Below are 72,089 nucleotides of genomic sequence, written 5' to 3' on the forward strand. Positions count from 1 at the left end.
TCCAAGTTTTTCAATCAAACAAGTGTTTATTTTAACATCACTCAAGTGTCCAACGTTTCGGCCCACATTAGGGCCTTTATCCTTGATAAAGGCCCTAATGTGGGCCGAAACGTTGGACACTTGAGTGATGTTAAAATAAACACTTGTTTGATTGAAAAACTTGGAGTGCTGGTCCATCTTGAATCTATATATATATATATATATATATATATATATATATATATATATATATATATATATATATATATATATATATATATATATATATATATATTAAGTTGGGTTCATAAAAGATTGTATATACTCGAGTATAAGCCGAGTTTTTCAGCATCCAAAATGTGCTGAAAAAGTCTACCTCAGCTTATACTCGAGTCAGTGGGCAGTAGCTGAGATTGCAGTCACTTTTAATCATTCCTATACCAACAGTTCGCTTGGGGAGAGACTGCAATATCACACAGCGCCATCTGTTGGTTATATGAAAGAATAACAGTGCGCCCTCTGTTTGTTATATGAAAGATTAACAGTGACTGCAATATCACACAGCGCCATCTGTTGGTTATATGAAAGAATAACAGTGACTGCAATATCACACAGCACCCTCTGTTGGTTATATGAAAGAATAACAGTACTCCCTCTGTTGGTTATATGAAAGAATAACAGTGACTGCAATATCACACAGTGCCCTCTGTTGGTTATATGAAAGAATAACAGTGCGCCCTCTGTTGGTTATATGAAAGAATAACAGTGACTGCAATATCACACAGCGCCATCTGTTGGTTAAGTGAAAGATTAACAGTGACTGCAATATCACACAGCGCCATCTGTTGGTTATGTGAAAGATTAACAGTGACTGCAATATCACACAGCGCCATCTGTTGGTTATATGAAGGATTAACAGTGATGGCAATATCACACAGCACCCTCTGTTGGTTATAAGAAAGATTAACAGTGATGGCACACAGCACCCTCTGCACATGGTAGTGGGACAGTGGGGAAATGCACACAGTAATCCGTTTGGCAATTCTCTGTCATCATCAACTTTGCAAAGAAGTCTGGTTGATTGCTGGGGGGGTCGCTTTGGCGGAATGTGCTCTGCTGGGAGACAGGGCTGTAGTTGTGTCTAGGCTTATACTCGAGTCAATAAGTTTTCCCAGTTTTCGTAGGTAAAATTAGGTACCTCGGGCTTATACTCGGGTCGTCTTATACTCGAGTATATACGGTACGTTCAAGTTCAAAAAGATCCAGTTCAACTCCTTCAAATGAAACCCGGATATGAGAGACATATGGAAGTTACAGTGCCTCCAAAGTTGTCTCCAGCCTCACATGCCCATGGTTTATTTGTCTGATCCTCAACTGGAGGCATCATCACAAAGGTCTTTATTCAATTATTACACTGCAGTTGTTCTCAGCTGCAGTCAATTATGTGAAAAAATCCAATTCATTTAAGGTACTTTAGTCAACAGGTGCCATACGCACCACTGTATAGTTGCTCTTGGTGCATCATCCTTTTGGGAATCATGCTCAGTTGTCCCAGTTGACACAGGCTGTTTGGGGGACCCTGGAGCTACCACCAACTCCAAACCAGGAAGGTCCAGGTGGCCCTTGCAATTGTGCTCTGTAACTCAAGCATTGGGTGGAGAAGTGACTCAAGCAGTGATCACAGTGATGGCAGCAAACAAGGGGGAAGTGAGGTGAAGTCTGTCCTTAGCACCTATTGTTTGTACGTTTAATAAAACCAAGAACCTAGTATTGTATAGGGATGTAGCGAACGTCGGAAAAAAAGTTCGCGAACATATTCGCGAACTTGCGCAAAAATGCGAGCGGTTCGCGAACGGTTCGCGAACCCCATAGACTTCAATGGGAAGGCGAACTTTAACATCTAAAAAAGACATTTCTGGCCAGAAAAATGATTTTAAAGTTGTTTAAAGGGTGCAACGACCTGGACAGTGGCATGCCAGAGGGGGATCAAGGGCAAAAATGTATCTGAAAAATCTGCCTGTGTGTGCTTGGAAGAGATAGTGTAGGGGGAGAGCTGTTAGTGATTTCAGGGACAGATGATAGTAAGTTTGCTGGCTAGTAATCTGCTTGATACTGCTCTGTATTGGAGGGACAGAAGTCTGCAGGGATTTGAGGGACATTTTAGCTTAGGTAGCTTTGCTGGCTAGTAATCTACTGTTCTCTTTAAACAACTGCCATACGTTGACCTTGTAGGCATTGTTTGCCCAGTTTTTTTGGACGCAGCCACTGAAGCACAGTTGCCAGAAAAAATATGCCATATAAATGCTGAAAATAGTAATTTTTCGCCATACGTTGACCTTGTAGACATTGTTTGCCCAGTTTTTTTGGTTGCAGCCACTGAAGCACAGTTGCCAGAAAAAATATGCCATATAAATGCTGAAAATAGTCATTTTTTGCCATACGTTGACCTTGTAGGCATTGTTTGCCCAGTTTTTTTGGTCGCAGCCACTGAAGCACAGTTGCCAGAAAAAATATGCCATATAAATGCTGAAAATAGTCATTTTTTGCCATATACGTTGAGTCAACGTATGGCAAAAAATGACTATTTTCAGCATTTATATGGCATATTTTTTCTGGCCTCTGTGCTTCAGTGGCTGCGGCCAAAAAAACTGGGCAAACAATGCCTACAAGGTCAACACCCAGTAGTCCAGGGGTTCATCGCTCCTCAGAGTGTCGATATCTGCAGTTAATGCCAGGTAGTCCGCTACCTGCCGGTCGAGGCGTTCTTTGAGGGTGGATCCAGAAGGGTTGTGGCGCTGCCTTGGACAGAAAAACATTTGCATGTCTGACGTTACAGACTGGCCAAAGGGCTTTGTCCTTGCAGGTGTGCTCGTGGCAGGATTACTGGCACCTCTGCCCCTGGAATGTTGATGAGTTCCTGAAGTGACATCACCCTTAAAAGCATTGTACAACATGTTTTGCAGGCTGGTTTGTAAATGCCGCATCTTTTCGGACTTGTGGTATGTTGGTAACATTTCTGACACTTTATGCTTGTACCGAGGGTCTAGTAGCGTTGCGACCCAGTACAGGTCCTTCTCCTTAAGCCTCTTGATACGGGGGTCCTTCAACAGGCATGACAGCATGAAAGACCCCATTCTCACAAGGTTGGATGCAGAGCTATCCATCTCCGCTTCCTCATTATCAAGGACTGCATCATCCACGGTCTCCTCCCCCCAGCCACGTACAAGACCAGGGGTCCCCAAAAGGTCACCACTAGCCCCCTGGGAAGCCTGCTCCTGTTGGTCCTCCTCCTCCTCCTCCACAAAGCCACCTTCCTCCTCTGACTCCACTTCTGGCACCTCTCCCTGCGTTGCAGCAGGTGCCTGGGTTCGTTCTGGTGATTCCGACCAGAAATCGCGCGCTTCCAGCTCCTCGTCACGCTGGTCTACAGCCTCATCTGTCACTCGTCGCACGGCACGCTCCAGGAAGAAAGCGAAGGGTATTAGGTCGCAGATGGTGCCTTCGGTGCGACTGACCATATTTGTCACCTCTTCAAAAGGTCGCATGAGCCTGCAGGCATCGCGCATAAGCACCCAGTAACGGGGGAAAAAAATCCCCAGCTCTGCAGATCCAGTCCTACCACCCAGTTCAAAAAGGTACTCGTTGACGGCCCTTTGTTGTTGCAGCAGACGTTCCAACATAAGGAGCGTTGAATTCCAGCGAGTCTGGCTGTCAGAAATCAAACGCCTGACTGGCATGTTGTAGCGCTGCTGAATGTCAGCAAGGCATGCCATGGCTGTGTAGGAATGTCTGAAATGGGCCGACACCTTTCTGGACTGGGTGAGAACGTCCTGGAATCCTGGGTACTTGGAGACAAAACGTTGGACTATTAAATTTAACACATGTGCCATGCAGGGCACATGTGTTAAATTGCCCAGTCTCAACGCTGCCAACAGATTGCTTCCATTGTCACACACCACTTTTCCGATCTGCAGTTGGTGTGGGGTCAGCCACCGATCGGCCTGTGACTGCAGAGATGACAGGAGTACAGATCCGGTATGGTTTTTGCTTTCCAGGCACGTCATCCCCAAGACAGCGTGACAACGGCGTACCTGGCACGTCGAATAGCCTAGGGGGAGCTGGGGGTGCACAGGTGTGGAGGAGGAGAAGGAGGACCCAGCAGCAGAGTAAGAAGAAGAAGAGGAAGAAGACGAGGTAGAGAGCGATGGAGGAGTAGAGGTGGTGGCAGAACCGCGTGCAATCCGTGGCGGTGACACCAACTCCACTGTTGTTGTTGAGCTACCCATTCCCTGCTTCCCAGCCATTACCAAGTTCACCCAGTGGGCAGTGTAGGTGACATACCTGCCCTGACCATGCTTGGAGGACCATGCGTCAGTAGTCATATGGACCTTTGGCCCAACACTAAGTGACAGAGATGCGGTAACTTGGCTCTGCACATGTTGGTACAGGTGTGGTATTCCCTTTTTAGAAAAAAAAATTGCGGCTGGGTACCTTCCACTGCGGTGTCCCAATTGCTACAAATTTGCGGAAGGCCTCAGAGTCCACCAGCTGGTATGGTAAAAGCTGGCGGGCTAAGAGTGCAGACAAGCCAGCTGTCAGACGCTGGGCAAGGGGGTGACAGTCAGACATTGGCTTCTTACGCTCAAACATGGCCTTCACAGAAACTTGGCTGGTGGCAGATGACTGGGAATGGGAACAGGTGGTCAAGGTGGAAGGCGGAGTGGAGGGTGGTTCAGACGGGTCAAGGAGAGCAGAGGTAGAGCAGTAAGATGCTGGACCAGAAGGAGTGTGGCTTTTAGTTTGCCTGTTGCCTTTGAGGTGTTGCTCCCAAAGTGCTTTGTGCTTGCCGCTCATGTGCCTTCGCATAGAAGTTGTACCTATGTGGCTGTTGGGCTTACCAAGGCTCAGTTTCTGACTGCACTCATTGCAAATTACAATGCATTTGTCAGAGGCACACACATTAAAAAATCCCACACTGCTGACTTTTTGGAAGTGTGCGATCTGGCGGTAACAGTAGAAGTTGGCGGCATTGGCGGCAATGGCGGGTGCGTTGGCCGGCTGAACACAGGTGCCGATACATGTTGTTGCCCTACTGATCCCTGCGGGCTGTCCTCCCTGCTTCTTCTAAGTCTTATTCTCCTACTGCCTCTCTGACTCTCCGTCTCTCCATCTGAACTACCCTCCTCTTGCTCTCTTCTACTAGGCACCCACAAAACATCAATCTCCTCATCATCATTCTCCTCAGATGCATCAATTTCTTCTGACACATCACAGAAGGAAGCAGCAGTGGGGACCTCCTCCTCATCACTCATTATGTCCATCTCTATCGTGTTCTCTGCCAGAATTAAATCTGGTGTAACGTCCTCATCTCCTTCATCTTCTTCTGGCAATAATGGTTGCGCATTACTCAGTTCAAGAAACTCATGGGAAAATAACTCCTCTGACTCCAGTGAAGAAGGGGCACCGGTGGTGGAGGAAGTGTTACGTGGGGTGGCCATAGCAGTGGAGGATGAGGAGGATGTTGTGGTAAAGTTAGAAACGGTAGAGGATGGGGTGTGCTGTGTAAGCCAGTCAACTACCTCTTCAGCATTTTGGGAGTTCAGGGTCATTGGCTTTTTAAAACTGGGCAATTTGCTAGGGCCACAGGATTGCATAGCAGCACGGCCCCTAGCACGGCCTCTGCGTGGCGGCCTGCCTTTGCCTGGCATTATTTTTAAAAAACAACAACAACAAAAACTGTTGGTTTTTCTGGAAACGATAATACACACAGCTAGATGGCAGTTTGAAGAAAACAGTGTGCAAATAATGCCTACAAGATCAACGTATACACTACTACAGCGGTGGATACGGATTACATAAAATATATGAATGCTGCTTGAAAAAAAGTAACTCAAGTGGTTTTTCTAGAGACGATAATATTATCAATATTTAGACAAAATGTGAACAAGCTCACACAGCTAGATGGCGGTTTGAAGAAAACACTGTGCAAATAATGCCTACAAGGTCAACGTATACACTACTACAGCGGTGGATACGGATTACATAAAATATATGAATGCTGCTTGAAAAAAAGTAACTCAAGTGGTTTTTCTAGAGACGATAATATTATCAATATTTAGACAAAATGTGAACAAGCTCACACAGCTAGATGGCGGTTTGAAGAAAACACTGTGCAAATAATGCCTACAAGGTCAACGTATACACTACTACAGCGGTGGATACGGATTACGTAAAATATATGAATGCTGCTTGAAAAAAAGTAACTCAAGTGGTTTTTCTAGAGACGATAATATTATCAATATTTAGACAAAATGTGAACAAGCTCACACAGCTAGATGGCGGTTTGAAGAAAACACTGTGCAAATACTGCCCACAAGATCAACGTATACACTACTACAGCGGTGGATACGGATTACGTAAAATATATGAATGCTGCTTGAAAAAAGTCACTCCGGTGTTTTTTCTGGAGACGGTAATATTATGGATATTTAGACAGAATGTGAACAAGGTCACACAGCTAGATGGCAGTTGGTTGAATAACACACTGGGCAAAAAATGCCTACAGGGCAAATAATGCCTAAAAGGTCAATTTATACACTAATACAGCGATGGATACGGATTACGTAAAATATATTATGGCTGCTTGAAAAAAGTCACTCCGGTGTTTTTTCTGGAGACGGTAATATTATGGATATTTAGACAGAATGTGAACAAGGTCACACAGCTAGATGGCAGTTGGTTGAATAACACACTGGGCAAAAAATGCCTACAGGGCAAATAATGCCTAAAAGGTCAACTTATACACTACTACAGCGATGGATACGGATTACGTAAAATATATTATGGCTGCTTGAAAAAAGTCACTCCGGTGTTTTTTCTGGAGACGGTAATATTATGGATATTTAGACAGAATGTGAACAAGGTCACACAGCTAGATGGCAGTTGGTTGAATAACACACTGGGCAAAAAATGCCTACAGGGCAAATAATGCCTAAAAGGTCAACTTATACACTACTACAGCGATGGATACGGATTACGTAAAATATATTATGGCTGCTTGAAAAAAGTCACTCCGGTGTTTTTTCTGGAGACGGTGATATTATGGATATTTAGACAGAATGTGAACAAGGTCACACAGCTAGATGGCAGTTGGTTGAATAACACACTGGGCAAAAAATGCCTACAGGGCAAATAATGCCTAAAAGGTCAACTTATACACTACTACAGCGGTAGTAAAATAAAAAAAGTAAAATAAAAAAAAATGAATATTAAAAAAAAAAATTAAAGTTGGTGCTGCTGAACTACTAGGAGCAGCAGATTAGCACACCAGTCCCACTCCCCAACACTGCTAGACTAATAGCACTGGGCTCTTATAGTAGTAGTAGTAGTAGTAGTAAAACAACAAAAAAATAAATAAAAGCAGTCCTTACAAGGACTACTGTTATTGCAGCAGTCAGCAGATGAGATCAGAAGCAGGACAGCTGCCCACTGCAGCTACATACAGAGCACTGCAGTAGAAGGTAGATTACTAGCCAGCAAAGCTACCTAAGCTTAAATGTCCCTCAAACCCCTGCAGACTTCTGTCCCTCCAATAACAGAGCAGTATCAAAACGATTACTAGCCAGCAAACTTTCAACTGTCCCTGAAATCACTAACAGGCAGCAGCTCTCTCCCTACACTATCTCTTCAGCACACACAGGCAGAGTGAAAAACGCTGCAGGGCTTCGGTTTTTATAGGGAAGGGGAGTGGTCCAGGGGAGAGCTTCCTGATTGGCTGCCATGTACCTGCTGGTCTGGGGTGAGAGGGCAAAAAAAGCGCCAACAATGGCGAACCCAAAATGGCGAACGTCGCGCGACGTTCGCGAACTTCCGGCGAGCGCGAACACCCGATGTTCGCGCGAACAAGTTCGCCGGCGAACAGTTCGCGCCATCTCTAGTATTGTATAGAAATTGAATCGTTATACCTTTATATCTATTATTTTATTCCTCTAGAATACAGTTTACCTTTGGAAAACAAATAAAACTGGCAGGCGATAATCAGCCGATCCAGTATTTATTTTGTTCAGCTTCAAAAGCATGGCAAAGTTGAAGTATGCATACACACCTACTGACAGATACAAAAGTTGTCTCTAGAGGAAGATGTTACTATAGAAACCTATGTGGGAGTCATATTCAGGAGAATTTCTGATTCCTCATTTCTCCAGTGACAAAAATAAACTTTTATTTTTATATGTTATTTATTCCCCCCCAATATATGGGCAACTTCCATTATATTGTTTGTTAGTATGATATTTTCATCTACTGTCGGATAGTATTGTGAACCCTGGCAACTTTATTTTGTGCGCTGTCATCAGGATTTTTTAATCTGGAAGTAAATTCTCCTGGATCTTGGTCCCAAGATGCCCTTCCCAGTGTTGTTGTATAATCAAGGTCTCAAAAAACCGAGCATGTGCCACAAATTTCATACACATACTTAAAGGTCACTATGTTAGTCTCCAAAACTAAAATATTTTTTACTTTTTTTGTGACACTGACTGAACAGAGACTGAATGTAAAGCATGCAGCAAACCTCTACTGGGATTTTAGGTCAAAATAGGACGGACAAGTTATGACACTGCTTGTGGCCTTGTGCCCTGCCTGAAATCACTCAGTTTTAACATGGCAAATGGAAATGATACTGGAATATGTTTTGGCTGAACCTTAGGAAGATGTGAAAAGAGCAATCACTAGAAGTGAGAAAATGCTATTCCATTTCATTATCAAAAATGTGTTGGAATTTAAATGATTTGTTATTCAGCTAAGTGAAACTAATGGGTGTATAATTAAATGGAAATGGAAATCGTCTTGTGTGCAAAAAAGCCCATAGACCAATGCATTTGGTGAATTTTTCTCTGTTTCACAAATTTTCTAAACAGGTCAGATTCGCCCATCACTAATCAAGACCAATTAGAGTGTAGGATTTTTAAATCATTTTCTATACCGAGAGGTCCTAATGTGATTCTGACACTCAGGAAGCTTCACCCCAAACAAGGTTACAGATATATAGGAACATTGGGGTAACAGTCACCCAGTTATATTTCCAGGGGTACCCAGGGCACAAATAAACACTCACCCCAAATCTCCTCCTAACTGGCCTTTAGGCTGGGCCCCCTTAGCTCATAACAAGGTTACAGATATATAGAAAAATTGGGGTAACAGTCACCCTGCTATAGTTCCAGGGGTACCCAGGGCACAAATAAACACTCACCCCACATCTCCCCCTAACTGGCCTTCAGTCTGGGCCCCCTTAGCTCATAACAAGGTTACAGATATAAAGAAACATTGGGGTAACAGTCATCCTGCTACAGTTCCACCATCACCACCATCATTTATCCTATACAGAAAAGGACAGCTATTCGCTGATTGTGCTCTTGATGGAATGATTGAAATAGCTCCTGAGGGTCCCTTTAAAGGCACAGTGCCAGTTATACATTTTCTGGTTGTGTGCATCCCTCCTCTGATAAAGTGCTGATGATTCCATAAATTATGAAAGAGCAGATATATATGTTGATTCAATGTAATTATTTTAATGGCTTAAGTGTCAAACAGGGGATCCCAACAGCTCACTTCAATTACTTTCAGTAATGTAGGTTATTAATATATCAAGTCGCAGGAGAGTTTAACCTTAAGAAGTAACAGAAAGCACTATAATGTTATGCACATACATCCCAATACCTAGGCTGTAATTTTCCAAATTGTAAGGTTGTCCCTCCTAGGGGAAACTGGAGTTTTTGGATAAGGATCCAGTCTAAAGGCCAGTTAGGAAGCGATTTTTGGAAATAAAATTCTCCTCAATACTCCTGGAAACTAGCTTGGGGGTCAGTTTGTAGGTGAACACTTATTGGCTGACCTAGATAATATTGGCACTATGACTAAATCTCTAAACACTTTTTTAAATAATTAGTAACAGTAGTCCCTCAAAGCAGGGCTTGGAATTAATGATGAGTGATTTTTTTTCTCGAAACTGGGCAAAAATTCACTGTGAATAATTTCACAGTGACCAAGACAAAATTGTAACCGAGAGAAAAAAGTTGTCACAAGAAAAAACACCCATTGATTTTAATGCATTCGGACAAAAAAGTCGCTGAGACAAAAAAGTTGCCACACATTGACTGCATTGCATTTGGAGGGAGAAAAAATTGTCACACGCATAAAAAATTGTCGTGCGTAAAAAAAAATTTCGACGTTGACTTCAATGTGTTTTGTAAATGATTCACTGTTTCGTGAATTTCTCCACAGTTTAATGAATTTTTGGGCGATTTGAAACAGGACAGATTCACTCATCACTACTTCATCTTCAAAAAAGATAATGAAAGGCATTAGTGTTTTGGGGTGTTAGTTACTTCTTTGCTCCTTTGTACTTTATTATATGGACATATTAGTAAACACGGAGTACTTAAAGGGGAACTATCGCGGAAATAAAAATTTAATATGAGCTTCATCATACTGCAATAAGAAACTTTCTAAATAAAATCAATGAAAAATTCTGTACCATTTTTGAAATAATCAAGTTCATCTTCACTATTCCTCTCTCAGCATCTGTTTCTCTTCATTCTCTCTTCATGCAGCAGTTGGGTGTCTGATATTCATTGACGGTTAGATCCAATATATCTTATAGGAGGGCTCCCTTTCCTAGCAGATGTTTTAGAGATCACTCAAATACAGTACAAACAAAATCTAACAAAATAAATACCTTTTGCACAAATTCTGCATGTAGAGAGACATGAAGTCTGGTGATTTTAATAGAATGAGCTCTAATACATCTTCTAGGCAAAAGGAATTGAATGTTCCTAAAATTGTGAATAGGGTTTAAGGGACAAAGGAAGTCCAAACAAAAGGGTCCATCCAGCCATATTTGTTGCAATGCCACCTACCAAGTTCCTCCTGGAAGCATCATTCTTTCTTTTTGTATGGGTGCCTACAGTCAACATGCAATCTTCCCAGGGTCTGTTCTTTCTTCCAACAAAGATGAACAGGATATATGGGAACATCATTAGTACCTCCCTAGGAACCAAATCTAGGATCATACATGGCTCTTTATATACAAGGGTTTAATGGAAAGGAATCAACACACATGCATTATTGTGTAAAACTGCAAGTTTCCATCTTTTTTACTAATGGCTTTTTAACATAGCACCCTACCGGTAAGGCTTAAAAGGTAGACATGAGTATGATGCTACTATACATCCTGTCTAAAGATTCAACGGTTTCCTTTCAGCAAAAAAAAAAAAAATGGATGATAGTTTTCAGTTGGATGACATGATGACAATATAACAATATTGTAAGTGGTAGATTTTAATAATTACAAGCAGTTTCATAGAGTGTGCTCTCTGTTGAGCAATAATCCAACTACAATGCACTAAAGGATTTTGTTATATGTGTAGTAACACTGGCAGATTAATAGATTATTGTATTATTCAGCGGCATATTATTTCACATTATGTAAAATCTGCTTTTGTGCATAGACACTGAAATAGCTTTAAAACGGAGACACTGAAGCTTGGTATCGGGGAAATAAGATCATATTCTGACCCCACAGAATATACACAGCAGGGGGTTTTAGGTCACAATCCGTAGAACTTCCATTTTAGGAGAACAGAGCTTTGATCTTGTAGGATAGCACAGTCAACAGCCGTAAGATCTTCAGCAGAGCAAAAGGTCCAAACAAAGGTACGGGCACAAACAAACCTGACGCCTGAATTCTGGTTAGCACCTAGGCAGGGGTTCTGGATACATCTGAGTTGGGTGCTGTCAATAAAAATAAGCAAACCTATAATGTTCTTTTAAAAAAGTGCAAATAGACTTGAAGAGCAGGTTGGGACATAAATAGTTTTAAAGGAAAAGTTCAGTGTAAAAAGAAAAAACTGGATAAATAGATAGGCTGCGCAAAATAAAAAATCTTTATACTATAGTTAGGCAAAAATGTAGTGTATAAAGGCTGGAGTGACTGGATGTCTGATATAACAGCCAGAATCCAACTTCCTGCTTTTCAGCTCTATAACTCTGAGTTAGTCAGCGACTTGAAGGTGACGACATGGGACATAACAGTTCAGTGAGTTTGCAATTGATCCTCAGCATTCAGCTCAGATTCAAAAGCAACAGTTATGTCCCATGTGCCCCCCCCTCAGTTCAGAACCATTTTGTTTTTTTAACACTAAAGAGTTAATTCATTTAATGAATGTTGTTTGTCTTTGATATATGCTTCACATTTGAATACATGTCAATTTTGGGCATGCACCAAAGAGGCAACTTCCTATAGAGACTTCGGGGCAAATTCACTAAGCGCCGAAGCGCCGAACGCTACCGTTACTTCGCTAGCGTTTGGCATTTTCGTTACTGCGCAAATTCACTAACGAACGCTGGCGTAGATTCGTTAGTGTTACTTCGCACCCTTACGCCTGGCGAATTATCGCTACGGACGTAACTACGCAAATTCACTAACGCGCGCAGTGTACTGAACGCTACCTTTTACGCTAGACTTCCTTCGCCACCTCAGACCAGGCGAAGCGCAATAGAGTAGATAGGGATTGCTTCAAAAAAAGTAAAAAAATTTTTCTAAGTCCCAAAAAACACTGGCGTGTTTTCTACATTATGGGTGATAGGCTGAAAAAGATCGAAAATTGTTTTGGGGCTCCCCTCATTCCCCCCTACATTTCCTGACTCTTGGCAACTTACCTATACAGTGGGCACATGTGTAGGGCAAAATAAAAATTTTATTTGATGTTTTGAAGGTTTCCCAGGCATTTGTAGTGATTCTGTCGCTTAGCGAATCAACGATAGCGCAACTTCGCAACTTTACGCTACCCCTGTGCGCAACTTCGGATTTTAGTGAATTTGCGGAGCGCTGGTGCAACTACGAATCTTAGTGAATTTGCCCCTTCAGCTCCCAACATATTTCAACATATTATAAGAGATTAGGAATGGTTCCTGTTCCTACACTATGAAAATATTATATATCACTATCCTTCTGTCACTATGGTAGAGCAAGCTGAATATGACGATGGGCAAAAATGTTCTTATTGAACTTTCCCCCTCCATATCTACATAGGCTGTTTTATGATAATAATCTCAGGCAAATAATAATAATTTTCAGTCAAAATTTTTGACTTTTTCATTTCCAAACTCTCTTGAAGGTCCAACCTTCGCTCAGTACCCTTTTTATCTGTAACAACAAATATGCAAAAATATATTTGTATTTCCTGGCCAACAAATAAATGCAAAAATCTGAAATCTCACTCTAACTGACCATCAAGTTGGGCATTTAAATGTATCCAATGGAGGCTTCACATTAATATCCTGCAAAGCACCACTATCTCTGTTTTGGCTCCCTCTCCAGCCCCACAATTTGGGAAGAACTGACTTAAGTCTATTCATGGTACAGACAACTCAAAATGTAGTTATGTGCAGTATCTGGATATAATGAGGATGATGTATGTATAGCTTTCTCCTCACTAGCTAAGGAGTATGCGGCATAGAGTAGTAGTGTATCTACTAGTTCATTTTATTGTTAACCTCTCCACATCAAAAGGGTAGTCGTGATCTAATGATAGTTATAACCTTTGATGTCATGATAGTCCTGTCTTTTGATGTCATGATAGTCATGACCTTTGAAGCTATTGTTTCTAAAAATACAATTTATTAGACTGAACTAATGGGTAGTACTCAAGAAGAAGTCTAATTTAGTTATTTTTGGGGAAATTCTGGGATCAGGGATCTACTAGTCACAAGCTCCCAATCTACCTTTTGGGCACTGATATCTAGAATTTGCTTCTAAAAGTTAATTATTTGTAGGAATTAAACTTGCTGAATTATGCTGAAATGCTGGCCAGAGTTTAAGGCAGGACCATTTGCTTGTTTTACTGAATAAACCACCATGCTTTCAGTCCATTTAGGTGTCTTTCCATTGACTTTTAGCTATATAATTTGCCTGTTCTGCCTACAGAATACAATAGTACAGGAGATAGATGATTCTACTTACAAAATGGGAATATAAAACATATCAAGGCTTTAAGTTTTAAGGGAATCCTCACCTGAGAAAAATAATATCTGGAAAATGTCTTCATGGCTGTTGTTCTCAAACAGTAGTTCTCAAACATAATCAACCATGCAACCCCTAGATCATGGTATTCTCCATAAAAGAAGCTTGTTCTCATGGAATGCATCTTCCAAAAGGACCTTCTGTATAAAGCAAAACTTTGGTAGCACATGCTCTAGGTTCTGGGATGATCACTTTAGTTTTTTTTCTCTCTCCTTGGTCTCATTTCTGAAGATCTATCTTCAGCCTAAGTTTTAATTCTATGGTTTTGGGAATTATACTGCATACCACCCTAAACCTTGGTTTTACTGGGGTGGTCAATGCAAAGGTACCTAGATTGCTTTATATACTTCCCCATTAGTTGTTGTACAAGGGAACAATAAGCCTTGCCAGTACATTGTGTACAAGAGTGTGGCAGGTTATTATATTTTCTAGCTCTTGACAAGCTGACTTCTTGTTGAACTTGTACCCATACTCTACATGCACCTAGCAACTTAAGGTGAGCACCATTGCATTTGTGTGCAATAGTACACATGGGTGCAAGGAAACACTGCATCTATCTTCAGTTTGAACCTGGTGGTAATTATAAGGTTCTTCTAGAAGGTAGCATCCATGGTTGAAAACAAATGGATGTCAGGTGAATCAGATGCTGATGCCATTATTTTGTTTGACAAAAGTGACACCACCCATACTGTGCGCTACACCTTGCGAATGTGTCCGTATTGGCTCGTGCCAATGACAGACGCTTCTGAGTGGGAAACTTAAATTACACTGGAAAAATGCTGAACTGTCGGTAAAAACATACTGATCTGCTTGTAAGAATCACTCGTTTCCCTGCAGTCATGATGTTAAGGGCTAAGGGCCTTTGACAACAGATTTCACTAATGACCTTTATAAGCATTTGGTTGTAATTCGTTTACATGGGCTCAGCACAATGCTGGCACTGAAGAGCCGCCCTAGTGATGCACTGGAATAAACACATTAAGGCACGGGCGGTGCTAAAATGGAAGAGCTGCACCCATTAAAACACCATGCAAAAAGGTCTTACTCCTACTTCTGCTGATCTATAAATACATTGTCTACACCTACTAATTGAGCCATTTAGCTCTCACCCTAAAGTATGACTTTATAGTACTGAGCAAACACATCCTAAGATATTTTTTTTCTTAAATCATGACAGTGCCTCCTAAATAATTCATCTTGGCTACAAGAATAATCAAAAGCATGTTTTCATCTATAAATCATGCCCATTTTGCTCCCTTGGGTAGCATGCCATTCCGATGCACAGCAGTAAAATGCTCATGTAATTGACGCGTTTTACAGCTGGGTGGCGAAACACAGGTGGTCAACAAGCTTGTGACGTTCGAGCAGAATCCTGTAGCACATTGTGTGGGATCCCTGACTTCGGTAATATTGGGAAAAGTTGACCACTATCAGCACCTGACCAAAAGCCAAAGTACACTGGTGTCACCTGGCAGGTGGTGATAACCCAAAACCAGCAGGCACATCATCATGCATTTTAGCCTTCAAGGCAATGTTGGTAAGTCGCGATTGGGGCAACTTTGTGCACAATGTTACAGTATGGATTATATTATATCTTTTTGGCAAATTGTGCTCAAATTGTGTAAGTTAAAACTACCCAAAAAATGGTCCATATTGTTGACTTTTCATCTTTGCCAAGGGTGGTTCCTCATGCCTTAAGCCTCAACTGCTTCTCTTCTAGCCTTAAACAACAAGCATGCAAATTCTTTTTATATGCCATATTGCAACATAAACTTTAACGAAAGGGGAACTTAAGCTCAAAAATAAGGAATAACCCCTTAGATCCCCCCCCAAAGAAATTAGAGTAAAGTCTCCTCAGATCTCCCATTAAGACAGAAATAGCACACACATTGCATGCAATCATATTTATTCACCTCAGTGGAACAGCAGGAATAACCCACAGCGAATGTGCTGACTGACAGCCCTAACAGTTCAGTACATAAAGCAACTTGTATTTTCAGCTCAAAACCCGGCTGTTTGGTTTTGGAATCGAGCACAAAAAAACTTGCCCCTAAGGGTAGCAATCAGATGTAACTGACAAAGTAGGCAGAAACACCAGCTGTGCTTTTGGGTAGAGATGTCGCGAACTGTTCGCCGGCGAACTTGTTCGCGCGAACATCGGGTGTTCGCGCTCGCCGGAAGTTCGCGAACGTCGCGCGACGTTCGCCATTTTGGGTTCGCCATTGTTGGCACTTTTTTTTGCCCTCTCACCCCAGACCAGCAGGTACATGGCAGCCAATCAGGAAGCTCTCCCCTGGACCACTCCCCTTCCCTATAAAAACCGAAGCCCTGCAGCGTTTTTTCACTCTGCCTGTGTGTGCTGAAGAGATAGTGTAGGGAGAGAGCTGCTGCCTGTTAGTGATTTCAGGGACAGTTGAAAGTTTGCTGGCTAGTAATCGTATTGATACTGCTCTGTTATTGGAGGGACAGAAGTCTGCAGGGGTTTGAGGGACATTTAAGCTTAGGTAGCTTTGCTGGCTAGTAATCTACCTTCTACTGCAGTGCTCTGTATGTAGCTGCAGTGGGCAGCTGTCCTGCTTCTGATCTCATCTGCTGACTGCTGCAATAACAGTAGTCCTTGTAAGGACTGCTTTTATTTATTTTTTTGTTGTTTTACTACTACTACTACTACTACTATAAGAGCCCAGTGCTATTAGTCTAGCAGTGTTGGGGAGTGGGACTGGTGTGCTAATCTGCTGCTCCTAGTAGTTCAGCAGCACCAACTTTAATTTTTTTTTTTTAATATTCATTTTTTTTTATTTTACTTTTTTTTATTTTACTACCGCTGTAGTAGTGTATAAGTTGACCTTGTAGGCATTGTTTGCCCAGTTTTTTTGGCCGCAGCCACTGAAGCACAGAGGCCAGAAAAAATATGCCATATAAATGCTGAAAATAGTCATTTTTTGCCATACGTTGACTCAACGTATATGGCAAAAAATTACTATTTTCAGCATTTATATGGCATATTTTTTCTGGCAACTGTGCTTCAGTGGCTGCGACCAAAAAAACTGGGCAAACAATGCCTACAAGGTCAACGTATGGCAAAAAATGACTATTTTCAGCATTTATATGGCATATTTTTTCTGGCAACTGTGCTTCAGTGGCTGCAACCAAAAAAACTGGGCAAACAATGTCTACAAGGTCAACGTATGGCGAAAAATTACTATTTTCAGCATTTATATGGCATATTTTTTCTGGCAACTGTGCTTCAGTGGCTGCGTCCAAAAAAACTGGGCAAACAATGCCTACAAGGTCAACGTATGGCAGTTGTTTAAAGAGAACAGTAGATTACTAGCCAGCAAAGCTACCTAAGCTAAAATGTCCCTCAAATCCCTGCAGACTTCTGTCCCTCCAATACAGAGCAGTATCAAGCAGATTACTAGCCAGCAAACTTACTATCATCTGTCCCTGAAATCACTAACAGCTCTCCCCCTACACTATCTCTTCCAAGCACACACAGGCAGATTTTTCAGATACATTTTTGCCCTTGATCCCCCTCTGGCATGCCACTGTCCAGGTCGTTGCACCCTTTAAACAACTTTAAAATCATTTTTCTGGCCAGAAATGTCTTTTCTAGATGTTAAAGTTCGCCTTCCCATTGAAGTCTATGGGGTTCGCGAACCGTTCGCGAACCGCTCGCATTTTTGCGCAAGTTCGCGAATATGTTCGCGAACTTTTTTTCCGACGTTCGCTACATCCCTACTTTTGGGGAGGGCTTGCCTAATGAGCGGAAGTTTCAGACCGATGCAGATAGTTACGTGCACAGAACTGATTAAAGGGGATCTGCTATCTCTCTAAAGGGGAGTCTGTTATATACAAAGCACCCAATATGTTCAACCTACACTGGGTATATTGTATGACCCATAGTTTGCTTGCTTCGGAACTGCCAAAGAAAATATATAAACACCGACACAATGAGGTAGGTAGATAGAGTTGTCCAGGATTCCATAGGCCAGGTGAGGATATCCGGCCACCTTCAGTCAAGATAACTGCAACTCTGTAGATAGGGAACACCTGAATGCTTTTGACACTGGTCAATGAACCAAAAAATGGCTTTGAGTCACCTCAATGGCACATCCCCAGGGGTATACCCTGTCCTGTGTAGGAAGTTGACGGTAGTTATCTCTCACCTTGAGCTTCCCATGCAGACAGAGCCACTGAACGCCATACAGTTTGGCAGGTAAAGCTTTGCTGCAGTGTCACCTATGCAGTCACTGAGCACAGGGGCAGCAACAAAATAATCTTGTACAATGTCAGTGTGCAGGACCTTTCTGGGGACTGTATGTAGCTTCTGCTTGGACACTGTCCATTTCATTACCCATACCAGAGCAGTGGTGAATTAGTCAGGGGTGTTTAGACCAGTCCGCTTGACTTGGATTAACTTTTTCCCTCTATGTCACTTGGTCAAGTGTAGAGCAGGCCAATATGATATGCCCATTTGTCACAATGCAGGAAGGCCAGCATTCAACTTGGAGAAGTTAACCTTTAAAAAAAAGTCGAAGCAAAAAAGGCTATAGGGCAGACCATCTCAAGACCACCTTTGTTCTTTGGCACGTTAGTAATGCCAATCTTAACCAAATTGATCTTGTTACACCAGAGCATTACAAAAAAATAGTCTGAAAAGCTGCACACAGATTAGCAGGCATTGGGTAAATGAATGACAGGTACAGAAACATGGGAACAAAGTAAGCCTTGACCATGGCAGTGCTTTCCCTGCAGGTCAGTCGATATTTGGACCAGCGCTGAACATTTGCTTCTCCGGCCTCCAATTTCTCCTCCCAATTGGACACATCCCTCCCAAACTTAACCCCCAGGGCCCTCATTTCAGTGTCGGTGGTTGGAAAACTCACCACTTGGAAAGCTGACTGTGAGTCCGACACCCAGAGTGCCTCTGACCTGTCAACATTGACAGCTGACCATGAAGCCACAGAATAGATGTCAAGAGCCTCTATCACGACATCCACCTCCAAAGAGTTAGACACCCAAACTGAAACATCATCGGCGTAAGCCACCAAGGTAACTGAAGGAGACTGAGGGATGCAGATCCTAACCAGTCTGCCTCCATGCAGTCTCCTCAGAAAAGGATCCAGGGTAAAAACATACAGAAGCGGGCTGAGTGGGCAGCCTTGTTTCAACCCAGCACCCAATGGGAACCTAGCGTAGTGCCTCATTTTTGCGGAGTGGGCTCGGCGGCGGCGGGAGTGTCCGTGGCCCGGCGGTTGGGGACCCCTGCCATACACCACGTTTATCATAACATCTCCTTAGTGGGGAAACAATATTACAATGATGCTATAGCCAAAAAACAATATATCCCATGACAATATTTTCATGTTTAAAAACAACCGTGACATGTTTTAGAGCCTGTTTTGTTAAAGGTACCACTCTAAAGTGTTTCCACAATTCATTATTTCTCTTCAAGTTGTACTTAGTGAAGAACATACAGTATCTAGGTATTCTGGGAGTTTGAAACTGATGTCAAACTCTACCTCTCTCTGCTTTATTACTGCCCACACCTGATCATCATCCCTGAACTGCATGGATGTCTTAAGCAGTGTTTTCACAACCTAATCTCGATCCTGGCAATCATCTATTGGACCCACTCCTTAAAGCTGCACTGCATTCCTCCTGGTAAGAGTAGGACCAGTAGAAACTGATGGAGTTTTTAAGTCAGTGCATCTCAAGCAATTATGGATCAAGCATTTACAGGTGGGGTGGGGCAGGTAAGGCCTGAGGTCTGGACTCTGCTGACTGCTGTGCAACTCTAACTGATTGTTGGAGAGGGCCAACCTGGGGCCTAGCTGCAGAAGAATGAGATGGAGATGCTGGAGTACTACTGATGGGGGTCTACATATGGTTTGGAAGAAGGCTGCAGAACCTGGGACCTCCTCAACCTCTTCTCTTTCTCTTTAGCCTTGTCCTCCATCTCCTTTCTATCAACATATGCATGTACAGTACAAGGAGCTCAGACTCCTTGGAGTAAGCCTCCCTCTCTTCTCTTTCCTAGCTGTCTCATCCTCCTGCACCTCTTTCTCCTTCATTTCTGATGGGAAGTAGTCATCACCACACTCTAATACCAGCTCATCAACCAACACCTCTGTTTGAGGTAAGTCATGCACCTCAGCGGAGTTCCCTTCATCTGCCTTCGTAAAAGCACAAACATTGTCATCAGTATTGGTCAAATCAATATCCATTGTCTATGAAACCATCCTGACTTTCTGGACAGTGTTGCAAAGAGCTAGCAACAGGGGCTATAAGCTTTGTACACAAATGAGCTGCTGGGTTACGCAGATTTGTGGTTTCTGGGGCACACTGGACTACTTCCTGAGCTGTGTCCGACAACAGATGAGTTGCTGGGGTGCGCTGTTCTAGATGTCCCTTGTCTAATTCTGATGTGGAAGTCTCATCACCCAGTGAAGCAGGGTCCATGGCAGAGCAAAAATGTGCATTAGGGGTCACTGGCAGCACTTGTTTTTGGCAGAGCAGTGCACTTCAGAGGCTATATCAGGGATAACAGTTCCATTTTGTGAATGCACAGAACTTTGGCTACACAGCTCAGATTCTGACCAAAATTGGCACAGATCATGTACTAGGGAAGAGTTCACAGGCTGCATCTAGGGGCTCATGGGACAAATCAGAAGCTGGAGAATGCACAGGCCCTGGAGCCTGGGGCTCTATTACAGAGCACTCTTTGCCATCATTTCCCTCAGAATCTACAGCATTTCTCAACCCACAGTGTGTCCAGCAGCAGCTTCTCTTCCACTTTCCTCTTTCCCTGCTTTCCACTTTCCTTTTTCCTTTTTCCCTGCTTTCCACTTTCCTCTTCAAAACTTACACAGACAATGGATGACAGGCCAAGCTCTCCAGCAAAACTTTTAGGATCCAGAACTTGAGAACCAGTGCACTGACACATTCCCACATGTTTGTGCCAAAACTGGCGATACTCCAGGGTCCAGAGTTCCCTTAGTCTCCACTTCCATCCAGGAGCTTTACAAAGCCACGTCTGCTCAGGCACAGAGGCAAGAGGAAAGTGTTGGAAGGGTTACTGCCTACTCTACTCTCATTTTCTCACTTTATATATAGAAAGAACATTGCATTCTCTTTTTAGCTTACCTCTCCAATCACTATATATATATATATACAAATGTGCACCCTGCTACATAATTTCCTATCTGTTCCATCATTCATAAAAGAACATTGATTTCCAGCTGTTGACACATACAGTATTTGTAGTACAGTGTATAATAAATTCACTAATGCCCCCCTGTAACCTGCAGTGCAAGCTGAACATTCTGTGCCGGTTCTTTAGCACTTACTGTATCACTCACAGTAGCTGAGCTGATCCACCACAGGGTATTTGTTGTTATGCCAGCATCTTATTTATATGTGTTTCCTTCTCTTTATTCCTCTGGTCTCTCTCTGCTGTGTGTCATGTCCAGTAATCATCCGTACTTTGGATGTGTCCAAAGAGACCAAATCCACTATGAACTGTGTATTATCATCAGGACAGGGAAGGGGCGGGGGTCTCAGTGGTCAGTTGTTGAAGAGCCCATTCCCAGTCATCCACATGCTTTTCTCTTTCTCACACACATATTCATATGGCAGTATAGGATTTGCTAAGCTGCCGTAGTTTTATGGGATATACAGGCTATGGGCAGACTTAGGGGCTTTCCCTGCTCAATTGTGCTTAGTAAAGGGGAATTCCTATACTGCAATAGTTTTATGGTATCTTTCTGTACAGGATATGAGCAAACTTAGGGGGCTGTTTCTGCTGAATTGAGCTTAGTTCAGGACAAAACTTTGTTGGCAAATGTTCTTTATACCTATGTAAAGTCTAAGACAATATAGGGACTATCTTTTTTTAATTCCAGCACAATATATTTTTCTTGACTACTTCAAAAGGTATAAGCCATGGACCTCTGTAGTCACTCGGACAGGCAGTTTAAAGCCATTTATTATGGAAATATGACACTACAGAATGAATAAGGGTGGTGATAAGGATAATATAGTCTTAAGTAAAAATTTAAATGTCAAGTTCAACCTGCAACCATTTCATGGAACCTTGGGAAAAACAAAGCAATTGAAAAATACTGATTATTATTTCAGTAAAAGTCAAAACAGCTGTTGTTCAGCATATTCTTACTGATTGTGTTCTATCTTTTAGTGAAATAATAAGATACGAAGAAGACCATATCAACAGAAAAGTCATGGACAATGGACCAGTTTCTAGAATCGGTTGGTTCACAAGCATTCCGCATCTGAAGGAGGCATTAGGACAAGCAATGTCTTCCACATCTGAGACACAGTCATATTATCTGGAAGAAGAAACCTCATACAGCCAATGTTGATCTCTCCCATAGATATCACTATGTGCCATCTACTTTCGTTTTCCAAAATTGTCTACTATGGTTGATATTGACCCTCTTGTTCCAATATGAAGAAGCAGAAAATCTTATTGCAAGAGGTCGTTGGATTTTTCCTTTGACACATCCCACCTTTTAATTCATGATGAATTCTTGAGTCTAGCCTCATAATGATGTACAATGGCTGTATCTCAATTTGTCATATCTAGAGGAAAAAAGGGTTTTCAGCTTCTAACAAGTGCAATACCTACAACGTAATAATCTCCCTATTACATGCACTGCCCTGGAATTAAACTGATCATGCACCATATAATATAATCCTTAAGAGCGTCATTGAATGTACATTAGCAATTCAATTAGAAATGTAACTAAGACAAAACAAATGAGTACATCTGCAATAATGGAAAAATTATTTATTTTTCATTATAAACCTATTAGTGCCACGTCTTGGTTATTTATGAGAAAAAATAAGCTGCGAACTACAAATGAGCCACTAACGAAGCAATGTAAGTTGCATTCAAATAAATTAAAATACAAATTAAGCCTGCATCATTCAGATTTAATAAACTTTACATTGGTTTGCAGTGGACAAGAGCCTACCTTTTAAACTAATAAGGATTATTACATCTATACTAGTTGCTGTTTACTTGAAGGGTCAGCGCCTTTATAAAGTTGGGTTCTTCTTCAGAAAATTTCTCTCTGAGATTAGGGGGAACTTTTCTTCTATTTCCTTTTTCCTTTTATAGTAGAACATTTCTACTAAAAAAGGCAGATTTATCAGAACTTGAAACAAGAATAAAATGATTATTCCAATGTGTTTGGCGCAAGAAAAATGTTGCAAAAAATGGCCATTGATCCCACTGAATTTGAACAAAAACTCCTTTTCAGGGTTTGGCCGAATCCATGAATCCACGAGAACAGATTCAGGTGAATATTGAGCCGAATCAAACCCTTTTTTTCTGCACTAGAAAAGCTGACGCCCCAGTAGAAATCCCTGATGCTCGTGCAAAGTGTACATCTAAAAGGACGCCAATTTTTCAGTTTTTAGTTATATAGGGTTCGGATGTGGTTTTCCCAAGCTCTTGGATTCGGCTGAATTTTGATAAAAATTTAACGGATTCAGGTGAATGAGAAAAAAATGCCCGTTGACTCGAGTGCATTTTGTGCAAGAAAAAAAAACACAGTGAAAAATGGCCATTAACTCAAAAGCAGGGCACAAATTTTCACCATTTCACAATTTATTTTTTGCAAAAAGCAAAATGGAGCAGTTTTGCTTGTAACTAATTATTTATCTAAAATGGTTAAGACCTTTTAAAATTTCTGCCCATTTGGCAAGGTTCCTATAATGGTGAAGCCAGGGGTGATCCTGACCACTCCGCTGCCTGAGGCAGCTTGCAGTTGCTGCCGCCCCCCTTCCCCGTGTGCTCACCTTTTTGAACGGGAGGGGGTCTGGGGGTCCACGAGAGCAGCAGAGATAGTCAGGACAGTAGCGCAGAGCATAATTGTGCTCCCTGCATTAGAAGAGCCAAATTTCCAGTTTGAAAAACTGAAATTTGGCTCTTAAAGTACCAGGAACTCCATTTTTGCTGCCCCTGGTACCTAGCGGGGTGCTGCCGTCTGAGGCGAGATTCTCAGCTAGCCTCATTGGCGAAGCGACCCTGGGTGAAGCAATTCAAGGACTGTTGCGAATTCAAGAAGGTTAACTGGTAAATTGACTGATATACATTTATACACAAAAAGATAAAAAGATAAAAATGGAAATTTTACAATTGTTAAATTGGTGAAAAATATTTTTATAATATTGAATAACTAAATATGGTAATTTGAGTGGAAAGAACTCTCAAATAACCATATAATAGTACAGCTGTCCATTGTTTAGTATTTGTTTATTCTCTCATTTTTAATTGATGCCTTTGATCATTGTCTGCTTGAAAGTCCACGTTCTAAAAGAGCATTTAGCATAAAACAAAGGTCCAGATGAGAAACTAGGATCCAAGCATTTTTATTTTGGTCCTGAAATGTGAAGCTGTGCAGTTGTGCCAGGAAGGGGGGATTTTGCACAATGTGGTACAACGTGAACAAAGACTTTGATTGCTGTGAGAAGTCTGAGGAACCTCTACTTTACAAGAACTAAAAGAACTGCTTGCTCTGTAGTTACACCCCTGCTTCTGATACATTTATTACAACATGGCAGGTAGGTGTGGCCTGCCCCATTATTGCTCTCAGCTTAGACAGGAAGAGGGAAACAGGAACAGGAGTGAATCATAAGACAATGGCAAAACAACCAAAATGGCCACACAAGCAGGTTACTATCATAAGAATAGCCATATCACCTTAAATAATCATATTTATGTTTTGCATACTTTTCTTTCTCTACAATCATTATAAGTGCAGCATTATATTTCTCAGCCTTTTGTAAAAACTTCCAATTATGAACCTGTAGTGTTTAACAGCAGCCCTTTTAGGAAATGTTTGTTCATGTTTATTACTATGCAGCACAGGGGACATTAGACGGTGCCCTCTATAGCAGGTCAGATACTATGCCTTAGGGATGATGCAGCCATGTGAAGCAGAATTGGCAACTTCTCATCTTGTTTGTTATATGGCAAGAAGCTTTGTTCTTATTGGTTCAGGAATGTGACTGACAGTGTTGCTTCACAGAATGGTTATTTTATCTGTTTTGTGAAACAACTGTCATTTTGTGGAAAGAATGAATCCTGTACTATAAAATTTTGCTTTCTGTCACAAATATCTATTTTGTCATTCAAATCTAGCTTGACATGCACTAGTTAGTTAGTGATGGGTGAATTTATTCGCCAGGCCCGAATTCGCGGCGAATTCCCGCCGACAAATAAATTCGTGAAACCGCCGCAAAAATTCACCAGCATCAAAAACGAGACGCCGGCGCCGTTCGCTAATTTTTTCGCCATTTCACGAATTTCGCAGGAAATTTGCTAATTTTTCAGCGAAATGCTCCAAATCCGCCCATCACTATTAGTTACACTATTATATATTATGTCCAAGTTTTTTTTTTACATAATACATTCTGTAAGTTACTATATGTGCACGTGTGTGCATCCATCACATGGAGGTTATACATTTGTGCGACAGATTGCTTGTTAAAATGTACAGAATGGAGTTTGTGATATAATGACATCCTTCTGTGCACTAACCAGATTTTGTTCTCATTCTTTAATAGAAATAAGTCTTTTGTATATTTTTTTATCTGTGTATGGTCACAAATACTTATATACCATGAGAGACATGAATTCTGTGTATTAGGGATAGTTTTGTATACAGAATGTATATGGGACAAACGGCACCCCATACAGGTATAAAGCTCCAGATTACAGAAAATCTATTACCCAGACAAGCACAGGTCCTGAGTATTCTGGATAACATGTTCCATACCAGTACATATATCCAGGAAGAATACTATGAATCAACAGCATTTCCAGGTAGTAGAAGGTGTAGGAGCACACACACTAAAACATTAATAATCACTGGTGTTTAGATTTCAGATGACATTTTATTTTGCTCTAATCATAAATGCTCATGCCCCAGGGCACCCACTGTTATGTCAATAAATGTTCAAATAATGCCGTAATGGTTTCAGTATGTAGCGGTGGCGCTTTGTGCTGGAGAAATGCCTTTTTATTTCTCTCACAAAAATCTTGAATGTTTGTTGTATATAACATTACCATACGTTGATATGTTTGTGTTGCTATCGTTAGGCCTTGCCCACTGATATATAATTGACAGTGACATATAATTTTCGAGAGATTTAGCACTCAGACAATATGCCTCTCCTTCCCTCCTTACTCTACTTGTTTCCGTGCCGTAATCATTAACTACTTTGGTATTCAAATGTTGCTCTAAGAAGGCTGAATAACCTTTAATGCCGGCTTTTTAAGCAGATCTTTGGGAAAGGGTTGTCAATGGCAAAATGTGAGAGTAATTTCATCTGATTGTGGTGTGTCAGCTTCCAGCTGAATTGCTTCAAAGAGAATTACCCCGAGTGGCTCTCGCTCTATACCTGCAGGAAGAACGCAAGCCCACAAATGATATGTCATAATCTTTGATCGCTTCGTTATTGACGAGGTTTCATTTCCATTTTGTCATTTCAAAGCAGCTCGTATCTGCATGGAAATGGAGAGTGTAGGCTCTGTCTGGACATTCAAAATAAAGGGCCTGCTTATTAACCAGTTCGAATTTCTTTGGCTTATTATTGAGCACAATTAAAAATAGGAACTGAAATTAGTACAACATTAACACAAAATAATAGTTTCTCTAAACCTAAAATAGGAAAATGACTGTTTAATAGAGAATGAATATTAATGTATTATAAAGGATAATTTTACCCCTATTGTAAGTGGTAAGGATATTAGAAGTCACTGAGGGGTTATATGACCAAATAAAGGCACAAGGCTGCAGGCTGAGTTATACAGGGAGTTCTGAGTATCACCCATCCATTATAAGGGATAATGTATCCCTGAGGTTCTGTGACCATATAAAGGCTCAATATTTCAAGCTGAGTTATACAGGGAATTCTAAGTATCACTCATGTTTTATAAGGGATCATGTACCCCTACTGTAAGTGATAAGGATATTAGAAGTCACCAAGGGGTTCTGTGACCATATAAAGGCACAAGGCTGCAGGCTGAGTTATACAGGGAGCTCTGAGTATCACTCATGTATTATAAGGGATAATGTACCCCCTACTGTAAATGATAAGGATATTAGAAGTCACTGAGAAGTTCTGTGACCATATAAAGGCATAAGGCTGCAGGCTGAATTAAACAATGGACTCTGAGTATCACTCATCCATTATAAGGGATAATGTACCCCCTACTGTATATGATAAGGATATTAGAAGTCACTGAGGGGTTATGTGACCATATAAAGGCACAAGGCTTGAATTATACAGGGAACTCTGAGTATCTGTATTTTACTGCTATATATTAAAGGAGAGTCACTTATGCTCATTTTCTATAGGAGACCAATTTAAAACAGTGCAGTAACTTATAGCAACCAGTCCGATATTTACAGTCTTCCTCTACCTGGCTTTTGTTCATTTGTTGCTTTGGGCTTTTGCACTGGAGTAAGTTTTACCCAATAAATGTGCTCTGGTGGAAAGTAATGTATCATGTATAGTGATGGGCGAATTTGCGCCGTTTCGCTTTGCCGAAAAATTCGCGAATTTCGCGAAACGGCGAAAAATTCGCGAAACGGCGCCGGCGTCTCGTTTTTGACGCCGGCGCCCGTTTTTCCGACGCCGGCGCCCGTTTTTCCGACGCCGGCGCCCGTTTTTCCGACGCCGGCGCCCGTTTTTGACGCAGGCGTCCATTTTTCGGGAAAAAAATGTTGACGCCGGCAAATTTTTTCGCCGAATTTTCGCGGGCGTTTCGCGAATTTATTCGACTGCCGCGAATCGGGCAAATTTGCCGTGAATTCGCGCCTGGCGAATAAATTCGCCCATCACTAATCATGTATTATAAAGAAAATGTACATTCAACTGTAAGCATAATAAAATTCTAATTATATATATATATATATATATATATATATATATATATATATATATATATATATATATATATATATATATATATATATATATATATATATATATATATATAAATGCTTTTGGTGTAGTGCAGTTAGCTCTTATTGTCCCCTTTCTACACATAGATTTACCTTTCGCTTCTCTCTTTAAACATAAAATAACAAGATGAAGTTGCTTTGTTCCTCTCATTCTCATTTGACTGCCTTTCCCTATGAGCCAGTCCACTCTGAGGGACTTAGATCTTTTTCTGACTCATTACCTTCTGCTGTGACTCAGCTTTTTAACCTTCTGCTGTGTTTTTTTCTTTATTATCCCAATTTTAAGGAAAGTTCTCCTGATTCTTACTATAAAGCTGCATCACTGTTCCCCCAAATGTCTCTCAGCTCTTGATTTCTGCAAAGAAGCCTCTTTCCTTTGGTGCTTTATATGAGCCCCTTCTGAAGTCTAGTTTCGACTGCCTCAAAACCCAGATCAAATGAAACCACAACAAAGTGACATCGCTGCAAAGTGATTCTTCTTAGCCTTTCTGCTGCATTCAATACAACTAACCAGGTCTTCCACATATTATCTATACATCCAGCTTTATTGTTACACCTCGCAACACTGACTGTCAGTCTACAAATACATATATATTGTCACTTGAGCATTTCTCTCATCTTTATCTCTCTCAGTCGAGTTATCGGAAAAGTTAGATTGCTTTACTTGAAATCAGAATTTGAGTAGCTTTGACCCCAATAACATCCAAATAAGGGTCCCTGATTCTTTGATTCTTACTATCTACATCGCTATTTCCCCATATGTCCCTCGGCTCTTGATTTCTGTAAACAAGTCTTTTTCCTTTGGTGCTTTATATGAGCCCCTGCTAAACTTTAGTTTTGACCCACCACAACCCCCAGAGATGAAATGAAACAACACTAAAGGGATCATTTTAAAATAATGTTTCTTGGCCTAAATTAATTCTGCCTATGACTAAGTGCTGGGTAAGCATGAAATGCGTTAGGCGTTAGAGGGAATACTATACATGTTTTTTAACTACTGATGTGAATAAAATATATATTTTTTACTTAATAGCATGCTTTGGAGAAATTATTGAGTCTGTGGTTTTACCTCTGTTTGGTCACTAGAGGTCTCCGACATGCTTACCAGTAATATTTACTGATTCTGCTCCCAATTTGATTCTAATACTAAATTAAACCTACCTTCAGCACATCAGGGGAGGAAGGAGGAGGATCGCCAGCGGGGATAGGGTCTGTCCCGGCGGTGCATAGTCTGACCTTGGACAGTGCTAAATGTAATGTAGGTCTCAAATAGGCCTATGCTTGAAATAATAAAGACATTGGGGCCTACTTGGGTTGTGCACCACTGCCCCAGCATCAATCTATGGTACTATGGCAGGCCAAGTCAATCCTGGAGTTAAATATACACCCCATAATCTGCCACCAGAGGGGTTTTAACCCAACCCTTTGCTTTAGAAATATAATGTCTACCCATTCTCCATAATCTGATGATTATTTATGAGTGCCATTTCAAAATCCTCTTTGTATTCATATATACGTAGGTCTGCAAATATACAACACTCTTATTGACCAGTGGCCTGGTGATTCTCATGACACCTTGCTTTTTACTGATGAAACTTAGTTGTTGATCACAGGTGAAAGTGTATCCCTTCATCCATTTAGCCTGTATGAGTTACACATATCTAACTTATAAGTCACATGTTTTTATATTGGTTAAAATGTTCCAGCCATAACAGCATTACTGTGGCCGATCGTGCTTTTGGATAATCTTTAAACGACACGTTTTGACAGGGTTTGACCAAGAGACAAGATATGACCCTGTGAGACATCACTACAAAAGCAACTATTGCGCCTACCCTGTATCTATCCACTGAATAAAGCAGAAAGCCTTTAATTAGGTCTCTTGGTTTCAAACACAGTATTCCCCCCACTCCTGATGCTTTGCTGGAGTTGGTTTATAGAGCAGCAGGTCCCCTTCAATGAACCCCAACCCAAGTGTTTGTCCGTAAAAATTAAGCTGGTCCGATCCTATGTTTAATTCAAAAATCAGAAGGAGAAGAAAATAGCTCTAGAACTAAAGCTTTAACACTAACTGCAGACTGGACTCTTTAGAAAATCAAAGCCAGGAGAAGAAGCTTAGCTAATCCAACCAGTTGTTTGCGGCTTATGTTAAGCAGGGGTTAAAGATAAAGCTCAGAAGCTGACCGTCATCAAACTTTCCCTGGAGACCTGGGATTATAAATCTACTGTGTATAAACTGAGTCAAGAAGCTTTATTGTGACTCTGTTCTATTACTGCCTTGCTTATTAAACAAGTGAAGCTCAATGCAATAAATAGAAATGATGTGTAAAAAGCCATTTAAGCGTAAAATAATGCTAGTTTCTTTATAAATGGCCTGCTCATTTAGTTACTTTATATCAAGGTTTCTGTATGTGCACTATAATAAAAAGGAAGGCAGAATGTTGACCATGGCAAGATATTGTTTAAGGTATAACATGTATAATTCAAAACTCTAAGCAGAGTAGACCACTGTAGAACACTTCCATAAATGGACCTCTCAGTAACTGCTGCAGTGGGTCATGTAGGATAGCACATGGGAAAGGTTTTAATAGAAATCTTTTTGAGCACCTGGGGTCTTTTATGTTTTCTCCTTGATAAGAAGACACACGTTTTCCTAGATTTGCTTCTTGATGAATGAATTTGAATGGAGTCTGTGCCTCTATTTCAGGTAAGCATTATGCTGGTAATGCAAATGCTAGGAGTATGTCAACACTCTTCCTTGATTTCTGTTTGGTGGGGAATTGATTATTTTGGATCAAATTTGACTAAAAACTGAATGAACCCCAAGGTTGGGTTGGGATTTAAGGGTCAAGCCTGCAACTGCCACCGTTTTTCATTTCTGAAGCTGCTTCTTTCCATATACTTACCTTAGGACTTGTAGGCCACCCAGTGTTGAATGAGCCTTGTCCAGTAGAATATAAATCCTTGTGCATAATCTAACTGTCTCTACTTTTTTATGTTCGATATCTGAAAGTCTACTAGTGTGCCACCATGTCGGATTCTTGCTGGCTCTCCTGAACTTGCTTGTATGTTTTTGGCACCACCATACCGGTGGACATAAATCATACTTCCTGATTCAGCTTTTCCTTCAATCATGTAAAGTTGCCATAGGGGTTGAGGCTCCCTGTTACTTTGAAAGTAATTTGCTGCATGAATACCTGTTCTTTTTAACATTCAATGTAAAACTTGTATGTATTTCATTCCAGGGGTTGGCATGTGAAGACCACTTAAGATTGATGGATTAAGAGTATTGTTACCACTTTAAATATAGAGATGCGTGTTTGTGTGTAGAGAGTATAGCAGACAGTAAACCAAATGTTAATACAGCTACTTGTGTTGGCAAATAGATTGTTATAATATGCACATTGTGGCCAGCGCCGGATTTAACTTTTGCTCGCCCCTAGGCCGCGCGGTCCGACCAGGCGGCCGCGCGGTCCGACCAGGCGGCCGCGCGGTCCTAGCGCCCGCCTTCCCAGCGCGCCGGCGAAAAAACGCCGGCGCAGCTGGTGCAGTTGAACGGCGGCTGGGTGGCATGCCGCCCCTATTTCTTTGCCGCCCTAGGCCCGGGCCTATGCGGCCTTGCCGCAAATCCGGGCCTGATTGTGGCTTGATCTTACCACGGAAGCCCAACAAGAAATCTCATGGTTTTTTTCCTCAATAACATTGTGTCAAAATATCATATAGCATAATAATTGATCCATGTACTGTTTGTTCTAGGTCCTGATATACACCCTAAGAATTTTTTCTTTATATTAATGAAGGGTCAAAACAGTACCCTCCCAGAAGCCAGTTCTGTAATGGCTCGTCGGCACCCTACGAGGCATTCACTAAAGGGTATGTAGCAACATGATCTGGTATTTTATCTAAATCATGAAGGCACTGGTCTTTTAGTCCTAATTTTTTTCTGAGTGGTTTCCCTTTTTATTCCCTTTTTATTGGTTTGTCTGCAATATTTGCCCCTGTGGGAAATTATAAACAGGTTACTCTTTGAAAGGGTATTATTGCACTGAATAATTTACATGCACACACATACAAAAGCTTTAGGCGTTGACAGCTAAGGGAATCGCAAGCTCCTATAAAACACATTTAAAAATCAGCTCTCTGGAAATTTTGACCCCACGCATGCATTTGTTGGGTTACTGGAAATGCATGGCAACAGGGCGGTGGCAAATATCATATTGTACACTTTCCACTCCTAACATCTTCAACAGTCTACCCATCCAACTCTCCTAAATACAGACATATAAGCCAAAACTAGAACATTTCCATCGGAAAATAAAACAACATTTTGGGGATTCTTCTGATCTTTAGACCTTTACAGTTGGGCAGTATTTTGACTATGGTGGCTAGAGGCAGACAGTCCGTGAGTGACCATGAGAGATATTTTAAAAGAAATGCATGAGACCTGCTATATAGAATGCTGGGGACCTGATGTTTCCTGATAATGGATTTTTACACAATTTGGATCTTCATATTATAAGTTATGAGGAAATCATGTAAACATTAAATAAACCCAATAGGCTGGTTTTGCATGTAATAAGGATTAATTCTATCTTAGTTGGGACAAGTACAAGGTGCTGTTTTACTATTACAGAGAAAAAGGAAATACTTTTTAAAAAATGTGGATAAAATGGAGTCCATGGGTGACATTCCATAATTCCAAGCTTTCTGGATAATGGGTTTCCAGATAACAGATTCCATACATTTACTATGAATAGTAAAGATATTTTGTTTGGGAAAGTTTTTCTTGTAAATTAACTCATCCATTCAACCCAGACAAACATTTTTGGCCTTGTCTAGGTCAAGTTCCAGTTTAAGGTCCAATGATTGATTGAATCATACAAGCTCATAGCAATGATTATCACCCAATCAAGTATCAGCACAACAAAATGCAGTACAACAAGTAAGCGGGCACAAACCTCTCACTAAATGACCTTTAACTTTGGTTTCCAGTATCTAGGAGAGCAGAAAGTTATTCTTACCCTAAATGGTCTTCAAGTATGGAACCAGCCACTACTCATGGTCCATCTTGAAAGGTCACCCTTTCAGTCTGGCAATCATTAACTTAACTACTGTGGTTGCCATTCTCAAAAATGTTCCTACATTTTAGTTCTTGGTGCCAAAAAATAAACGGCCCCAAAAAACTTATCTTCAATGCAAAATGTTGTCATTCTGCAACTTTTTGTCATGGTTTTGGCAAAATACAATGAATGAATGAGTTTTGCTCATCACTAATTGAGGCATCAATTTTTAACTTCAACTAAGCAACTATATAACTTAAAGTCAGTGTTCCTGTTTTCATAGGTGGTACAGTTCCTTAGTGAGAAACATTGGTACCTTGTATCACTGGTGATTGATTCCAGCGAGGCCAGGATTCTGTCTATTCCAAAAACGCAACAAACAAATTCCCTTGATCCTAATGGAACAGGTCCTAATGTGCATGGCAGAGATTGTAAACTCCACTGGTCAGAGACTGATGAAAACAAAAACAATTGTTTTAAAACACTGTGTTGCATGTTAATATATTTGTTCCCATTCTGTGTTTAAACATTAAAAATAAGGACCTATGATGTAGTAAGGTAATAGAAATTAAATTAAATTAAGACAATAAAATGGGATCTTTATCATATATAGAGATGATTGTGATTATGGTTACGGCACACAGTGACGCCAAACAGACCATATCTCTATATCTCGTCTCATGATGTAAAAATTTGCAAATGTGTTTTAACAATTTGGGGGCTATAACCAAACAGACCCAGAGAGACCCTTAACTTGATTAGATTGGATCTACTAGCAAATCATGTAAACATGAAATAAACCCAATAGGCTGGTTTTGCTTCCAATAAGGATTTATTATATCTTAGTTGGGATCAAGTACAAGCTACTGTTTTATTATTACAGAGAAAAAGGAAATTGTTTTTAAAATTTGGATTTTTTGATTATAATGGAGTCTACTATGGAGATACCGGGTTCCATACCTGTATTAGACATATTTAACACACAGAAGTCTTATTGTGCCTATAACACAAATGCACGCACCTTTACTGACTCGGAATGGCAGACCGTTGTCACAAACTCCTATAGATCTACTATATGTGCCAGGCTACAAGAAAACAACTATAAATTGCTTTCGCAATGGTATAGGGTGCCAAGCATACTATCTAAAATATTTTCAACTGTTCCTGACACCTGTTGGAGATGCGGTCAATCCAATGGAACTCTTAGCCATATTATGTGGCATTGCCCCAACTTACATCCGTACTGGACTCAAATAAAACAGTTACTGCCCAAATTCACTGATATGGCAATACCGGATTCGGCGTCATTTTTCTTGTTGCATTGCAACGAAATGTCTCCCGCACGTTATCGCAAATCGCTCATCTCAACTTTAATTACAGTAGCTAAATCCTTGATACCTTTATTTTGGAAATCCAAAACAATCCCTACGCTTAAGGACTGGGCGCTTAAAGTAAACGAAATTTACCAATTTGAACACTACAAGACAGAGACGAGTAATCCGCAATACCTAGAAAACTTGACACAGAAATGGTTCTACTGGCTCCAGTTCACCGACTCGCAGGAATACCGGACCCTTACTTCCTGAAACGGCCACTATTGGTCCATTGCTTACAAGAGACCCCTGATATTCAATTGATATTCAATTGATATTCAATTGCTACCTCATTGATATACGATCACGACACTCAGTTAATACATGATGCTTATCACCGTACCCTCTCTGTGCTTACTCCTCCACCCACCATCTTGCTACTATATACAGGATTGTAGATGTGCCCAACATAGTTTGTTTTTTCTGTTTTTCTTTTTCTTGTTCAATGGTTTCTTACTCACAAAGTACGACTACGAGATATGTAACCTGCTGGTGTCTTGTTATACTCTTTATTTTACGATACTGTATGCTCAAACACTATATCTTATACTTGAATTCTTTATTGCAGGAATCTCATGCCATTGTACTTTCTGTATTTTGCAAAACACGTAAATAAAGAATTTATAAAAATAAAAAAAAATAACACAAATGCAATTTGTAATAAACAGGTCCTTTGTATTAATGTTGCATAGTGATGGGTGAATTTGACCCTTTTCGCCTAAATTTCGAGAAACAACGAAAATTCCACAAAATACATTGACGTCTTTGGGTGAAACATTTTTTTGACGTCTGAAAAATTTCGAGTCTACGGGCATCAAGTTAGAGTCTTGTGAAAAGTATCGCTCATCACTATTGTTGTATTAAGTGTTTCTAGAAATAGATAGTTACAGGGCAACCCTTTTGAAGTAAAAAAAATAATAAAAGTGGTATAAAGGTGATACTAATATATACTATGATTATATTAGTTAGCCAATAAAGGTATCACCTTTATACCACTTTCTTATTTTTTTTTTATTTCAAAAGGGTTGCCCTGTAACATTTTTACTGGCTAACAAGGTACAGGAACTTTACCTGCAATTAAAAATAGATAGCAAGCACTAGACAATCAGCTTTACATGGTCAAGTGCTCGAAAAAATCTGCCTGTTTACTAATATGGATGCATTTTAAGGTTTCTATGTTTGAGCATTGTATCGATACATGCCATGTAGTCATAGTTTAATGTAATATGATATAGCTAGGAAGATCAGATTCACCCCTTAACTAGCTGGGGCAGTATCATCACCTTTCTTAATGCATTCCATAATGGCAATGTCCTTACAGGAATGAAGCCCTTCCTATACTAATGGCGAAACTTTTCCTTCACTCTTAATGAAAGTTTTATTGTCACATTCTGTATCCCAGTAAAATAACACTGGTTGATAAATTCTGTATCTAACTGTAGATGTTAATGGTTTGCCCCTAAAGCCCCTATAACACTGGAATTAGAACAGAGTGTTTGTCGAAACAGACATGTTTTATATGTCTAAGAACCCCAGCCTGAAGGCCAGTTAAGGTATAGATAAAAAATATATTGTAACCTTGTTATGAGCTAAGTGGACCCAGTCTGAAGGCCAGTTAGACTGAGATTTGGGGTGAGCAGGGTGGCTGTTATTTGTGTATCCTTGTTATGAACAAGTATCTATAACACATGTGGATGTTGCTGACATTACAGTAATCCATGGTAAATAATTAACTATGAAACGGCACAAAATGTGAATAGAAAAAACAGCCATAAAAATTTAGAGTAAGGAATGTTAGTATCATCCTTAATAAGCAATAAAAATGGGTAAAATGATTCCTCATGAACAGCTGTTTAGCACAGAATTAATATGTTAAAGACACAAATGGACAGTCCTCGGCTCCTGCGCCATAAATGTTCCGGCCAATAGCACTTTTAATATAATCTCCTGTTTTCAGGCTGAAATATCCATTACCCGAGGAGCCGGCATTCCAATATGCTCAAATCACAGCAATAGTGAAGCATTTGTATTATAGAGCACAGCCTGTTAATGGGCACGGGCAAAACCAGAATCCAATAACAGTTACAGAGAAGATGTGCGAGAGTAGAAGAAATGGACACAGTGAAACAGGGTTGGCAGTTAATAGCCCCCTGCAACTTGACCAGCTCCCATTATTGTTTGATGACTACAACTTCAGAATTTGTTTAGCTGAGGAGAAATTCAACTTATTTCTCAAGGCATTAAATCAACTTCGTTAACGTGGTCAGGACTGGGCAAAAGAGAGTAATGTCTGAATAACGGATCTGTTTTATTAGGTTCCTTCAATAGGTTCATACAATACTTATAAGATATCTGGAGATGAATTGATTTCTGAAATTTCTTTTCATTTATTGCAAATATCATTTGTTTAGTTCAGCACCTGACATTCATATTTTGATCCAAATCTTGATCCAAATTTATCTGGGTGTATTTCTCTAAGAAAACTCACTAAAACCCACTCCAGACATCAGTCGATCTATCTGCCATCTATCTATACAATCTTTCATCTATCTATCTATCTATCTATCTATCTATCTATCTATCTATCTATCTATCTATCTATCTATCTATCTATCTATCTATCTATCATCTATCTATCTATCTATCTATCTATCTATCTGCCATCTGACTATCATCAATATCTCTATTTATACCTTAATCTCTCTCTCTCTCTCTCTCTCTCTCTCTCTCTCTCTCTCTCACTCTCTCTCTCTCTTCTCTCTCTCTATTCTCTATATCTCATAACATTCTCAAATATATTTCCTCCTGGCTTAGCATCTATTTTCCATGGCACATTCACATCCATTGATTGCATTTTTTTCTTGTATCAATGTTGACCGTATGATACTATACTTAAACACTTAGCAGCTATTTCCATTAACTCATTATGTATCACTTGGCCAAAAGGCATCCCAACTTTTAGGTAAATCAGATACTTTTCATGCAAAATAATACATTTTATTGAAAGGAACAAGCCATGTTGCCAGTAAAAGCTTCTCAATTACATGATGGGAATGGTATAGCTTGAGAACCTTTGACTTTCTGACACCAAATCTGCTTAGCTATTTGACTGTATAAACTGTATAAATAACACAAATCATCAAAAATATTGGAATATTACACTTCATAGTACTAGATGAAGAAATTTATATCAGTAAAGAAGACCGTGTACAGTAATATACAAATGGCTGATACAGGATTCACGAACCTGCCCTCTAGTGCAGAGTAATGCTAATAAGTAGCAGCTGTGAAGATCATACTTTTCTCCACTGAAGATCAAGTAGCATTTCCCAGGATACAATTTGAGTTTCCTAAAGAATGGATTATTATTTTAACTCCTTGTATGTGTTATGAATCAAAAAACAGCTAAGAACATTTGGATTATAAGGAGCAATTTGCCTTGGTCTCCTATAATGTATAGCTGAGGGTAGTTTTGACTGCTATTGAGAATAATATGGGATGTTTATCCCAACTTGCCATAGTTTAATTACTTGAATCTTTATTTGATTGTTTCAACAATATTAATCTACTGCAACATATTCCAGTAGCTGAAATGCCAAGGATGGATGGAATGGCATGGGTTTACCCACTGGATATATTATTTTGGCTTTAAATAATATAAATATCTGCAGAATTGGATTAAACAAGAAATCTGATCTTTATGCCGACCAAGCGCATAACTCATGGAGGCCCAGAAGTGTAGGGGGCCCAATAAGACACAAAAAAACCATGCCAATAATAATATCTATGTGTTGGCATGGTTGAGTAAAAAACATCTGCATTTTAACTATACTCATTAGTATTAGTATTACTCATACTAGTAATTTATTCATTAGTTCATAAAAGTCATATGGCGTCACTGAACTCTGACTATAGCAAATACTTTACTTTTTAAGTTATTCTGATTATTTTTTTATTTAAAAAATAATATTTTTAACTATTATTTTTTAATTTACTTATATTAAATATATTGACTAATGGTAAAAAAGTAGCACAAGAAAATGCCTTACTCTAATAATAGGGTTTATTAGATCATTTTTTCCCAACGGATTATCTGATGCCCTAAACAAATGATTCTATTATTAATGTTAACTACATTAAAGTGTTGTCATTGTGTATTCCCAAAGGACAAAGAAGAATTAAAAAAGAAAATATGGTAATAGAACGCGCTGTACATTTCGGAGCTTAGCCGAGCGCTGTTGGCTTTGCATAAGTACCTAGGTTTGTTTTCACAAGAGATTAAAGAACCTGCTAAAACATTAAGCAGAAGTTTGCTGCAGCCAAATAAAGCCCAGAGAGATGAGATGGGATTTGTCTTTATAGACAGTTGAGGTCAAGGAAGACAACAGCGATATAGAATTTGAATCTAGGAAAGAACTTTAAAAGAATGGAAAATGCAGAATGTTCAGATAAGGGTGGCATAGCTTAGATGGTAAGTACTGACACTGACAATGTAAATTGAACTACAAAATTAATTATGGGGCCTCTGTAATTAATTCCCACCCTTTCTCTTTGTCTTTCTCGGATTATAAAATAGTCATTGTTTTCACCTGTGAGAAGGAAGCATTTTTATCTTTAAAAAGTTTTTTATTTTTTTGACAAGAGCAAACTAGGTGTCAATTGTCAAATGTTTACTGTTAAAATACATTCCTTTGATTAAAAAGGACCGACCCCTCCGCTACTATTTATTTTGTGCCCCCATTTCTCCAAGGTTTTTCTCTGAGATTCATCCCTAGTAGCACTAAGTCAGCTGCATGAACTACTGATACTGAGTCTCTGATCTCAAATGACCTCCTAACTATCTCCTCCTAGATGAATCAATGTCATCTCAACTTGATGGCAAGCAAAAACTGAACTCATCATCTTTCCACCATTAACTGACCCTACTGCCATTTACCTATTGCTACATATTCCATGCTCATTAACCCTGTTATCTCAACATGCTGTCTCTGGGTAATCTTTGATCCTCCTCTTCTTCTCTGATCATGGTAAAAACACCATCAAGACCTGCCACTCTTTCCTCTTCAATATTGCTAGAATCCATTCCTCTCTAACAAGCAACAGCCATCCTCACCTTCATCCTATTCTGAGTGGCCTACTCCAACTTGCTACTAATTAGAAACTTTAACTCTCCCCTCTCTCCTCTTTAGTATGTATAAAACTCTGCTGCCAGAATTCTCCTTCTGATATTATGAATTCCCATTAAGCAAATGACAATGTGTAACCTCCTTCTAATGACCTAGTGACCTCTAAAGGAAAAGCTCTTCTCGCACTCCCTGGCCTTCGTGTTGATTGCCCGGTGCACGGTGACGAAGGGGTCGGCACCCTCCAACATCAAATGGGTAAGAAATCACTGGCACTCAAATGGCAGGTGCAAGCAGGGACAAGCCCATGCGTTTATTCACAGAAAATGCAACGTTTCGGGGTCAGACCCCTTTATCAAGCCCGAAACGTTGCATTTTCTGTGAATAAATGCAAGGGTTTGTCCCTGCTTGCACCTGCCCTTTGAGTGCCAGTGATTTCTTACCCCCTAGTGACCTCTAAAGCCCTTTCATCTTCTGAACCTCAATGGGGCAAATTCACTAAAGGACGAAGTGCCTAAAGCTAGCGTTAATTCGCTAGCGTAGCGCATTTTTGTTACTTCACCGATTCACTAACGGACACTGGCGTAAATTCGCTAGTGTTACTTCGCACCCTTACGCTTGGCAAATTTGCGCAATGGATGTAACTACGCAAATTCACTGACGCGTGCATTTTTCTGAACGCTACCTTTTACGCCAGACTTCCTTCGCCACCTCAGACCAGGCGAAGTGCAATAGAGTAGATAGGGATTGCTTCAAAAAAAGTTAAAAAAAGTTAAAAAATTTTCTAAGTCCCAAAAAACGCTGGCGTTTTTTCTTTTTTAAGGGTGATAGGCTGAAAAAGATGGAACATTTTTTTGGGGCTACCCTCCTTCCCCCCTACATTTCCTAACTCATGGCACCTTAACTATACAGTGGGCACATGTGTAGGGCAAAATAAAAATTTTATTTGCTGTTTTGAAGGTTTCCCAGGCTTGTGTAGTGATGCTACATATACCTCCATTGTAACTTAAATTTGGCGACGTATGCAAATTAAGCATCGCTAGCGTAACTTCGCTTGGCAAATTAACGCTAGCGCAACTTCGCAACCTTACGATTCGCAACTTCGGATTTTAGTGAATTTGCGTAGCGCTGGCGAAAATACGCCTGGCGAAGTGCGGCAAAGCAGACGCTGGCGCAACTACGAATCTTAGTGAATTTGCCCCTATATCTCTTCTCTTGTGTCTTCACACATTCCTGGCTGACTCATTTTTTTCCTCTCAGTGCCACTGCCTGGTCCCAACACCTACTACCTCTGTGCTTCTTGAATTTCTCAGAAGTGAGTCCTGCTTCAATATCTTCAGAATTAAACTTAAAACTCACTCTTGCAGTACTGGAACATCTGATTTCAATCTTGGGACTTAGGTGCCAATGCTTCAACCACTGTACATTACAGAACTCCTACTGGTATATTTAAGTTTTTAGGCACTTACCAAGGCACTTGACTCTCAACCTTGAATGTAAATGTATGCTTGTATTTGTTATTGTATTGATCCCTGGTTGTTCGATTAATGTATTGTTTTAATGTACAGTGATGCATGTAGATACAGTATATTGCTACTGAGGTGTTCAATGACAAAGAATTTTCACTGGTGTGTGCAGTCCATTTAGATATGGTTTTGTTGGTAGGGCAACCTAGTGCTGTCTGTGCTGTGTTATCACCATGCCAACTTGGTACCAACTACAATTAAAATAAATACTGTACATGTCAAAAAACAAGGTTAATGCCTATATGTAGTCCTTACTCTAAGTATCTTATTATTAACTTTAATAATTATTAATTATTTTTTAGTTATTGACTCCTCGTCTGATCCTTCTATTCTCCTGCTGGGACCTTCACCCTCAGACTATGGATACCTTGCCATCAGACTTTTACCTTTTCCTGCTGCTGGTTACCTTCTTAGTCCTTACTTCAAAAATCAAGAGGTCTGTAACATATAATGTCATATCAAAGGTTTCACTTTTCCAACAACTTCAAGATGGACATTTTGAAGTTTTGCCATTTGGGCCATGAATGTCAATGTCAAAATATTTAGCAATGCAGAAACAGATTTACTAGCAAGCAAACAGTCTGCATATCTCTAATTAGACCGTGAAAAACTGCGACTCCATGCCCAAGAAAGATGTCCACAGTAAGAAGCCTTTGCAGTTCACAATTGCAGGTATTTGCAGCTATATTGATGACTTCCTTTCCCTTCGACTATTTTTCTTACTGCAGCACCAAATAAATAAAATCATAGAATAGATTTACTGAGAGATTCTCAAGATTCTCAAGATTCTCAAGATCCAAATAGCAGAACTCAATCACATCAAATTAAAACTATGGCACATTATTCTATAAAACCCATACACAAGTAAATTGGAAGGCTGTGTTGTAGTGTATATATGTATATATATGAAAAGGTGGTTTATTTTCAAGTTTTACAGAAATGCTGAAATCTATGTTTGTTGCCCATGAGATCTGAACTGGCATGACCCCGTCCTATATTACAACTAAATCTGGGTTCTTACAAATCTATTGTTTCTATTATTATAAATACCAGATGGTGCAAACAACTTTTCTACACCTGTAGGTAGATTTTCTTCTTTCCCTTAACTGGTCTGACATATTTACCTAAAATAGTCTAATGCCATTGACCTGTTCCATGCCAAAAAAAAAAAACTGCAACTTGAGTGATGGTAAACATGCTCTTTACTCAAATAATAAGAATTATTTGAAGATCAACAAGCATATTAATCAAAATCCATTGATTAATCAAAATGATATATTATCTTCCTGATTGCAATCATTTATCACAGTATCCATTTGGTTTGGTAATTTAGAAGATACTTAATTAGCACCAATGAAGGGAGAAGAAGTTTGTGTCTAAGAAGCAGAAAACTCTGAAATGATCAGATAACTCATTCAGTAAACACTTAGATTTGTTGCTTCTTTGCATATTAAAGGGAACTTGTACTCTCCCTGTGGCAATTGTGTCCACTCATTGTCCTCAGTAAGCTTCTCAATCTTAAAGACACAAGATGATTCTATGGTCTGATCATCTCTAGAAGCCAAGTAGAGTTGGAATAAGTTTTATCAAGCAATGTTGCTTTAAAATTCTATCCCTCCTGAAAATGGGCTAAAACTTTTGGCTTGTTTTAACATTGATAATGTGCAAGGCCACTTCAAGGTAACCAGTAAGCCCAAGGCAAAGATCTCACTTGTGGGGCATCACAACATTAAGAAATTTGTAAAAGAAGAACCCTCAAGCATGTTAACTTGCATATAATGGCAGCCAAGCAATAAATAAATGCACTGGACTTGACTTGACTTGACTGGACTGGACTGTTGTAGACAAGATAATCATGTGTTCTGTCCTTAACCAACAACCATCGATGCAGATAACCCATAATCACAAAATGGGGACACCACAAGTATTGCAATAAAATATAGTTTTATTTTATAGAAAAATTCCATGGATAGATAACCAAATGGTTATGTTGCAAAGATCCTACATTTGGTGGACAATTTACTTAACCGCAACTTTTTTGGGTTAGGCCAATTACCCTGTAAAAGTCACCGAAAACAGACTTTTACTGGATTTATTATGCAGCAAAACTGAGACAATTCCAAATTTAAAAATACTCCAGCTAAAACTTGTCCAAATCATGTTGAAGTGAAGATCTTTTTTACTTCATTGTTTCTGAGGTTTTTGGGTGTTTTGACCCTGGGTTTTATGCGCGACAATACAGAAAAGTTGTGGTTATGGTGCAGCAAGTCAAAAATGTTGTGGTTATCATGACCTTTTCTTATCACGCTTTTTTCATTTTGATCCTCCAATAAATTCCTGACATTAGTGTGAGAGTTTTTTCGTAGTTTAATATAACTCTAAAACCACTAAAATTTGACCTTCAATAATAAAATAAGGGGATTGTCTTTCAGTCAATAACATATGGAAAGTCTGCTGGTGGGACCCTGTCCAGGTAGATACCGGGCAAATGTCCCTTTTGACCATTTATTGAAATTGTCCTGATAATATGTATGTTGGGGGTTGTAGTCCACTGGGGTTTGGGTGATGTCCAGTGATGTTTAGCTAAAACAAAGTTTTATGTCCCTTTCAAATCACTGTTCTTGCATATTTTTATAGAAATACACAACAGGCATAATATTTTAGTTCTGAGCCACAATGCTGGAATATAATCTTTCTACAACACTGTCATTTTTGCACTAAAATCTTAATATTCATAGGTTGTAGGTAGTTAGTAGACCACCATGGAACTAAAAACAGCAAGCATCCCTGATATGCACCAATGGAGGCTATTAATCATGTTTATTATGTATATATGTATCTATGTACCGACCAGCATTAAAGGCATTGTGAATTCTCTTATTGATTTATTGACTGATTTTTAGGCAGGATGTGCAAAATATTTATTTTGTTCGTCCATTGTTGAAAGTTTTTTAAAATACACATAGCACAATCAGCTGAATTCTGCATCATACTACCTCTTGTTAATAATACTAGTCTGGAAATATTATATAGACTTTTATTCCAAAGTGACCTATGGATTATTGTTTGAGAACCACAATCTACTGTGTATACGAGAATCACATTCAGTGAGTGTGTGCATGAGTGACCAGCTTTGTGTTTTCAGATTTTTTTACTTTCACTCTGACATTTGGTCAGAGCTTCCTCTTATAAGATAACTTCTTATAAGACAACGTCTTTAATTCATAGTTCCAAAGTTATTAAGTACAGCAAACAATTATTTTCCCCTCAAACTTTTGTTTGAGGGCCCTGTTAGCTTATAACAAAGTTACAAATACATAGATACATTAGGGTAACAGTTACCCTGCTATAGTTCCAGGGGTATCCGGGGCACAAATAAGTATTCACCCCAAATCTCCCCCTAACTGGCCTTCATGCTGGATTCCCTTAGCTCATTACAAGGTTACAGATGTATAGAAACATTGGAATAACAGTTACCCTGCTATAGTTCTAGTGGTACCCAAGGCACAAATAAGCACTGACCCCCAAATCTCCCCCTAAATGGCCTTCAGGCTGCGCCCCCTTAGCTCATAGCAAGGTTACAGATATATAGAAACATTGGGGTAACAGTCACCCTTCTATAGTTCCAGGGGTACTCAGGGCACAAATAAACACTCACCCCAAATCTCCCCCTAACTGGCCTTCAGGCTGCGCCCCCTTAGCTCATAACAAGGTTACAGATAAATAGAAACATTGGGGTAACAGTCACCCTGCTATAGTTCCAGGGGTACCCAGGGCACAAATAGCACTTACCCTAAATCTCACTGTAACTGTCTGTGACAGCCATAGGAAAACACCAGCCATTAAGCCATCTGAAGTAAACATAATTGTTTGGCCAAAATCATACCCTAATTGACCAGCCTGTCGCTGAACTTCTGCTGCCTGCCCTGGAGTTGTTGACTACTCTTCTGCCTGACCGTTGGCACTGAGCTGCTGAGTCCACCACCTCTCTCCACTGCTCTGCTTCCTGTTTCTACCCCCAGGCAAGCCTCCAGCGATTGTGAGCTCCTTGTGTGTCTTGATTCATCTGAAAGTTGACAATATGAATTGTATTCACTGAAGTAAGTCTCATCTGTTGATAGACTATTCCTTTTCATTGCTTTCTAAAATGATAGTTTATTGATGATGCCTTTGTTTTCACTCCATCTTCATGCTGTTCCCTAAAGTTCTAGCCATGGCACCTTCTAGAAAAAAATACTTTCCTCTTTCTGTTATTCAAGTTGCTATACTTATACTTGCTATCATATCCTTTCTCCCTCTTCTTCTAAACTGTATACAATACGTTAACACAATCCTTTTTTCATTCTAAGAATGATCTAAGCAGTCAACATTGTATAGATATTCTATGAGAATGTACAGTCTCTGAACTGAGAATCAACTGCCATAAATAATCTCACTTTCTTTTATTTCTTTGACAGATCAGATCATGGATGTCAGACTTGCATGTTATGAATGGAAACAGTTGGGGGGCTTTGAATTAGACATGCTTCTTGGTCTAGATAAGACTTTTAACTTAACTAATTTGCTGCTTGAAAAGAATGTTCCCCTTTTTTTTGATGAAACAATTGAAATGTTATTCTCTTGGGCTGGCAGTACAAGTGTGTGAACTTACAAGAGATTGAATTTGGGATACTGTAAGAAATATCTTGAATAACATAAAAGTGCTGTTATATTGTCATTCTATTTCACTTGTGTCTAGATATAATATAACCATAAAGAGTCCAAGTTGGCTCTTTCTAGTTTACTCTAGTTTTTATCCCATTGTGTTCTAGTGCCATTGTAGTAAAATCAATGGAATCTGTTATAACAGTTTATGGCCTGGGCTTGATACCATTACTGGCCTTATTTATAAAAACAAAAATCAAATAAAAATAAATGACTGGAATTTTACCTAGGACAATTCCCATTGAATTATACATGACCTTGCCAGCTTTTAGATGGCGATTTTTTACATTCGAGTTTTGAGTTTTTTTATAACTTAAATACCAGAGTTTTTGAAAATATAATTTGATTATATTTGATTTAATTTGATATAAATTGAATCATGACAAAACTTAAAATTCAAAGCTTGATAAACCCCCTAAGATTATCTTATTAGAAATCTGCTTAAAATGATAGCGACTGATAAAAAAACAATGTGTCTCATTTAATGGACATATTTTAAGCCATCATGGATATCTTGTATATTGCCATATACAGAGAACCAAATATTTTGGTCCACACATGAACCTTCTTCAGGGATTTCATTTGTTTAGATTTTACAGATATTTATAGAAAAAAACACCAACACCAAAATGGAGATGATTTTTGGTCCAACGTCTCCATCCGCCATTAGTCCCACTTATCAGATGCTACAAATAAAAATGGCATCTCTTCTTATGGACATATCTAGACACATAGTACCAACCAAAGATTATTCATTAAAACCTTATAGAACAAGAGTATAAATATGAGACACAAGGGATATCTGTCACATCAGCACTATAAAACAAAGGCATAATGAGGCATATATATGCATGGATAAGAGGGTCAAAACCCCTCTAATTATAACATATATAATTTCTGACTACTATAAGAGAGCCATAAAGTATCCTCATATATCACTATGACCTCTAAGGTCAGAATAGGCCATATCCCACACTAATTACATGGTTAATAATTAATTTAGGTGTAAAAAAAGTCACGGGAAAGATCATCATTCTGTCCCTTAGGGATCTGTGTGTTCAAAGTAATTATCCAGTGATGTCCCCTACTTCCTCAATTCCTGAGTTTAGGGACATGTTCTATACCCCTAAATCTAATAGGCAAAAGGAGCATGACGTAGTTCAGTAAAATAATTAATCAGGACAGTGGTGTCATTTCTCGGTTTCATTTTTGATCTGTATTCACCATATTGGATTTGTAACTTTCTAGGGGTTTTATCCATGTGAGCATTGCAGTAAATAAATCATGCATTAAAAGTGTTCATATGTAGTGATGGGCGAATAAATTCATTAATTTTTCACCGTTTCACGAATTTCGCTGGAAATTCGCGAATTTTTCGGAAAAGCTAAACGCCCCAAATTCGCCCATCACTATTCATATGGGGTTTGTTTGAAAGAACAAAGCCCCTGTAACAAAAGCCTATAGCAATATTTATACGTATGCCATCTATGGTACTCCAAGGGTAAATTGCACATAAAATGTTCTTGGCTATTATATTTGGAACAAGTGTTAGCCTCTGAAAGTATAACTTGTATCATTTGTTATACGTCAGTACTCCATCAGTGGATTACACTTTCCTTGAAATATCCCAGATTTCATGTTAGTTAGTCAATGTATGTGTTACAAATGTTGAAACTTTAACATACTGTATGTTGCAGTAAATGAAGATCTTTTAGAGGGCATTACCTGAATATTATGACCTTCCACTAGTGATGGCTCAGAAAAATATTTTTGGTGCCTCAAGTATACAAGATGTCAGACATCTGCTAGACATTGGAGAACCTTTTTGTTGGTCAGCACCTGAAATCAAACAAAGTGATTGTTGATTTATAATCTCATAACTGGTCATAAAATGTCTTTCAATCAGTCTTTTAGACCGGTTTGCACCCTTGCAACAAAAACCTCCCTTCCATCCCAGGAAGGAATCTTAAATGTAGTATGACCAGTTTTGATGGATATGACTGAGAAGAAATGCATCAGAACATGCATCAGTGAGGACAAAAACATGGTAAGTGTGGAACTCTGTGAGCAGGTCCTCTTCCACTGAAGGATGTGAAAAGGTTTGTGAGAGGTTTCCAGGGAAGTGGAGCTTCATAGTGCTTCATATATTCCATATCTACTAGTGTTTCCAGCAGTGACATATTATTTTCTAGCAACAAGATCTACTAACACAGGTACAGTACTTAATTTCATCAGTGCACTTATCCATAGTAACTGTTTTTGCAGTAAACTTTTTTCTGATTATTTGCATTGGCTAACTGGACTGGCTCAGATTTTCACCAAGACTTATACCTTCCCTAGAATGCTCTCATTTGCACCCCTTATCTCTCTTTAGAAGGTATCCTTAAAGGGGCGTCATGGGAAACATGTTTTTTCCAAAATGCATCAGTTAATAGTGCTGGTCCAGCAGAAATCTGCACTGAAATCCATTTTTCAAAAGAGCAAACAGATTATTTTTATATTAAATTGTGAAATATGACATGGGGCTAGACATGTTGTCCATTTCCCAGGAGACCCCAGTCATGTGACTTGTACTCTGATAAACTTCAGTCACTCTTTACTGCTACACTGCAAGTTGGAGTAATATAACCCTCCTCCCTTTCCCTCCAAGCAGCCCATCAGCAGAACAATGGGAATCCCTGGAAGATATAAGAACAGCACTCAATAGTAAAAATCCATGTCCCACTGCAAGAAAGTTTAGCCTGTCAGAAAGCATTTCCATAGTGCAGCACTGGTGTAACGGCTGGCACCCTAAATCTAGAACCAATGCCAAGCACCCTGGTCTCGGCTCATGCTTCTGCCTGTAGCAGCCGCCTTTGGCCTCGGGAGGAGCCCTCAGCTACTCAGATGCTGACAGGTCTTAAAACGAGAGGTGCAAGGTGAGGGGTTCTAGACAAGCAGAGGGGCACAACTGTAGACAAGAGTATTTTAGGCTGAAGGTCACAGTACAAGGCGTTAGACGGAATCAAAGTCAGAACAGGCCAGGTCGAGGCAGGCAGAGATCAAACGTAGTCAGGCAGTCAAGAGTCAAACTAGGTAGTCAATCAAAGGGTTAAGCAGGATCAGAGTCAGATATCAGGCAAGGGTCAGATTGTCAAATAAACAGGCAGGGTCACAACAGGGATTCAAAAATGGATCAGGAAACAGGAATCAAAATAGCACAAGGCTCAGGAGCACCAGGAAACAAGATCCTATCACGGGCAAAGAAGACCAGTGCAATGGCCCTTTAAATAGCCATAAGGCTTCGCGCCTTTGTGGCGCGCCTCTAATATTTTTATAGGCGCTGGCGTGTGACGTCAGCGCGTCTGCACCTATGAAAATAGCAGAGGTGCGCCGCATGCGCCCTTAGTTAACCGGCGCATCAGGAAGAGAAGACCGGTGTGGCATTTATTTATATATATATATATATATATATATATATATATATATATATATATATATATATATATATATATATATATATATATATATAAAGCTATTGTGCAGTTTTGGTATCCCCTTAATCAGTATTTAATCAGGATGATTACTAGATAAATCATTTGATTTTACAAAACTAACTGAACCTTTTACATTCTGTGTATCCAAACACACATATATATGTTATGTATGTAATAATCCACTCTTCCAGCAAGCATAGTCACTGACTGCATGCATTGTATGTACAACAATTTAACAATTACTGCATCACTGTGAACACAAATACACAGATCTTCACAATAAAGCACACACGCTTGCCTTGCCTTTGTACTGCTCCAGCGTTTCCTACAATGTTTCTTACATTCACTCATATTGTTGTCTTTCATTGATGTACTTTTATTTGAAGCAATATCTTTTGAAGTACCGATCCATGTGCTTGTGGGTATATTGTGCTATGAGTTTATGGCGTATCTTTCAAACAACACTCAAAAACCTTTTATTTCCTTTGCTTTCAATGACTGGATTGCCAAGAGAGGGTTTCATTTTTTGAATTCATAATAAAAGACAGTTGCCCCCCCCCCTCCGATTCTACAGTATAAATACTTCATGATGTGACCATACCCAATTATTAATCACACAGTGGTAGGAGAAGTTGACCTGTTATAGTGAAAAGCTCAAAGTACCTGTTCCGTGGTCCCGAGTATTCTCGATAACAGATCCCATACCTGTATATAAAATTCTTCCATATGAAATTCTGAAGATGATTTTAATTGATGGTGGTAGGAATGACTTTATCTGATATCATTCAACAATGCACCCCAACGGTTGACTTTGGTTAAGATCTGTGGAAAAAAGGCATTGCTTACATTGTTTAGATGTGGATATGGAGAACGACATCTTTGGTTATTCCACTCCTAGTAGAACAGAAATGTCACCATAAGTAGGCAATGAAAGTGATAGCGTAAATAGCAATGCTAATGATAATAACAATGATGATGTTGAATCTTTTAAATAGATGAGTGGACTAATAACATGCTGAGAGAATTCTCTAAGCCTAAAACCATAATTAATGAAAACTAATAAATGACTTCCCATACCATTGGACAATTTCTACTGTGGGTAAATTGTAATTGTGTGTTATATGCAGAACTGTGTATTTAAATGTAGTATGTGATTACACTCCCACTCCCTGACCATGGTTTTCTATTCTATTAGGTATTGCAATTAAAGTCATAGTTCCCTGAATTTATTGGGTTTTATTGGGGTAGAAGAAGTGTCTATCTAGAAGCCTGATTATATGTGTCCATCAAAAGCAATGATCCCCCATCCAGTTACACGTGTGCAACATGTTGCTCTCTGACCCCTTTGATACTGCTCTCAGTGGCCTCAAAGCAGGTGTTTATTTTTGAATTACTGCCATAAAGGCTTTAGTTGCATAAAAACCATGTGCACTGTCAAACAAAACCCTGTGTAGGCTGTCAGTCCACACAGGGACTAACAATAGCAAACCACAGTCCCTATTTGGCACCCCAGGAACTTGTTTCATGCTTGGGTTGTTCTTCAATTTTTTTTTACATTTTATGTGGCTCGTGGGTAAAAAAGGTTGGGGACCCCTAGTCTAGAGAGATTATAAATGAGAACTGTCCATGCCTGAAGTGGCAAGCTGCAAATCTGGTCTCTAATATTATGTTCTAGTTCACTGGAACCCGAAACTCAATATTATGATACCACAACAGGCAGTCTGTTTGTTGGATACAATATACACAGTAGAGCTGAACTCAAAAGTTATATTACAGTTGTGTTTGTATCTGCATCAACTTGGTTGTGTTGGAAAAGGTTTGTTTGTCAAATTTCTTGGACAGTCCCACACAATATGGTTAATTTAAAGCAACCTCATCAACAATATTACTTGGTCACTTTTTTTCTCTAGAACATTTTGAAAGATCTTAATTCCCCTGCCATATCATGTCTTTGTGTGAAATACCTGACATGGACCAGCATTACCAATACCATGTGGTTCTGTATGGATGCTCTAGCTCTATAAACAGTTGCAATTAACCAAATGTCAGCCCCTATTTTAAGTCAACATTTGATATTACCTGATAAGGTACTTTTGTAAACAACTTAAAGTTGCATGGATTTAGTCACATTATTGCAGAAATGGCAGTTGTGCATTGGATGGGGCTTGGGGTGTAGGCTGATGAATACAACTAGACCTACACTTTTCATCTCTTTAAGATGAGGAATCTATTTGCAAATACAGGTTTGTTGCACTCTTCTTATTTGAAATGATTTATGGATGAAATAAATATGTATGCTGCTTATAAGTATACTAAGCAAATACCCTGTCTTGAAGTGGCAAGTCTAAAATAAGGATAGAATTGCATTCTGACTCTTCAAATGTCAGTATTTTTCATTTCTCTTATCTTAAATTAAAAATTAAGGGAGAGACAGAGGGAATTGAAAATATTCATGGAAAATAGTGAATAGCAGATTACTGATGAGGTAGATAAAGAAGGCAAATTGGAAACAGATTTAGAAAGAGGTTGGTGGGGCAGTGGGCAACATATCAAGGTACCAGGTCAATAGATACAAATAGCAAGAGACAATTAAATTATGGTGTAACAGTCAACATGGACAAAGAGAAAACAAATATCAAGGGGAACTGGGTAACAAACAAGGGCATCTAGGGGGTATTGGCAATTTACAAACTGACAAAATAACAATGTGAAAGGACACTTTAAAAATGGTGTGAAAAGACAATCAACAAGAATTAGCCAAGAACATTTTGAGATGCAAGTATGGAGATCTAGTGAGGTCACCATATTAAGCACAATTGAGTAGACACTCAACAAATCCAACATTAATGGTCCAATTAAAATAAGAGTTTATGTCTTTATTAAATATTATATGTCTATAAAAATCTTACATGTTTCATGCTGCACAGCACTTAAACCAAAAAAATGAAAGTGTTTTCAAGTAATGAAAATGTAATGTTCTCTTACTCTGCACTGGTAAAACTGGTGTATTTGCTTCAACTCTACAATAGTTTAATATAAACAAGCTGTTTTGTATCCATGGGGGCAGCCATTCAAAGCTGAAAAGGGAGAAAAGGCACAGGATACACAGCAGATAACAGATAAGCTCTGTAGTATACAATGGGATTCTACAGAACTTATATATTATCTACTGAGTATCATGTGCTTGAATGCCTGCCCCCATGGCTACACAACAGCTTGTTTATATAAACTATAGTAGTACTTATCTGTTATCTTTTGTGTACCCTGTGCTTGAATGGCTGCCCCCATGGCTACACAGCAGCTTGTTTATATAAATTATAGTAGTACTTATCTGTTATCTACTGTGTATCCTGTGCCTTTTCTCCCTTTTCAGCTTTGAATGGCTGCCCCCATGGCTACACAGCAGCTTGTTTATATAAATTATAGTAGAGTTTCTGAAACAAACACACCAGTTTTACCACTGCAGCACAACAGTACTTTATATCATCATTCCTTTAAAACACTTTCATTTTTTGTAATTACTGTTCCTTTAGTCATGTCCTATATCATTGACTTGCAGCCCAAAATGCACAAGACCCCCATTGCAGGAAATACCGAGGGGGGCACATGGTAAAAAAATTGCCCCTGTACCCCTCACCATACCTGCCATACACTTATATGCTTATCTAGATCTTCCTTCTTTTCTTTACTTTTACTTAAATAAAAGAAAAGAAAAATTATCTTGCTGACATTTTGGGCCTTATTTTTCAAAATCCAAATTTTTCAATAAAAAAAGTTCCACCAAACTAGACACCAAGATTAGACCTTACTTATTATTAAAAAAGCATGATTTAATCGGATTGGGAACAAACAATAAAATTGAGCTGATTCCCGAATCATGCGATTTTTTTCCTGAAGAGCTCAACTTTTCTGTTTTTTCTCCGAAAACCCTAATTTTTTCAGATTTTTGCCCAAAAAGTCCAATATAGTTGGATTTTCAGGGTAATTCCAACACAGACCACAGAAACTTCCAAATAGGATAGGGACCTCTCCCATTGATTTAGATACAATCTCAGCAGGTCTGAGATAATGGATTTTCAGATTCAAACTTTTCCGTCCTCAGGGTATAATAAATCTCAAAAAATTCGATTTTATAGTAATTGTTTCCACTAAAAATTCGGAGTTTTTTGAGTTTTTGGCATTCAAACTTTAATAAATAACCCCCATAATGTGGGTGAAGGCAATGTCCTTCTTATCAAATTAGCAAATAGCCATAAAAAAATAAAGTCTGTATATATATATATATATATATATATATATATATATATATATATATATATATATATATATATATATATATATATATTAAAAAAAAAAAAAAACAGACCCAAAGTAAACAATATTATATATAATTCTGATCTCTTGGCAGTTGTTTCTTTGAAATGGAATAAAGGAACTGTTTAGAAGTTTAAAACTAATCTACTAAGAATAGGAAGCAATAACTAGCCATATTCTTGTCCCCGGCTATGGATTTAGTTAATAAACAGGTCTGTTTGCCTCTTGGATTGTGTTAGAATCTCTAAGAATTGGAAGGAAGGCAGCGTAATCCCCGAGGCAAATGAAATGAAAACACAAAGAGGCTTGTGTGCATAAAATCCCAAACGAACAATAGGATGCCATTTACACTAAACAAACACGTCTCCTGACCGGCATGCAAATAAGGACACATTATGCCCTCAAGTGACAAAACATGGCATATGCAGTGAAGGACATTTTAAGCCTCATCAACGACACCTTTGAAGGAAGAAAATTAGAATCAATGGTGCATTTTATACAATGGCTACAAAAATTCCAGGACATTAATTTGTTTTATTCAGGCATTTGATTGTATGTGTATATACGCATCTGTTTCACACTGGTAAATAAAGCGATGTTGCCCATGATCAAGATACTTTTTTCTTCCCCTCTTGGATCCCTGCTGCAATGCTGAGATGGTAGCTGTGTAGCACTGATCCCATTAGCAGAATTAGAAAGGGCTGGGGTTCTGAAATTAGAAGCATTGTCGTTCTGTTAACAGCACTGAACAACTAACATATGGAGAACATGAATTACAAGTTTGAGTGGTTTTTATGCCTGGTGGGAGAACATTTCAGCAGAGGAACATTACTCTGTATAGCTATGGGCAAGATTATTGCACCAGACGTGGAATGATGCATGATTTTTCTTCTCATTAATATTGCCATCTTATCTCGCTTCACAAAAAAATACTGACACCAAAAATCTATCTCTTTTTTACATCTAGTCACCCTGCACAGTGGTAAGTATGCCACCCTTTATGGCCATTCTTCGCAGCAACGTCAACCACACCTGCCCGTTGGATGATATTATTAAGGAAGAATCCTTCTGCCCTGTTGACTCTAACACTTATTCTATCTTGTGGCCTTAAAAATCACCAGCAAGATCCACTGGGAGAGAAGTGTGGAGGTACTGCCTCATGTCAGACAGCAATGTATGAACCATATCCTCCTACCCCCAGCTATGACATCAAGGAGCAGACACCTGCCTACCTGGATCTCAATAAAACAGTGACTTACAACATTTAATGCAGCTCTGAACAGCACCCCACACCACTGCATGGCTCAGCTGCTATTGATCAAACAGAAGGCCCATTACACCATTCAGAAGTTGCCTGTGGTCAATCGAGCCTCATGAAGGAAAAAAAATGTCTCCATCTGATGATGAGAGACTAGAGAATACTAGAAATCTAGCCCTGGGCGAGTGAATGCAACAGACATTAGAGGTGTAGATCCTAACTGGTACTGTTGTCGTGTTATTTTTTTTCTTAGGCTTTTTTCCCTTGTCTTTTATCTTTACATACATCCTCTCCAAACCTATTATCTGGACCCCTGCTGGTATAGGGTCCTCATCCCCAAGAGGGATCATCTCATCCTCTGTGGATGGGATATAACCATATCCAGTGATGCCAGGACATGTTGAACCTCTTCTAAAAAGGCCATCGTGGGTCCAACCACTGACGAGGCTCCACAACACACCACATCATCTGATATGGTCCACCCATAGGTGTTGACTGACTAATGGTAGATGAATGCTGCACTGACTGTTCTACAGAAAGTTCTTTATCTATTCTCAGAAACTCCTTCTCCATTTTAGACCCCCAAGAATCATCATCATTCAAATCATAACCTTCACTTTGCAGCTGGGCATATCGATTGGATGTTTGTGGGCTGAAAGTCATGATTTCTGGGGACTTCTTTCCTTTACCTGAGGTCTTAACAAACTGCCAGCCCCCTTCCTCAGGGCTATGGGTGTCTCTCTGCTCACTCTTTGGTTAACCCTCTTTTTTCTTCTTTTTTTTTGGGTGAATGTTCCTGCAAGGTGGGTGCATGGCTCAGGCTGGATTCCTAAGATTGCTGGGATGTTACAGCTCTTGATGTAGCTGGTTGCTGTTTGGGATCAGAGGTTTTTCGGGGATTGTTATAGCCTTTGACAGGGCTGTTTTAGCCCATGATGGGCCTGCCTGTGGTCTTTGAACATCAACTCCCAATCAGCTCCCTTCTTGACTTTGTACCTTCTTGACCTTACTGCTCTGATCTTTTCTGGGGTCCCTCTACTGGGCCTGATCGGCCTTTGCAGCCTCCTGTCTGCGGTTTATCTCCACCCTGCCCTGCTGCTCTATCGCCTGAACTGCTTCAATCAGTAGCTGATCTTCTTCCTGCTCTAACACATCTTCCCTCTGGGCATTGTTACAAAGCCAGGCTTTAGGGCACAGGCGGTGGGGATGACCTGTTTTACCACAGAGGTTGCACTTAATGATTTTACACACCTTTTTTGTGTGGCCTATATTCCCACAGTAAGCATACCTCTCCATCAGAAAGGAGCTAGCAAGATGATTCAGGGAAGCACTTTCTCGATTGGCCAGCATTGAAACAAACGCACCTTTCTTTGCCAATGAAAAAGGTTGTGGGTAGATGTTGAGGGATGTTCAACTATCTTAAGTTTCACTTAACACCCCCCCCATCCACACATCATCTTTATGTAGACGAGTCAATGGATATGGTATATGGGGGATATGGTGTTGTGGCGCTTCACCACAACACCATATCATTAACTGGCACCCCTTCATTTTTGACAATGATGGTGGTGGTTTTGGTATCAGGTCTGGAGACGGAAATGGCATCAACATTTTTCCATTCTGGCTGATTTTTAAGGGTGTCAATAAGGTGCCAAAATGCATCCAGTCCCTGTGGTATTTTAACAGCCCACTCTGTAGGGGACTGGATAAAACAGGCCTCCAGCAGTGTCTTAATAATGTAGGTTCTATTAAGAGTCTCCTCTTTCTTCTCTACCCACACCAGTTTAACATAGTTTTGCCTATGGAAAGCCTGACCCCCAATGGAAGGACCTGCACCTGCAGGGAAAAACTGCCTGTGCTCCCAGAAACTGCCCGATGTGCCGGCATCTGCCCCAGAAGTTGAGGCCTGTTCACCTGGTTGGTGATCCTTACCATTCTGTTCCTGCTGTCTTTGTCTCTCTGCTTTGGCCCTACCATCTCTCTCCCCATCACTTACAGATGGCTTTGGGTTTTTATTGCCATCACTACCCGCCACCAGCAACGTTTGTGTACCCACCACCACTGTCACTCTGTGAGCACTCGCTCCCACAAGCACAGCATCAGCCGCACCATCATTCATGCCAACAGCATCTCCATGCAGCCCCCACTGTAGCACCAGAAGGTGAAGCCCCCTGAGATGAAGAGCGCTGGTGTTTTCTAGTTTTGGGTAGAGGGGATTTGGTACTCACTGCACCAGAACGCATGGTATATGTTTCATCCTCAGCAGCCCCTGGGGTAAGTTCAGGCACTTTCTTTTGCCTCTGTGTGTTCCTTACACTTCTTAAGGCTTCTGATGGCTCAGAGTTTCTGCCTCCAGCAGTCTTTTTCTCTGCAGTTTGCTTGGCAGGGGCCTGGGGCCATCTCACCTGCCTGCACTTCCACTGCAGCACAATGGCCTCCACTCAGCTCCTCCAACTGATCCAAACTCCAATTTCTTAGAGTCAGAACCACAATCCAAACTTTCCTCCAGGCTGGGCCTCAGTCTGGACTCGCATACCTCCCAAATGTCCCATTTTTAGAGGGACAGCTCAACCCGCAGTCCCTCGTTTGTACTGGAAAGTCCTGATTTTCTCTGCAGTGAACAGACAAAAAACTAAACAATGTTGCTAACTTAATTGGCTTTTGGCAAAGAGGCCAGAACAGCCACAGCTGCAGATAAGATACTTTTCTAACAATTTTGAGATAAGCAAATAAGTAATTGTAACAATATAACATAACCGGTCTCTTGGGAGAAGTTAGACTCAGAGCTTAAAGGGCAATTAACCTTCATTAGTAAAACTGTAATAACTGGAAAAAAAACATAGAAATATGTTAAAACTTTCATAACCTGCCAAATTTTGTAAAATTAACATGATAATTAGGGGGTGTTGTCACAAAAATTTGCCGCACTATGCGTGGCAACTTTTTTGTCCCTCTTTTTATTTCCAAAATGTTGGAAGGTATGCTGGAGTACTGAAGCAGGCTGAACAGAGCCTCCTGGTCTTGGGCTAGCAAAATAGGGATTGATAATACTAGATAGGTACCTAATATATAGGAACAGAGACAAGAGGAAAGTGTTGGAAGGGTTACTGCCTGCTCTGCTCTCATTTCCCTACAGAAATAGGGATTGGTAGCAGAAGATAGCACAGCACTTCTATGGAAGGTTTAAATCCCTTTTAAGTGATGGGGTCAATAGCAAAATCTTTGGAATAATAATTGATTACCTCTATAAATGAGGAGTTAAAGAAGGTGGAAATACAGCTGCAACAAGATTTTGATGCATGACAAATTTCGACTCAGGGCAAAGAGTGAAGAGCTCCCTAATGGAAGGATTATTGCTGCATAATAAGTCTAAAGCCCCAGTGAGAAAGAGCGGCTGCATTTTCTTTTCCCATTTTTTTCCTTTTAAACCAAAAATATTGAAGCAAACGATTGATTGGATCAGCAATTTAATTGAAAAGAGCTTCACCTCTGATCAATGGCAAGATTAATTAAATGTTAAGGACTTCATGTTTTATCTTAAATCGATTGATGCCATTTTTATGTAGTGTTATATTTTATTCTAGTAGTTAAACATTCCCCCCCCCCCCGTAGAAAGTATGGAATTCCAATATTCTTTGGATCTCATGTGCGAGGATTTATAGGGGACAGAAACACGGGCAGTGCTTACCCAAAAATTAACATTAGAGTAGGAGTCCCACCATACTCAAGGGTTAAGCATGTGGTAAAATTTTGGAACATGCTGGAAGCTATGGTCCAGCAACATCCCACAATGCTTATATTCAACCAAGTCTTTACTACTCAAGTGTCTCCAGCTGAAACTTACTTTTAAACCAGGACACCACCATGATCTTTTTGTTGAATCTGTAAGAGTCTCCCACCAAGTCATTATCTACTCCCACTTAGAAATATCATTTGTATAGTCATATCATCTTATTACGTCATACGAAATCACAATGTTATTACTAAATTGTCATCTACACTTGACCCCAAATGTACAATTGTTAGAATGTAGAGGTTTTGAAGTGTCTATGAGTTTATGGGCTTTATCTACACCCAATAGTTGGAGATGAAGACCATAACCCCACAGACACAATCCAATGGTGGCTAGAAGTGAAGGGGACTTCCATAAAGTTAATTTACATATTAACATAGTAACATACTGTAGTAAGTTAGGTTAAAAAAAAGACACACCCATCAAGTTCAACCCTTTAAATCTTATACATATATATGTATATATAACCTGCCTAACTGCTAGTTGATCCAAAGGAAGGCAAAAAAAAACCCTGTTTGAAGCCTCTCCAATTTGCCTCAGAGGAGAAAAAAATCCTTCCTGACTTCAAGATGCAATTGGACCAGTTCCTGGATCAACTTGTACTATGAGCTATCTTGCTTAACCCTCTATTCCCTCACTTGCTTAAAAGCCATCCAACCCCTTCTTAAAGCTATCTAATGTATCAGTCTGTACCACTGATTCAGGGAGAGAATTCTTCACAGCACTCGCTGAAACAAACCCCTTTTTAATATTAAGGCGGAACCTATTTATACATAGTTATTATATATCCCCTTAAGTGTCTCTTCTCCAGTGTGAACATCCCCAACTTGGCCAGTCTTTCCTCATAGCTAAGATTTTCCATACATTTTACCATCTTAGTTGCCCTTCTCTGTACCCTCTCTAATACAATAAAGTCCTGTATGAGCACTGGAGACCAAAAATGTAAGGCATATTCCAGTTGCAGCCTTACCAGCACTCTGTACAGTGGAAGAATAACCCCCCCCTCTCCTGCAAATCAATGCCCCTTTTAATACAGCTCAAGACCTTATTTGCCTTTAAAGCTGCTGACTGGCATTGCTTGCTACAGCCAAGGTTAATATATATAGGAACTCCAAGCTCCTTTTCCATTATGGATTTGCCTAATGCCATCCCAATAAGGGTATGTGTGGCTTGGATATTTTTACATCCCATTGCATGAAAGATGTTGGAGATCCCCATTTATATGTCCCCCACCCCCACTTTCCAAAACATTTATCTTGGTGAAACAAATCTCTCAATATCCATCCTAAAATTTACTCTGAATTGTCTCCATTTTAACAGTGTCTTGCTTAAGGAAAATAAGATTGATCAGTCATCGATGTTGTGGATAGCAGCCAACATTTTTAAGACATTTGCTCCCTTTTCATACTAATTAATGTCAATCAGACTCTTTATAAATCCCTTAAAACTTTTTTAAAAGAGATAATTTTTTCCTCATAATATGTATATTCTTTCATATAAACATTTTAGCTAGTATATTTATAATGACAACAGAAGGAAGGTGGTGGCATTGGCTGATCAGACTAAGAAAAACAACACAATGAGTTTCCTGCAGACAAAGACAATGTTGAAACATTGATCACCTGGTTTTATTGAAAAATCAGGGTTTGCCTTAATAAGCAGCAGTTAATAAGAAGTGTTAACACGTCAGTTTGTTCCTCATCTTTCCAGGAATGGATAAATAACAACCAGGGAGGGGGTTTGTCATTTACAAGGTCCAAACCTTTAATTTCATTGCCATTATGAACTCTATGGATTTTTATATGATGCGTTTTAATGAAATATCAGCATATCAATGAAGACCCCGCCCCATCAAGCTTGCTAATTAACATACATATATTAACATTCAATTAAATATGACAAAAGAAAATGCCCTTCACTGCTGGTTGGGTTTGCTGATTTCAAATGATTTTGTAGTCAAGCCATCACTTTCAGGAATCAGATCATGTAGGCCCTAAAATTTTGTCAGAGCAGAACAAAACCATTTAGATTACAATCATGCGTTAATGATTTCTTTGGCTTGAATAATTAGAGAAAAAACTGGTGGTATGTAGGGACCCATAGGTTTATATGTGTCCCTATTGCTTTAAATCCCTACACGTTCGTGTCTCCTTAGTTGCTGGGCAGATGACCAATGTATCTAGTTTACATGTTTCAATCATTGGCCTATTGTCCTTATGACCACTTCCTGCAACACTGTAAGATAGTGTCTGGTTAGGGGGGGGGGGATTTTTCTCTTTGGCTTCTGGTTGCTGACCTAACTGGATCTGTTCCAGGGAGCCTTGGTGTACCAAGGCCCAGTAAAGCTTCTTTGCCCTAGAGGGACCAGTATCTTCGAGGAGCAGGGACCCCATGAATGAGGCCAGCCAGAGACAGGTCAGATCCTTAACATCACTCTCTAGGAGAGTGTTATAGAAAGGTTAAGTAGCATGATCAGTTCTGTGCTCCTACAAGAATTATAGTAGGGAGTAGCTTTCCCTTAGGCTTTGAATCTGCCTATAGTGAAGGGACCACAGCTGGATAGGGAATCATATTAAACATATTCTCCCTGATTATTTCACTGTATGGGATCCAGACCACGTCTGTGCATTTCACCCTGGAGGTGTACACTCACCTACCCTATTACTTCCACAGGGTGCCACATCTTGTTGTCTCTGTCTAACTGTCCTGGCATATTAACATCTGAAATACCTTGCTTCTATGGATTTGAGTATTAACCCTCTGAACTATTGTCTTGGACAATAAAACTTGTTATATTGTCTGCTGCAAGAACCTCCTGTCATCCTTATCTTTATTTTTAAGCACAGTGGCCTCAGAGGATTGCAGTTCAATTACACCCTTCTTTCTTTATCTTCCACCTAGCCAAGGCAATGCCTTGTGTGTTAAGTCAAAGTGTTAGTCAAGTGTAACCCTTACACTACTGATTTAGCTGCATAATAACCCTTTTTGTCTAAAACAGCCCAAAATAGTGTTACAGGCAGCTTTTAGAGAAGGAGAGAAGGGATCTTAAACCAAGTAGTAGGCTAGACTAGAACACTCTGATAAGCGCTTATAGATAAGTAGTTTATACCTCAACCCCATGGCTTAACTAAAGTACTTTGATGGCACCTTCCTTCTAGCGCAGTACACTTTAACTAAAGCAGTGAGCTGGACTACAATACATTGGTGGGGATAAATAAAAGCTACTGTAAAGCTGGCCATAAATGGGCTAAAATAAGCTGCTGACTTGGCTGTCGCAGACCAAGTTGGCAGCTAAATGATCCTTGTATGTGGCAATTAGGACTGCCTGTCTGACCAATATCTGGGCAAAAATTGGCCAGGTATCCATCTAGTTTGACATAACTATCTTGAGTAGGTGTTAACCACAACCTTGTGGTCCTAATCTCTCTAAAGCAGTGGTTGCCAAACCTTTTCATTTCAAGTTGGTTTTGGAGGTCCAACCTTTCTCATGGTCCCCTGATAACTCATAAAATGGGTACAGATAAAGGAAAAGTTTGGTCTATTGTTGAGCCATAGATCCAAGAATTTCATCTCGAACAGCAAATACATATTCATCCAATTCTCACCTAACTGAATTTCAGTCTACATATTTCAAGTGCATCTAGGAGATTAAATGACCTTCTTGCAAGTTATACCTCTAACTGGTCTTCAGACTAAGCTTCCCTACCATTGCTCTAAGCACCCATAGAGGATGAGTCCCACAGTTTGTGACTCATCCTCTAATAAACATATTAGCCAGGTAGACAATTAAAGGGCTGCCTTTGCATAACTTCTACTCATTTAGTTTAAAGGGGAAGTAAACCTTCTTCATAATTAATTATTTTGCACCATTAGCAATTACAGTAGTAGGCTTCAGTCATCTCACTGTTATGAAACAAAGTGGTATTAAAGTGATATATTTTCTTGACAATATGAATAATTACTGTATGCAACAGAAGTGCTGGTACAATACTATATAGCGGTTACAAAAAAAAAATGTTTAGTTACTTTAGTTACAGTCATGAAATCAAGGGGAAAGAAAGCATGTAGGGATCTTATTGGATAATCATCTTGTGTCTGTCGGGCAGCAAGTTGATATACATTATCATCCATCAAGGGATATCCTAAAACAATTGTTTTGTCTCATATATTGTGTTGCCAAAGATACACAAGGAAAACAAAATATTAGAATTAGAATGAAAGAAGCCAGAAAGGGGTTAATAGGCTGAAAGTAACCACCAGAGAAGATGCTGTTTGTCTGAAGCTGGATCAATGAAATAATTAATGTCTCAGCTACCTTTGTGTAATTGGTTCCAAGCTTGAAAGTCACTTTTAACAAAATTACATTTTATTTTCTTAAAGGAAAACTATATCCCCAAAATGAATACTTAAGCAACAGATAGTTTATATCAAATTGAATGACATATTAAAGAATCTTACCAAACTGGTATATATATTTACATAAATATTGCCCTTTTACATCTCTTGCCTTGAACCACCATTTCGTGACTCTATCTGTGCTGCCTCAGAGATCACCTGACCAGAAATACTACAACACTAACTGTAACAGGAAGAAGTGAGGAAGCAAAAGACACAACTCTGTCTGTTAATTGGCTCATGTGACCTTACATGTGGTTTGTATGTGTGCACAGTGAATCTTACGATCTCAGGGGGCGGCCCTTATTTTTTAAAATGGCAATTTTCTATTTATGATTACCCAATGGCACATACTACTAAAAAAGTATATTATTATGTTAATGGTTCATTTACATGAAGCAGGGTTTTACACATGAGCTGTTTTACTCAGTATCTTTTAATAGAGACCTACATTGTGTGGGGGGTATAGTTTTCCTTTAAGGAGCAATACAACTTTACCAGCTGATTAGTTAAAAATACTCGTCTATAGAAAAAAAATGAATATTTGTGGTTTGAGTTCCAAGGTGCATCGATTATATACTGTACCAAGACTTGAGGGGTCTCCCTGGTAAATAAACTTCTCATCTAAGCACCTTTGCAGCTTACTTTATTTTTTTATTGTGTTCAAGAAATAAGCAGTTTTTAAACTAATTTAATGTATTTGTAAGAACAGTGCTGGTTGTTTTGTTCCTCTGATAAAAATGAATTTGATTAAAAAAGGAAAGCCAGTGTTGCTCTTCTTAGAACTCACCAGGGCTGCATCATGTGATTCATCATCATCATTTATTTATATAGCACTGTCAGTGCTTTACTGCAGTTATAGCAAACAGGGAATAAATGGTGGATAACAAACAAGGATTACAGAGTACAATAGGGTTAGAAGGAACTAGAGATTAGAGTTTACAAACTAAAGGTTAGGGTACAATTGAGACATTAGGATTATATAAGGATTAGGATATATTTTTGATACAGCAATGATTAATTAAGGTACAGTACATCGAGTAAGCCTCTTTAAACAGGTTGGTCTTTAAGGAGTGCTTGAAGTTTGGAAAGAAGGAGAAAGTCTGACAGCTTGTGGCAAAGAGTTCCAGAGAAAAGCAGAAGCCCGAGAGAAGTCTTGTAGACGAGAATGGGCAGAAGTGATCAGAGGAGAAGTGAGGCGAAGATCAGAAGCAGAGCGAAGGTTTCGTGAAGGAGAGTATTTGGAGATTAGAGATGAAATATAGGGAGGGGTTTCATCATTAAGGTATGTTAGAGAGAAAGTAGGTAGCACCATCCATTGATAGAGATTTAAAGCAAAATGGTGGTGTGCAAGGTCACTTATTGTATATAATTGCACAGAAAAGGAAAAAAGTATGACCCGTATTATTGCACCTTCCCACTCTTTTCATCTGAGTTCCCAAAGAGATAGATAAAACATAACTTTTATTGATCACCTCCTAAAATTAATATGAGACAAATTAGTATGTAGTGTGTGTTAAAAACAAGGTTAGGTGAGGAAGCTGAATAGACTCAAGGTCAACAGCTAATAAACGGTACTTGAAAGTTGAAATAATGATATGGGTTTATTTTAGCCACAGTGGTAGCAGTTTGCCCACGTCTATCTCAACAGTAGTGGAGTGCTGGTGACCCACAGTGTATGAACGAAACGGGTGGAATATTAGGTCAGGTTGGTACTATATATTGTACCCAGTGTGGTTGAAATTGGACCCGAGTCCCGCACCACGCACCTTATTCTAACAATATGCCAGTGTTTGGATACATTTACGTATGGGTATGGTAGGTATCAGCAGCAATTTAAGTAGATTTGCAGCAAAAGAGGGATTTATCGTATTCAGACGAATCTCATATACCCTCCCACACCGTCCTTAATAACTGTTGCAGTGCTAACAGGAGGCGAGCGGACCTGCCGGTATTGTCTAATCTGCCCGCTTGCTCCCGTCTTGAGAAACATTCTCAGCAACCTGCCGTTATTGAGTAAGTTGCCTGCTTTCTCCCTCTCTTCATAACTGTTTCGGCGCTAGTAAAGGAGGAGCGGACCATCCGGTATTGCATGGGCTGCCTGCTTACTCCCACACCACCCTTCCTTTACGGTTTACCCAAGACGCTGGACACAGGTATCCGACTAGCGGAATGCATAGGACCCATATTAGTGTACTGTTGCACCCCAAACCACCATTCCGCCTTTTCACCAGTCTTTCCCAATACACCGTCCCTGCCTAACAATTTTAAAAAAAGAATTTCTCAAAGCGCCTTAAAATTGTTAGGCAGGATGGTCCATTCCTCCTTTACTAGCGAAATATATGAAACAGCTATAGGGTTAAAAATTAAAGTCAGATGTCAGATGACTCTTCTCTGCTTACTGACTTCATTTTCTCATTACAAGACATTTTTCTAATGAAATTCATTTTCAGCTGAAGGCCAACAGTCAGCCAAAATGAACAGCAGGTAGAGCTGTTTTTTAAAATTATTTTAAAACTGCTATTATCTTAGCAACTAGAAAAAAATGTCACTTGCAGAAGAGCACTCCATTTCACATTAATATTGGGGTTTAGGATTCTTTAATAGAGCAAACAAAAAGTACTAAATGGTAATCTTGCTGGTAATGTAAGCCCAAAAGGTGGGTGGGGGTGGGGAAGGCCTGGTTAAATAAAGTAAATAAAGTAAATAGTAGAAATGGCAACTAAAAAAAGGATAATCTAATGGGCGCCAGTTGGCTTTTCTACTTTCACATTAAATTATGCCCTCACTCGCTTCCCATTTTCCACTTCATTTGTATTCTTTGATTTCATCCTGGTTTTCACCTTCATCGTCCTACTGTCCCATCTCTCTTTATTCTTAGTTACCTCATTTCACTAAATGCCACGCATATCAATCACTATTAATTCTCCCTCCTAATTGAAATAACAAGATCCACTTACCCTGGGCAGATCTCTCTTGTGATTTCCGCCAAGGCTGAAATACATTTTCTTTTCTTTGTTAAATATCAGGCTTTACTTCAAAGGTCTTCACTGAAAGAATGGAAGGACGGCATGTGCCGAATTTAGAGGCTCCAGTATCTACCATTAATTGCCTGAAAATTGCTGAACGGTTGTCTTTTAACCGCTGTATTGATATTCTTAAACAGGAGAAGGCACAGGACTGTAACCGTTTCTGTAACCTTCTTTGGCAGCACACATAGGAGTTGAAATTGGAGCAAAATAAGCAATAACTTTAACTCAAACAGTCACAGTTGCTCGAGCAAATATATACAAGTCAATAATAAAACATTTGAGAGGAAAAAACCCCTAAATAAGCTCAGGAGGGAATATGCATGAAATAGTATAGTGCAGTATAGAAAGACCGAAGGTCATTTTCTGTAGTGCTTAAACGCTGATGTATTTCCATTTCAATCCCATAGATGAATTAAGCACCGATGGTTTAAATCCTGAAAGGATCTGGCTCCATTAAATCCATGAAAATCCATGAAAATTAGCTGGCAAATCATTTGAGCCCTCAGCAAGCCACGGGACTGCAACACTTCTGGAGCACATATTCAAACTTGTGATGCACCAAAGCCTCTTTTTTGAGTTTCGGGTGAATCCCAAATCCTTCTTGAAAGATTTGGTTGAACCCAGACCAAATCTTGATTTGCATATGCAAATTAGTACCAGGAAGGATTAAGGAGATATGAGAGCTGTATGCGCGGATTCAGATTCCGTTCGACTAGGAATTTGGATCCTGCTGAAAAAGGTTGAATCCAGCCATGCCAAGGCACATTTATTTATATCACTTTTATATTAGTTCTATCTATCTATTTTTATCATATTTTTTGCAGAGTAAATTTTCCATTTTTCTCAAAAAAACCCTGGTGTATATAAATGTCTGTATTTTCGTGAATCTGGAATTATATACCATAATGTCCTATATTTTAATATCATTATTGGTTCATATTTCACTCTGGCTTCATTTGAAGATTTTTATTTTTATTTTTATTTTTAAATCCCCCTCTTGTTTTTTCAATTAGAATTTTGTTGAATCCAGATAAAACAACGCAGCTTTAGCAATAATCACTAACAATCCAAAATCAAAAAAAAGTTTATGATAAGAAGGGATGTTTTTATCCACAAGTAACTAGCACTGTTATTGCCCAGGCCTGGAGCGTTTACAGTTATGCTAATTTTATCATTCTAAATGAAATGTTTATGCTAAAGTGAGGTCTCGCGCAGCAGTTAAACAGCGTGAAGTCTGACTTCACAAGCATCTATTTTCCTGGGACACCAATAAAAGGAGACTCACCAACGTCTCTTAATAACATCCAGTCTCACGCTAATGAGCCTCTGGAAGCATCCAGAAACCATCTGAAACCTAAAGTGCCACTGAATATGGAAATGTCTCTCTCCTTTTATATCTCTTTTATACATTTATGGTTAATTAGATTTTTCTCATTCAAATACATGGGCTAATAATTCCTTAAGACGGGCAAGTAATTGCCAAATTAAAGACAATGGCTCTTTAAAAGGGATCTGTTTGGAGAGGACTCAACAATATGTAATTATTATTGATAGAATGTCATATTATCCATATTGAATGGAAACTACATCCATAGTTATACACCATAGCAGTAAAGGTTGGCAGGAGAAGACTTGTCCATCAAGTCCAACATTTTACTCTAGTAAATTTCCCCTAGTTTGATCCAGTAGAAGATGATCAAGGTTCCTAATTTTTCGATTTGCTTTTGGGGAAAACATTTTTTGGTGACTCCAAAAGGGCAATCATACCAATTCTTGGATTCATTTTGACTAGGACTATACCTTACCAAATAAGAGGCATCTAACCCTTGAAACTCTTGAAACTGTCTTATGTATCTTCCAGTACAGCCAATTGTAATCAATAGTAATAAGCACATTTTTCACAAGGCATGGATACGCAACAGAATTCTGCAAAAAAAGTCACAGAGACAAAAAAAAGTTGCTATTCACCCATTGGTGTCTATGGGCATAATTTTCATGGCGAAAAATTTCACTTGTCACTACTACTCACTGTTGTTTGCCACCTGTTTCCCTGACAGTCTCCTCCTAGGCCACTACTCCAAATTATACCACCAATCACCACTGAGACACCATTGAGGCTCTCTTGAGTTTGCGTCAGTATGATTTGTCTACTGGTAATGACAAAGGAAGGACCATCTGAATACAGTGCTACCAGATGCAGATAGTGCTGTATTCATGGGATGAACGTAGATCACAATAGCTATTCTACACACTACAGGGCAGGGAGTAAAGTGCAAAGTCACACGGCCAATATTTTGTACTTTTTACCTTTAAAGAATCTTTACCATAGAAATACTTTCTATCTGAGCTGAGTTTTGCCAAATGATAAACTAGAAAAAACATATGGGGCAGATTTATTAAGGTTTTAATGGTAAATTCAGATATGAATTTTTGAATTGTAGTGTTCACAAATTCGAGTTGGGAAAAATCCAAACTGGAATTCGAGATTTATCATAACATCAACACTGGGAACAACTTCAGTACGCCACCTGAAACCTGCCGAGTTCATGTAGAATTCAATGAGAGGTCTGTTGACCCATTTGAAGATGTTAATAGCCTTCCTGACATTCAAGTTTTTTCCGTTCGAGTTTCAAAGTCATTCAAGGTCATTCAAAGTAAAAAAAACTCTACCACTCAACCTTTGATAAATATGCCCCATAGAGAAGTGTACAAGCTACTAAACTGTTAACTAAAGTGATGCTTAATAACAATAGCACGCTAATTATGATATCTGCTTCACAAGTATTGTACCTGCAGCTATAAATTCTCACTGGTTATTGTCCCTTTGTAATTTTATTGCTTCTTTTTATTTCCCTTCCTGTATCATTAGTAAGTGCTTTATAAACAAGCTTGATATAAGCCGCATGCCAATTACCATGATGGTGTAACTGGATTTTATTTATCCAAGGGATCAATTAAAACAATGGCACCTTGGCCTGTACCTCATTATTATTCTTCCAGCTGATTAATGTATAGTGGAGAATATATAACGTAAAAGTAAATAAATAATTGACCAATTTCCACCATAAGTGCGTATGCCTGTGCATGGAAATTAAAGGGGCATAAACTGCATATACCACCAGTAGTGGTGAGAGAATCTGTCCCAATTCACAGAAAAATTCATAACACTGCTTAAAAATTCAGAAAAAAAACTGCAAAAACACATTGAAGTCAATAGGCGACACATTTGTACTCAACTTTTTTTTCTCACTCCAAATGCATTAAAGTCAATATGCGGGGTTTGGTAACTTTTTTGTCTCTGTGCCCTATATTTCTCTGCAACTTTTTGTCCAAATACATTAAAGTCAACGTGTGTATTTTCTTATGGTGACTTTTTTTGTTTCGGTGACAATTTTGTCCTGGCGACTTTTTTGATGTAGCACTTTTTTTGCAAAAAATATTCACAGCTTGCGAAATGTGGAATTTCCACACATCTCAATGCCTGGCAAAAAAATTTCTCTCATCAATAAACACCAGCTTGGAAACTGGGTTACCTGTGGTTTAGCTATTGAAAATATCAATTACAGTTGAATGCAAGATGAAGCATTGGCAGAGTTCTTCATGGACAGAACCACCATCTTTCTATGTAGGAAGTGCTACACAATGTGCAATTGATGCAATTTAAACTCTAGTTTTGGATCTGAATGCCATAAACAAATCCCAGCCTCTAGAATGACAAAATACCTCCCTTTGGCCATCCATCACATTCTGTAAAATGCAGGCAATGCTGTATTTATGGGGGTTTCTGTGCTACAAAACTATACTAATAGAGGCCTGTGACAATTCATCTATGCTGAAAGGAAAGGTGCAAGATGCATGGTTGATTGCAACAGTTCTCTGCACATTGCACCTTGCCTTCTATATCATAAAAACTCATGAGATCAAGGAGATGTTGTGCCTCTATTAAGGGACTCTGTCATCATTTAATAATCAAGTTTTTGACCACATTCTACAGTACTAGCTTTTAATTCACTTTATAATATCCCCAGGGGTCCATGCACAGCCTCTATCAGATCATGAGATCAATGAGATGTTGTGCCTCTATAAAGGGACTTTTATGACTTCACTCTATAATATCCAAAGGGGTTCACATGTAGCTTCCATTTTCCAAACATGTAGCCAGGAAATATGGTTCCTCTGTGGTGTGCAGAGGGTGTCCTCTTATTATTAACACCTGAAATGTAACCATATTGGATTATTTAAACCAACAAGCTCAAGACTAGCAGCAGGCAATGCCAAGGCACAGTTACAATGTTACAATGTTCAAGGCAATTTCAAGTCAATACTTATTCTCAGGGTTTTCCCTTTGGACTGTTTAGTTTTTCTTTATACAAAGTACAACAAATGGCCTTGCATTTTATATTGCAATAAAAAAAAATTTGAGGGCGATTGTCAATAACCGAAACCGGTGAGCAAAAAGACATTTCTTATATTCTGTTTATTCACTGGTTCATTTCACTGTAGATCTTTTTGATATATTATTCAATGCATTTGTCTTCAAGTTGAAATCAATCAATACGTACTGCTAAGGAACCTGCCTACAAGTAAATAACTGGCAAGAACAAATAAGCTGATTCATGCTTGAAAAATTATCATATTTGCAGCATTTGACAAGTTTTCCTGTTATATTATTCTGGCTTCCGTCAGCATATTTTTCTATTTATTCTCCCTTTGTGCTTTTTAGTAAGTGGGGTGTTATATTGCTGAAACCAACCATTCCAACCTTACAAGGGTCTAGAAGAAATAGTGATGCACTATGGTTTGCCGTGCACCAAATAGGGAAGGCAGATTTACCCATGTGATTTACCGATTTACAACATGAGCTCAAGGGATAGGATACATTTTGCATATTGTTTTAATTAAGAAATATCTATTTTTTTTATGTTTGGCACTAAACAATAAAATTAAAACAGTTTTATGTTATCATTACATGTCACTTCCTGGTTGTTCTGAGCGGAGGAGAATAATAATCGAATTACCTGTCCACCGAGAAGCCCTCCGATAATGAGCTGCTCAAAGGCTGCATCTTAGGGGAGGGTTTGGTTATTCCCAAGGTCAGAATTAAAAATAGGCAGAAAAGGCACCTTCCTGGGGCACCGTGATAGTGGGGTGCTGGGCAGGTGCTGTTAGTAAGTAAGTGTCTTTTGCCTAAGGGGCAGATTCACTAAGGGTCGAATTTCGAAGTTAAAAATACTTAGAAATTCGACCCTCGAATTGAAATCCTTTGACTTCGAATATCGAAGTCGAAGGATTTAGCGCTAAACGTTCGTTCGATCGATCGAACGATTCGAACGATTTTAATCCAACGATCGAAGGAAAATCCTTCGATCAAAAAAAGGTTAGCAAACCTATGGGGACCTTCCCCATAGGCTAACATTGACTTCGGTAGGTTTTATCTGCCGAAGTAGGGGGTCGAAGTTTTTTTTAAAGGGAAAGTACTTCGACTATCGAATGGTCGAATAGTCGAACGATTTTTCGTTCGATTCGTTCGATTTCGTTCGTATTCGAACGAATTTAACCAATTCGATGGACGAAGTACCCAAAAAATACTTCGAAATTCGAATTTTTTTCATTCGAATCCTTCACTCGAGCTTAGTGAATCGGCCCCTAAGTGTCGGCTTGGCCAGGCCCTGGTTGTTACAAGAAAGATAAGGAGCTCTGAACCATTTATAAAAAGTGGCATGTAGGTGTTTTTAGGAACATACTGTCCCTTTAATGAATTATATACATTTTACAAGCAGGGCTTTAATGCTCGACTCTGCTTTATGGATGCTTTGGTTTGATTCTGGTATAAGTTCATTGGTACTCATGGATGCTCATTGGTGGTGTGCGCTATAGTGCAATAGGGCAATCAGGCCCAACCGAAATCATTAAAAGGATTTTTATTGGTTCACACAACTTTTTCCTCTTGTTCTATTCTTTCTCTGTTTATTCTAA

Source organism: Xenopus laevis, chromosome 4S, assembly GCF_017654675.1.
Source record: "Xenopus laevis strain J_2021 chromosome 4S, Xenopus_laevis_v10.1, whole genome shotgun sequence".
Lineage (NCBI taxonomy): Eukaryota > Metazoa > Chordata > Amphibia > Anura > Pipidae > Xenopus > Xenopus laevis.